Source organism: Cetorhinus maximus, chromosome 21 (assembly GCF_964194155.1).
Source record: "Cetorhinus maximus chromosome 21, sCetMax3.hap1.1, whole genome shotgun sequence".
In the NCBI taxonomy this organism is placed as follows: Eukaryota; Metazoa; Chordata; class Chondrichthyes; order Lamniformes; family Cetorhinidae; genus Cetorhinus; species Cetorhinus maximus.
Window position 1 is genome coordinate 20,927,885 of NC_135899.1, and position 72,089 is coordinate 20,999,973.

The 72,089-nt window shown below is 43.5% G+C and overlaps 2 protein-coding genes across 3 annotated transcripts in view; both read left to right on the top strand.

The window, feature by feature from the left end:
* The first annotated feature begins 26,149 nt into the window (after positions 1-26,149).
* On the top strand, positions 26,150-42,991 carry LOC144695358 (calcium homeostasis modulator protein 4-like). Of its 2 annotated transcripts, XM_078566259.1 has the most exons (4): positions 26,150-26,243; positions 26,509-26,803; positions 37,745-38,026; positions 41,122-42,991. In XM_078566259.1, exons 2-4 carry the CDS (start codon positions 26,657-26,659, stop codon positions 41,272-41,274), a joined length of 582 nt encoding a protein of 193 aa, XP_078422385.1. In that variant the 5' UTR covers positions 26,150-26,243; positions 26,509-26,656; the 3' UTR covers positions 41,275-42,991. The 2 variants fall into 2 exon arrangements, with proteins under 2 accessions (XP_078422385.1, XP_078422384.1); XM_078566258.1 differs by having other exon boundaries at positions 26,204-26,803.
* A 25,368-nt stretch (positions 42,992-68,359) lies between these two features.
* LOC144695450 (uncharacterized) overlaps positions 68,360-72,089 on the top strand; it is a 9,092-nt gene continuing 5,362 nt past the window's right edge. The window contains exon 1 of the mRNA XM_078566337.1: positions 68,360-69,008. Within this exon, the coding sequence (XP_078422463.1) occupies positions 68,453-69,008 (556 nt within the window). The 5' untranslated portion in view covers positions 68,360-68,452. The remainder of the gene's footprint in view (positions 69,009-72,089) is intronic.

Sequence of the window (72,089 nt, forward strand, 5' to 3'; positions counted from 1 at the left end):
GATGGTAAGTCCTGACTTTTGCATGTCACACTTGTCAAGCGTGTTGTGTACAAGCATGTTTTTCCGCCAACGTGGGTGGTAAGTTTGACTTGGGGGGGTGGGATGATTCCCGCGAGCTGGGTTTATGATGATAGGCAGATGTATTAAAATGAAGTTCCCAATGTGTGGTGGTGGGAAATGCAGCCTGCCATTGACGGGTGGAGTGGACGATTGCAAACTGGCGTCATGATGTCGTGAAACTGATTTTTGGCCTTCCTGCCATACTGTCCACTCACGCCTGCAATGATGCCTGATGCCAATAGGTATGGAAAATTCATCTACGAGAATGAAAATGAATCAAACAGCCTGGGAGTTTTATGGACCTTTGCTTTGGGAAGTAGCTGACTGGTGCCTGGTTCTGGGTGGCTGAGACCAGACTTGTCTTAACTTTTATTGGGAATGGGTACTTGGAAGCAATGTAAACTGAAACCACAATACCTGATCTATCACCAAACCTGAGACAATGCATTTGTGGAAGAAGATAGATCATCTAATTCAGGAAAGTAACTAAACCAACTCAGTGCATTCAATAAAGTGTCCACGAATTGATTTCAGTTAGCTTGACATCTGTCATAGCAAAAATGTTAGAAGCCATTATTGAAGATTTTATAGCAGGGCATTTAGAAAAATTCAAGGCAATCAGGCAGATCCAACATGGTTTCGTTAAAGGGAAATCATGTTTAAAAATTTATTGGAGTTTTTTGAAGTAGTCACATGTGCTGTGGATAAAGAAGAGCTGGTAGACGTACTATACTTAGACTTCCAGGAGGCATTTGATAAAGTGTCACATCAAAGGTTATTGCAGAAAATAAAAGCTCACAGTGTAGGGGGTAATATATTGGCATGGATAGAAGATTGGCTGGCTAACAGGAAACTGAGGGTAGCCATAAATGGGTCTTTTTCTGGTTGGCAGGATGTGATGAGTAGTGTGCCACAGGGATCAATGCTGGAGCCTCAACTTTTTACAATTTATATAAATAACTTGGATGAAGGGACAGATGGTATGGTTGCTAAATTTGCTGATGACATAAAGATAAGTAGGAAAATAAGTTGTGAAGAGGACATAAGCAGGCTACAAAGTGACATAGATAGGTTAAGTGAGTGGCTAAAGATCTGGCAAATGGAGTATAATGTGGAAAAATGTGAAATCATTCATTTTGGCAGGAAGAATAAAAAAGAAACATATTGTCTAAATGTCTAAATGACGAGAGATTGCAAAGCTCTGAGATTCAGAGGGATCTGGGTGTCCTAGTACATAATTCACAAAAGGCTAGTGTGCAGGTACAGCAATTTACTGGGAATGCTAATAGAATGCTATCATTTATTGTGTTTACAAACATGACGAGATTATGCTGCGGTAGTACAGGGCACTGGTGAGACCACATCTGGAGTACTGTGTACAGTATTGGTCTCCTTATGTAAGGAAAGTTGTAAGTACATTAAAAGCAGTTCAGAGAAGGTTTACTAGTTTAATACCTGGGCGGGTTGCCTTATGAGGAAAGGTTGGGCAGGTTAGGTTTGTATCCACTGGAGTTTAGAAGAGTGAGAGGTGACTTGATTGAAACCTTAAACAGCCTGAGGGGCCTTGACAGAGTGGATGTGGATGGGATGTTTTCTCTTGTGGGAAAATCTAGAATGAGGGGTCATGGTTTTAAATAAGGGGCTGTCCATTTAAGACAGCGTTGACATGAAATATTTTCTCTCAGAAGGTCTTGAGTCTTTTGAACTCTCTTCCTGAAAAGGCAGTGGAAGCAGAGCCTTTGAATATTTTTAAGGCAGAGCTATATAGATTCTTGATAAACAAGGGGGTGAAAGGTTATTGGGGTAGGCAGGAATGTGGGGTTGAGGTTACAATCAGATGAGCCATGATCTTATTGAATGGTGGAGCAGGCTCGACGGGCCAAGTGGCCTGCTCCTGCTCCTAATTCATATGTTCTTATTTCTACCGATATATTCTTTAATAAATAGGCAATTGGGTTTACAACTGTGCTATTTGATCAGTTATAGCAGAGCAATCCTCAATGATCCTTTTGGAAAGGCTAGAAATTCCTGAGGTCAAAGTTCATCTTGGCGTTATTCAGGTGGAATTTCGTTGGCTGCTAGGTATGATCTCCACCCAATATTCTGTTCCATTTGCCTTCAACAGAATCAAATGTGGCATGAAATGGGAATGAAGACATAAATAAGAGCACATATTATAAATGGTTAGATTATCTTTTGTGAACAGCTACACATCCAAATGAGAAATCCTGGATTGCAAAGAACTTAAAAGCAATAATGATGGTACGACAAATTCCACTTAAGTGTAGGCACCAAGACAAACCTGGTGAAGTAAAAATCAAGATGAGAAATGAAATTCAGAATGCAAAAGATGCATACAGGGATAAACTGCATAATTGCTTCAGGACAAATAATCCCAGAGATACTTGGAATTGTATGCATAAAATGTCAGGCTTCCCATCAAAAAGGAGAAATTACCCCAATTTGTAATTAGACAATCCTCATGATGTCGCGAACAAATTGAATGAATGTTCCTTTTGCAAACTTGAAAATGATGAATTTGAGGAACATGTGGCTTTGCATCTGGTTTCACTTCATGAATTAGAAGGATCTTGTTTTATTCTGAAACTAATGGGAGGTGGGGAAGCAATTCATATGAGTGAATCCTTGGAAAGATTATGCCCCAGATCAGATTAGCAGACAAATTCTTAAGAAATCTGATCTTCTATTTTACAGTTCCCTTCTCTCTGGTCTTTCAGTATTTGTTTGATATGCATACCATTCCTTGCTGTTCTTCCAGTTGCTAAGAGGTTGTGGCCTGCTGAGCTGACTGATTACCAACAGGTTGCTCTTACATCAATAGTCGTGAAGTATTTTGTGTGCATTGTGTCAAAGCATCTTTAGATCCCTTTGTTTCACAAATTGATCTGTTGCAGTTTGCTTATCAGCCTCATAACTGAGTGGATAATGCTGTTCTGACTTTGATCCAACAGCACCTGGTTACATTAGGCAACAATGCTCATGCTACTTATATAAAAGCAAAATACTGCAGATGCTGGAAATCTAGAACAAAAACAAAAATACCTGGAAAAACTCAGCAGGTCTGACAGCATCTGCGGAGAGGGATACAGTTGACGTTTCGAGTCTGTATGACCCTTCATCAGAACTAAGACATATAGAACTGAGATGAAATATAAGCTGGTAGAAGGGTGTGGGACAGGAGAGCTCGATGGGGGGCCAGTGATAGGTGGAGGCCAAGAAGAGACTGACAAAGGTGTCATAGACAAAAGAACAAAGGGGTGTTGACAGTAGTGATATTATCCAAAGGATGTGCTAATGGGGACATTAAGGGAAGCAAGCTAGTGGCAGATGGCCCTAGTGCGGGTGGGGTGGGGCGAAGGGATTGAAATGTGCCAAAAGGTGGAGATGAAACAATAGATCGAAAAAAATTTAAAAATAGGAGGGAAAAGAAAAAAATATATTTGTAAAAAATATATATAAATTATTGGAAAAAGGGGGACCGGAAAGGGGGTGGGGATGGAGGAGAGAGTTCATGACCTGAAATTGTTGAACTCAATATTAAGTCTGGAAGACTGTAAAGTGCCTAGTCGGAAGATGAGGTGCTGTTCCTCCAGTTTGCGTTTAGCTTCACTGGAACATTGCAGCAGGCCAAGGACGGACATGTGGGCATGAGAAGAGGGTGGTGTGTTGAAATGGCAAGCGACAGGGAGGTCTTCACTTGAAAGAAGTGTTTGGGCCCTTGGATGGTGAGGAGAGGGGAAGTAAAGGGGCAGGTGTTGCACCTTCTGCGATTGCATGGTAAGGCGCTGTGGGAGGGGGTTGAGGTGTAGCGGGTGATGGAGGAGTGGACCAGGGTGTCCCGGAAGGAACGATCCCTGCGGAAAGCTTTCGGGGGGGGTGGGTGGTGAAGGGAAGATGTGTTAGGTAGTATCATCATGCTGGAGTTGGCGGAAATGGTGGAGGATGATCCTTTGAATGCGGAGGCTGGTGGGGTGATAAGTGAGGACAAGGGGGACCCTATCATGGTTCTGGGATGGAGAGGAAGGTGTGAGAGTGGATGCGCGGGAGATTGGCTGGACACGGTTAAGGGCCCTTTCAACCACCGTGGGTGGAAAACCTCGGTTAAGGAAGAAGGAAGACACGTCAGAGGAACTGTTTTTGAAAGTGGCATCATCAGAACAGATGCAATGGAGGTGAAGGAACTGAGAGAATGGGATGGAGTCCTTACAGGAAGCGGGGTGTGAGGAGCTGTAGTTGAGGTAGCTGTGGGAGTCGGTAGGCTTGTAATGAATATTGGTGGACAGTCTATCACAAGAAATTGAGACTGAGAGGTCAAGGAAGGAAAAGGAAGGGTCAGTGATGGACCATGTGAAAATGATGGTGGGGTGGAAATTGGAAGCAAAATTAATACATTTTTCCAGGTCCAGACGAGAGCATGAAGCAGCACTGAAGCAGTAATCGATGTACCGGAGAAAGAGTTGTGGGAGGGGGCCTGAGTAGGACTGGAACAAGGAATATTCCACATACCCCATAAAGAGACAGGCATAACTGGGGCCCATGCGGGTACCCATAGCCACACCTTTTATTTGGAAGAAGTGAGAGGAGTTTAAGGAGAAATTGTTCAGTGAGAGAACAAGTTAAGCCAGACGGAGGAGAGTAGCGGTGGATGGGGATTGTTTGGGCCTCTGTTCAAGGAAGAAGCAGGGAGCCCTCAGACCATCTCAGTGGGGGATGGAGGTGTGGAGGGATTGGACGTCCATGGTGAAGAGGAGGCAGTTGGGGCCAGCGAACTGGGAATTGTTGATATGATGTAGGGCGTGAGAGGAATCGCGGATGTAGGTGGGAAGAGACTAGACAAGGGGAGAGAGAATGGAGTCAAGATAGCAAGAAATGAGTTCCATGGGGTAGGAACAGGCTTGCAAGATCGGTCTGCTGGGACAGTCCTGTTTGTGGATTTTGGGGAGGAGGTAGAAGCGGGCCGTCCAAGGTTGGGAGACTATGAGGTTGGAAGCTGTGGAAGGAAGATCCCCAGAGGAGATGAGGTCAGTGACTGTCCTGGAAACAATGGCTTGATGTTCAGTGGTGGGGTCATGGTCCAGGGGGAGGTAGGAGGAAGTGTCTGCGAGTTGGCGCTCAGCCTCTGCGAGCTAGAGGTCAATGCGCCAGACAACAACAGCACCAGCCTTGTCAGCGGGTTTGATGACAAAGTCAGGGCTGGACCTGAGAGAACGGAGTGTAGCAAGTTCAGAGAGAGACAGGTTAGAGTGGGTGAGAGAAGCAGAGAAACTGAGATGTCACGCCAACAGTTCTCAATGAAAAGATCAAGAGCAGGTAAAAATCCAGGGGGAGGGGCCCAGGTGGAGGGAAAATATTGGAGGTGGGTAAAAGGATCCGTTGAACGGGGAGAGGACTCCTGCCCAAAGAAATGAGCATGGAGACGAAGGCGGCGGAAGAAGAGTTCAGCATCATGCCGAGCCCAAAATTCATTGAGATGAGGGCGTAAGGGTATGAAACTGAGTCATTTGCTGAGCACTGAACATTCAGCATCAGAGAGGGGAAGGTCAGGGGGTTTGGTGAATACACAGCCGGGGCTGGGATTGGAAGTCGGGATGGGGACAAAGGGATGGGCAGGGGTGGAGGGTCCTGGATGAGTGTTGGTGTCGATGAGTTGTTGGAGCTTGTGTTCCTTTGCATTTGAAAGAAAGAGACAAAGTTTCTTGTTGAAGCGTCGGATGAGACGAAGAATAAAATGAAACTGGGGGCAAGGACAGCTTAGAAATAGGGTGCGTCGGTGCTTCTCGAGGGAGAGGTTGAGTGTGTTCATATGGCGGCACATGGCACTGAGTGTGGATCTCAGGATGCGATGAGAACAGCAGTCCGAGGAGCGTTGTATGTCCCGGAGATATCTGTAATCCTGGGTGGGTTTGAAACATGAGGGGTGGAACTTCAGTTGGATCCACATGGGGTAAGTTGGAGATGGAGACAGTCACTGAGGAATGAAATATGGCTGTGAAAGCGAGTTTTAGTAAACACCTTGTCCAACACCAGGAGAGAAATGGAAAACAATGAAGTGAACAGGGCAAAAGAGATAGGCATAAATCCTGTTGGAGAGAAGAGCAATACTTCTTCAAAGTAGGCATTCCTTGAAGAGGAGTGGCAGTCAAATTAAACACTACGATAAAAGCAAAATACTGCGGATGCTGGAAATCTAGAACAAAACAAAAATACCTGGAAAAACTCAGCAGGTCTGACAGCATCTGCGGAGAGGGATACAGTTGACGTTTCGAGTCCGTATGACCCTTCATAAGAACTAAGACATATAGAAATGAGATGAATCATAAGCTGGTAGAAGGGGATGGGACAGGAGAGCTCAACAGGGGGCCAGTGATAGGTGGAGGCCAAGAAAAGACTGACAAAGATGTCATAGACAAAAGGACAAAGGGGTGTTGACGGTGGTGATATTATCTAAAGGATGTGCTAATGGGGACATTAAGGGAAGCAAGCTAGTGGCAGATGGCCCTAGTGCGGGTGGGGTGGGGGGGTAGGAATCAAAATGGGATAAAAGGTGGAGATGAAACAATGGATCGAAATAAATTTAAAAATAGGAGGGAAAAGAAAAAAATATAGTTGTAAAAAAAATTATAAATTATTGGAAAAGGGGGGAATCAGAAAGGAGGTGGGGATGGAGGAGAGAGTTCATGATCTGAAATTGTTGAACTCAATATTCAGTCCAGAAGACTGTAAAATGCCTAGTTGGAAGATGAAGTGCTGTTCCTCCAGTTGCGTTGAGCTTCACTGGAACATAGCAGGCCAAGGACGGACATGTGGGCAGTGTGGTGTGTTGAAATGGCAAGCGACAGGGAGGTCTGGGATAGTTGCGGACAGACCAAAGGTGTTCTGCAAAGTGGTCACCAAGTCTGTGTTTGGTCTCTCCAATGTAGAAGTGACCGCATTGGGAGCAGCGAATGCAGTAGACAAAATTGAGGGAAGTGCAAATGAAGTGCTGCTCTTAATCTTCTCTGCTATCAAGAGAACAATCCCAGCCTTCCTAAACTCTCAACACCACTGAAGTTCCTCATCCCTGATAACATTTTGATAAGTTTTTTTTTGCATTCTCATCAAGACTTTGACATCCTCATTGAAGTGTGGTGCCCAGAATTAAACTTCAATAGAACTGTTCCATTCTCTCCACCCTTTGGATCAATGATAGAGTTTTCAGATACTTTCCTCTGCATTAAACCTCTGAGTTACCACATGTCTCTTCACATTCAAAAGACCCCCTTAAGGCGTACTTCCTGGGCAATACTTTCAGCTGCCTCCCTTCTACATCAGCTGGGGTCTGATTGTCAATTGTGAAGGATCACAGGTGAATTGCTGCATTTCAGCTGTTGCATTAATGCAAGTCATTTTGCATTTTCTGGCCTTGGAGAGAGTGCAGTGTAATTTTACCAGAATTACCAGACTCCAAGGGCAGGATTTTCTCCCCATTGGGGGCGCAGTTGAATGGTGGGCATGCACAGGTGCACCTCCGATTGCTGCCATTTTATGTGGGCGGGCCAATTAAGGTCCACCCAGCGCGACATCCACATGGAAAGGCTATGCGCTCCATGTGCGGGCGGGGGCGGAATCCCTAAATTGAGAGTGCGCTCTTTAGCGCATGCGCATGAAAGAGCGCATTCATCTTCCTGAGGCTAAGTGCTGCCTCAGGGAGATCGGCTGTTCGGTCGTAAATATTAAAAATAGAAAAAAAAAATTCCTGACATGTCCCCTCATGTGACACTGTCACATGAGTTGGGACACGTCCATAATGTTTACAAAAACTTTAATAACATTTTTTAAAACCTACATGAAACCTCATCCGGCCCATGGATGAGGCTTCATGCTTTTTCTAATTCCCGCCGGGGCTCCTGGCCTGCCCACCAACCTTAGGGTTGGACAGGCAGGTACCTTAATTAGCTAAATGCCATTGACAGGTCAATGGATGCACAGCTGATTTTGCTGTGCCCCCGCCTACCGGAAAATTTAAATGGGGCGCGGTGACGTCGGGAGTTCCGCCCGACATCACCTCGCGTCATTTTACGCATCAGCAAGTGGGCCCCGCCCCCCCCGCTCGCTGACAGGAAAATCCTGCGCCAAGTGTACAGAGGAGGGAAACTAGGTTTGTGTTTCCTGTAATTTAGAAGTGTAAGGGGTGCTTAATTCAATGTTTTCAAGGCAGTAGGGGAAACTGATAAGGCAGAAAAAGAGAAACAATTTCTGCTGGTTTGGGAGTCCAGGACATGGAGACATAGTCTTCAATTTAGAACCAAAATCTCATGTTGAAGTTAAGAAACATTTCTACGCACAAAGGGTGCCAGAAGTTTGGAACTTTCTTTGCAAATAGATCAATTGTTAATTTTAAATATAAGATTGATGGATTACATAAAGGTATGTAGGGATAAGGGGCAAAGGCAGGTGTAACGAGTTAGCTCACAGATCAGCCATAATCTAATTGAGTGGCAGAACAGACTCTAATGACCTATTACAGTGAAAACTTAAAAAAAGGAACTGCTTGTGATTCAATGCAGAGATTTTTTTTAGAATTTCACACATTTTGACTCACACACAGTTTCAATCCATAAAGAATTAGAAACAATACAACATTCCCAAAGACTTAGAATATGCCTGAGTTGATATCCAGCAAGCAGTCTGAGTTTCTGTATGTCATGAAACTAACAATTTTTTCATTATATTCTTCTGGTTGATTGTAAAGTAGGCTTATGGGTGTGAGTGTAGATGGTGCTGTCTGTGTGATTTAATTGAATTAGAGTCAGGTAGGCTGCAAGCTTGAAATTATCAAAAAAAGTTAGGGGTAAAAAGCATTTGAAATGCTAATGAGTAAAAATGGGTGAGGGCTTAGCATGTAGGGTGTAAAGGAAATTTGCATTTTTAGATAAATGAAGGGGTTGTTTGGGTTTCAAAGGGATGATAGGATGTTTACAACTAACAAGATCAGCAAGACCAAGCAGTATGTTTATTTTTCCCAGAAGTACTGACCATATTGGCAACATGAAAGATTTTTATATTATAGGAAAAGTAAATTTCCAAAGACATATAGAACAATGGAATTTACAGATTGAAGAGAGAGACACATACATAAAGAAGGATGTTGGGGGGCCATGTAAGGTCTAAAAGGACCATGTAAAACAGCCGAGGGGAAGCCCCCAGCCACTTTTGCGGAAGTCTGCTGTGTCCAGTAACCAAAGGTGGAGAAAGCCTCCGGAATTCCCCATCAAGTGGGTGCTGGCTTGCCTATTTAAATTTAAAATCTATTTTGGACAGTTGCCTTGTAGTTGGGAGTCAGGTTAATTAAGGATTTGGGGATTTGTTATAGTATTAAGTAACTGTAATCTTATGGATGTGCTTGAAATCTTTTCTTTTGTTAATAAACATTTAAATTTAGTTTTTAAAATCTCTGAAGGTATTAGTGGACATATTACTTTTGAATCTTGTTGCAATAAATACAAATTGCAAAACCGTAGTGATAGTGTGGCCATGTTTCCCTTGTGGGTTTGGTCCACCTAGCACACATCACCTGCCACGTCATAACATGTACTATTTCCATCTTCCATGCATTGTATCAGGAATCATGGGCAACAAACTCACCCACCCACTAATGTTATCCTAAGTCATTGGGAACTTAACATATGTAAGGATTATTAAACCACTTATTAACAATGGGATTGGATATAGCAAGAAATGTTCAGTGATGGAGCAACTTTATTCAGAGAAAGTCAGAACAAATTTGTTCACCAAAAGTCAGGTTTAGAATAAGTTCAGCCAGCAATTTACAGAACAATGTGGGTTATGTACTTCCTGAGTTGATTCTGCACAGCAGTGCGTCATTCCTCTTGCAGACTTCAGCCTTCTACTTCTTTTCTGTCATCCATCCTTGTTTCTTCCTCGCATTATGGAACCTTCTCTGAGGGTCTTTTCTTATCCTGGTATTCTTCCCGTTGCTACACCTAGGCCACCAATGAAAACAATCCTTGTACATAACCATGCAGTTCTTGTCCAATCACATAGCTGTTCTTGTGAACAGAATGTGCCTGTGCAAAATCTCAAGTACATTCTACCGTGATTAACTCGCTACTTCTGCTTTCTCCATAGCTTCAAATCACTCAGCATTCTGTTGCTACAATCACTTTTAACTAAACTTCTAAATCATGGGCTTGACGTAGAAATACATAGAAACATAGAAAATAGGAGCAGGAGTAGGTCATTTGTCTCTTCGAGCCTGCTCCGCCATTTAATATGATCATGGCTGATCCTCTCTCTCAACGCTGTACTCCTGCACTCTCCCCCCATGCCCCTTGACACCTTTAGAGTCCAGAAATCTATCTATTTTGTTTTTAAATATATTCAGTGACTTGGCCATTTTTTGACATTAGTTTGCCGCAAACTAAACTTTGTTTTCACAGATGAGGCAAGTTACACATACCTTTACTTATGTTTCAAATCATCTCATAGGTAATGATGGTATCTTACACTTGGGATCTGCTAAAGGCCATTTAGGGGGGTTCTCTAAATTGTCCATGATCCATGTTTCACTCTCTCTTTCCTTCGTTCTAATATGAAAGTCAATGTACCTTCACAAAGTAAAGTGCAATTGCAACCCTTTTTTATTTATTTTCAAAGCATTAACCCAAAGTCCATCAGGGAGTCTATGTGTGGAGTGAGCTGAAGGGGACTTGCTCCAAGAGGGCAGCTAATTAGAAAGTCACGGATGACTTGCTCATGATTTCCTATCCACTGAGGACGTAACCCCAAGGTTGCTGATAGTGCAGGATTCAATGATGGTAATGCTGCTGAATGTCAAGGGCAGATGGTTAGATTCTCTCTCTTGTTGGAGATGGTCATTGCCTGGCACTTCTATGGCATGAATATTACCTGTGATGGACCAAATGGCCTCATTCTGTTCTGTACAATTTTATGATTCTCATGCAAAAATAGCAATTAGGCCTGCATGATGTCTTTTTTTCCCTTTTTCACTTACTGACCTTATGAAACTGGACCTAGAGGTATTTAGGGACAAAGAAATTGGGTCCAAGACCGTGACCTGAAGGATTAGCATGCCTTTAAAAAAGTTAGTTGTTGAAATATTACACGAACTGCACATGGTTTGAATCTGACTCACAGATAGTGGGTTTGTACTCTTTACAGACTATGAGCTCTGTACTTTGTTTACAGCTCATGTGTGTGTACCCTACCTATTTCCTTCAACATAGAAAAATGACCTAAAGCACTTTGCAGAAGTGTAAGCATATAAATATTTCACTGAGTGAAGGCTATTAGGAGGGGTGACCAAAAGTTTACTTAAAAAAAGAGGTGTGTTTATAGGAAGGTCATAATGAGGGAAATATCAGTGGATGGGGTGCAATGCTTTAAGTGGGAGGGACTTTGGCTGCTTTATGACATGACTCCTGGCAACTCTTGTGATGTGGCTCATGGTCAGACAGTGATATGGCCCCTGGTTACACACTAGTGTCACTTGGAGACAGGATTTCAACACCTGATTACGGAGAATTGGCAACAGCCACCCTGAGCTGAAGCTGGAGCTAGAGCTGGAGAGAGAGTGGGAGTGGGAGCAGGAGCGGGAGCGGGAGCGGGCCGAAGAACGGGACCAGGACCTGCAGCTGGAGCTGGAGCTGGCCCAGCTGCTGGAGTTGGAGCTGGAGCTGGAGCAGGAGCTGGAGCTGGAACAGGACCTGCAGCAGGAGCTGCAGCAGGATCAGTGGCCGGATCTCGATCTGGAGCAGCAGCAGAAGCTGGAACTGGAGCAGTTGCTGGAGCTGGAGCAGGAACTACAGCTGACATGATGATTTAGACGTAAATTTTCAGAAACACTTGGAAAGGAATTTTATAAGGATGTAATTCAGCCACAATAAATTAATAACACATCTATTCAGTTCAAATAAAATCAATGTTGGAGAAGTAAACTAATTATGGCATGCAGTGTTACTGTTAATATTTGGAGTGACTATTCATAAATGTGGGTGATCAGCATCATCACTGACATCACATTGATCACTGATGATACCATAATGAGTGTAATGATGTCACAGTGATTGACACTAAGGTCAACTGAGGGTGAGGGGTTAGATTTCATGCTTCGTATTCGGGTTCGTGATTGGGGGTCAGATGTTTGAGTTTAAAATTAGGTTTATTGTTTAGAATTTGAAATTGTTTATTCTTTAAATTACTGACAACATGTCCTGTTAGGGTTAGGATTATTGGTTAGGTTTATGATTAATGGTTAGGAATTGGGTTAGCGATTAAGTTTTGAAAATTGTTTATTCTTAAAATTATTATTGACAAAAATATTTGTTAGGTTGAAGGTTAGATTTTTAAAAATTATCATTAATGAAAAATGTTCTGTTGGAGTTAGTCCTTCATTTTCCAAACATTTATGTGGAGGAAATGGGTTGGGAAGCTGCTAAATCTTGGGATGGGATCGCTAGGACTTTCACCATTGGATGCAGTTGGGCCACCAGAAGTCATGATCTCCTTTGAGACCAGCCAAACTCAAAGCTGTCCCTATGTCCGGGCCCATTATTTATGGCCTAGGCCTTTCTGTAGAAGAAACCTATGCACCTGCCCTGCAATTGGGTCCAGAATATCCTAGGATGTCCTGCACAGTTAACTGAACAGTTCTGCTCAAAGTTAACCAGATCCGAATTTTTGTACCATAAGTGTCTTCCAAGCTGCAACAAAGACTTCTTAGGATCATAGAATGATACAACGTAGGAGGAGGCCATTCAGCCCAACACATTCTTTGCTGGCTCTTTCACAGTGCTATCCAATTAATCCTAGCCTTCTGTTCTTTCCCCATAGATGTGTAAATTATTTTTCTTCAAATATTTATCCAAAGACTGTATCACATCAGCCAGTGAGCTGTAGTCTCTGTACACAAGGTCACCAATACTATCTTCAGCAGAGCTGAGGAATTCATCAGAAAGGGGATGAATCTTGGGCAGCAGTATGAAAAGGGTTATGCAGTTGTAGCATGTTGCTGGACTCAAACACATGCAGGGTGTGAGCCTTGTCTCAGTGGGTAACAAACGCACCCCTGAGCCCATAGGGTGTTTGTTCATTGTCCCATTCCAGAACTTCAGTTCATAATCTAGGCTGACACTTACATGCAGTATTGAAGGAGTGCTCAAACATTGGTGGCGTCGTTTTATGGATGAGACATGAAGTCAAGGCCCCTATCCTAAGTTGCAAAACATCCTAAGACACTATTTGAAGAAGAGCAGCAGAGTTCTCTTGGTCAACATTTGTCCCTCAACCAAGACCTAAAATATTTGATGAGTATTTATTTCATTGTGATTTTTTGGACCTTGTTGTGCAAGGATTCCTACATTACAAAAGCAACTAAAATTCAAAAGAGCTTCAACGCCTATACAGCAGTTTGCGATGTCCTGAGGTCATAAATATATAAATGCTGGCTCATTTTCTCTTGCCACGGATGCCTGCTGCATTGCATTTCAGACTCCTATTGTACGTGAGTTCAAATTCCAACACACTGCCTGAGAAAATTAGATTCACTTAATTAAATAAATATGGCATTTTAAAAAGTTAGTATCAGTAATAGTGACCATGAAACTGTCAGATTATTAAAAGAAACACCTGGTTTACTAATATCCTTTAGGATAGGAAATCTGCCATCTTTAGAATCTGGTGTATATGTGACTCCAGACCCACAGCACTGTTCTCTGAAATGACTGAGTAAGTGTGATATTGGATGTTATTTTTTAAATAAATTGGGGAATATAGTGTTCTTCTATAAAGAAGGCTGGGTGCCTGTGTCTATGTGTGTGAAATTTAATTAAGCTGGGCAGAGTTTGATAGGAGTCAGGCTGTCTGGGGGTTGGAACCATGAAAATTATAGAGGTGTTAAGTTTGAGGTACAAGTAAATAGGTTAGATCTAACATTTGCATTTTTAAATAAGTTGAGAGTTTTTTGAAAATCAAAGGGGAGTCAGAGGTAAAAAGAAGCATGTTTGCATCTTGCAGGAGTTCCATAGGTAAACAGCAGCGAGGATATTTTTTTTTTATTGACCCAAAAGCAAAGACAAGATGGAACCATGAAAGATCTTATATTTGGAAAGGTTTGAGTTTTAAAGAGGTACAAGAGCAAAGGAAATGGGAGGGAAAAAAAGGGTATTTTAGATTTGCTATTGAGCTGCAGATAGGTGGACAAGGCTGGAGCTGTTTGAGCTGTAGCTGGTGCTCTGAGCTGGAAGAGGATGGAGTTTGAATTACCCATCCAGTCAACCCAGAAAAGTCTTGGCTTACACCAAGCAGTTTTATTCTGAAGTGGATTACAACGCAGAGTGGAAGAGAGTAGACATCATGTGGTATTCCTTTACTGAAGCTACAGCAGTTTGCCTTGTGTAATATTACTGCATTTCATAGTAGACATCAATAAGGGAGTATTGCCCGGAAGGTGTTTACTTGTGGGTTTGACCAAGTAGAGAGTTTTTGGGGCAAGGCTTTGTAAGACTAACCTTAATTGTGTCACTGTAATCTTGTGTGCTTAAGTTCTTTTATTTTTGTTAATAAAACTTTTACTTGTAATTTTTAAAATCCCAATGCATTACTGGACCTCTTACTGGTGAGATTGGTATGTCTTCTTCTCGTTATCAGAATACAAAAAAGACAAGTTCCTCTGGGATTTGGTTTTCACAGCAATTAACACCGCCTGTGGTCATAACAGTAAATCATTCAGTTCTAAAAGAATGGACAAGAAATTTTGGCCTTGCCAGCAATGCCCATGTCTTTGGAATTGAACATATTCTACACTGAGGTAGGCAGATTTTTGAACTATAGATTCAAGGGATATTGGGAGCAGGCAGGAAAGTGGAGTTAAGGCCCAGAGCAGGTAAGCCATGATCCTATTGAATGGCAGTGTGAGCTCACTATGGCCCACTTCTACTCCCATTGCTTATGTTTTTCTGTTCTCAGCTCATGAAAGAATCATAAAGAACTACTCCTGAATATAAAATAATTTCATTGTCTCAGTGCTCAAATGATTTTTGACCAGCTACAATGTATCAGAGGACAATGGGATGCTAGAATAGCTTGTAGAAAACTTATTAAACCCCTTATTTCCATGGTTTCCACCACCCCTTTCGATGCCAAACTTACCAGTGAAACAAGGGCCAGGATTTTATGGCCCCCTCCTGCCTGGTGGGATATTACAGATTTACTCAACTGATTGGAGGTTTAAGTGGCTTGCCATATCCACAGGTTGGAGGCGGGGGGGTGGTGGGGGGGGGGGGGGGGGTTGGGCGTGGAGATATATTGCAACGGGGCCATAAAATCCACCAGAGAGGTCACTGAGATTACAGGAAGGGGCTGGAAAGGAAGGGCTCACTGGCTTGATTAGAGCAGGAGAGGCTCTGCCTTATGCTCCCAAAGGAGTCTCTGGTATTGTAAAATAAAAATACCTCGAAAAACTCAGCAGGTCTGGCAGCATCTGTGGAGAGGAACACAGTTAATGTTTCGAGTCCATATGACTCTTCAACAGAACTAAGGAAAAATAGAAAAGGGGTGAAATATAAGCTGGTTTTTAGGGGGTGGGGGCGGGGGGGTGCAGTGATAGGTGGAGATAGCCAAAAGATGTCATAGACAAAAGGACAAAGAGGTGTTGAAGGTGGTGATATTATCTAAGGAATGTGCTAATTAAGGGTAGAAAGCAGGACAAGCAAGGTACAGATAGCCCTAGTGTGGGTGGGGTGAAGGGAAGAGATCGAAATAGGCTGAAAGGTAGAGATAAAACAATGGACGGAAATACATTTAAAAATAATGGAAATAGGTGGGAAAAGAAAAATCTATATAAATTATTGGAAAAATTGGGGGGGGGAATCGGAAAGGGGGTGGGGATGGAGGAGAGAGTTCATGATCTAAAATTGTTGAACTCAATATTCAGTCCGGAAGGCTGTAAAGTGCCTAGTCGGAAGGTGAGGTGCTGTTCCTCCAGTTTACGTTGAGTTTCACTGGAACAATACAGCAGGCCAAGGATGGACATGTGGGCATGAGAGCAGGGTGGAGTATTGAAATGGCAAGCGACAGGGAGGTCTGGGTCATGCTTGCGGACAGACCGAAGGTGTTCTGCAAAGCGGTTACCCAGTCTGCGTCTGGTCTCTCCAATGTAGAGGAAACCGCATTGGAAGCAACGAATGCAGTAGACTTGTTCAGTGTTAGAACAAGTTCAGCCAGATGGAGGAGAGTAGCGGTGGATGGGGATTGTTTGGGCCTCTGTTCTCACACTGAACAATTTCTCCTTAAACTCCTCTCCACTTCCTCCAAATAAAAGGTGTGGCTATGGGTACCCGCATGGGCCCCAGTTATGCCTTTCTCTTTATGGGGTAGTGTTCCAGTCCTACTCCGGTCCCCTCCCACAACTCTTTCTCCGGTACATCGATGATTGCTTCGGTGCTGCTTCATGCTCTCGTCTGGACCTGGAAAAATTTATTAATTTTTCTTCCAATTTCCACCCCTCCATCATTTTCGCATGGTCCATCTCTGACACTTCCCTTCCTTGACCTCTCTGTCTCAATTTCTGGTCATAGACTGTCCACCAATATTAATTACAAGCCTACCGACTCCCACAGCTACCTCGACTACAGCTCCTCACACCCCACTTCCTGTAAGGACTCCATTCCATTCTCTCAGTTCCTTCTCATCTGTTCTGATGATGCCTCTTTCAAAAACAGTTCCTCTGACATGTCTTCCTTCACCGAGGTTTTCCACCCATGGTGGTTGACAGGGCCCTCAACCGTGTCCAGCCCATCTCCCGCGCATCTGACCTCACACCTTCCTCTCCCTCCAAGAACCGTGATAGGGTCCCCCTTGTCCTCACTTATCACCCCACCAGCCTCCGCATTCAAAGGATCATCCTCTGCCATTTCCGCCAACTCCAGCATGATGCCACCACCAAACACATCTTCCCTTCACCCCCCCCCACCCCAGCTGCATTCCGCAGGGATCATTCCCTCTGGGTCACCCTGGTCCACTCCTCCATCACCCCCTACACCTCAACCCCCTCCCACGGCACCTTCCCATGCAACCGCAGAAGGTGCAACACCTGCCCCTTTACTTCCCCTCTCCTCACCAACCAAGGGCCCAAACACTCCTTTCAAGTGAAGCAGCATTTCACTTGCACTTCCCTCAATTTAGTCTACTGTATTCGTTGCTCCCAATGCAGTTTCCTCTACATTGGAGAGGCCAAACGCAGACTGGGTAACCGCTTTGCAGAACACCTTCGGTCTGTCCGCAAGCATGACCCAGACCTCCCTGTCGCTTGCCATTTCAATACTCCACCCTGCTTTCATGCCCACATGTCCATCCTTGGCCTGCTGCATTGTTCCAGTGAAGCTCAACGTAAACTGGAGGAACAGCACCTCATCTTCTGACTAGGCACTTTACAGCCTTCCGGACTGAATATTGAGTTCAACAATTTTAGATCATGCACTCTCTCCTCCATCCACCCCTTTCCGACCACCCCCCTTTTTTTTCTCCAATAATTTATATAGATTTTTACTTTTCACCTATTTCCATTATTTTTAAATGTATTTCCATCCATTGTTTTATCTCTACCTTTTAGCCTATTTCGATTCCTTCCCTTTACCCCACCCCCACTAGGGCTATCTATGCCTTGCTTGTCCTGCTTTCTACCCTTAATTAGCACATTCCTTAGATAATATCACCACCTTCGACACCTCTTTGTCCTTTTTTCTGTGACATCTTTTGGTTATCTCCATCTATCACTGGCCCTCTATCCAGCTCTACTTGTCCCACCGCCCCTTAAAACCAGCTTATATTTCACCTCTTCTCTATTTTTCCTTAGTTCTGTTGAAGAGTCATACTGACACAAAACGTTAACTGTGTTCCTCTCCGCAGATGCTGCCAGACCTGCTGAGTTTTGAGGTATTTTTATTTTTGTTTTGGATTTCTAGCATCCGCAGTTTTTTGCTTTTATCTCTGGTATTGTGATTGCTTGCTGTGCCCTTCATAGATTGGTGACTAAGAAAGGATTGAACACAGAATGACGAGATGAAGTGGGCCCAGAAACTGAGAAGGCTGTTGAACCGGGAGCTCAGTATCATTGGAGACCAGGACCAATTAGCGCTGGAGGTAATTAGTAATCTATTCTCCTTCAATTAAGGTTATATTTCTCCTCTATCACATTCCATTGCACTACTCTGCAATTCCCTCCCGTAACCTCTCCACCTCCTGTTGCTTCTTAATAAATTGCTTTAAAACTACCTTTGATTTGGACTCCCTTTTTGGGTAATCTGTGACAACTGGAGCAAATCTTACACCTCTCTCACAAAGCAGCTGCCCAAATAGCTCCTCATGTGAATTGGTGTCAATTTTTGTCAAATAATTCTCCCATGAAGCACCTTGAGATATTTTACCATGTAGAGAGTGCACAATATAAATCCAAGTTGTTCTACCTGAAAATCCCACCACACTTCCAGCACCCTCCAGTCACAACTCTAGCAGGAATACATAAAGGGATGGGGAATCAAGCCACGTCCTGCCAGGGTGTCCATGTAGGACTCGGCCACCCCCGTCATTTTGATGGAGAGTGCTGAATGGCAACTCACAATCCCCAGTAGCAAGGTGAGCACTGGGAATGCAGAACTGCCTGTCTCTGTCTTTCCCATGCTTTGAAGTTCTCGCAATCCCACTGGCCTCCAGAATGTCCTCCCGTCACAACCCTGCTCCCCATCCCTCACTCCCCAATCCATCCTTAAGTGATTAAATATTCCCATACTCCCTGATTTCGCCCAGAGTTTGCAGTAGCACCCAAATGTTCTCAGGCTTCCAGAAGCTCTCACCCAGTGTTTCTGGGCCCTGCGACTCTATTAAAAGAAATCTTTAAGACCCTGAGAATCTGTCCCAGTACTGCCACACCAGAGGCCAAAATTGGAGGAGGGCAGAGTTCTCGGAGGGTAGGAGGAGGTCACAGAGATAGGGATGGGGGAGGCTATGAAGGGATCCCAGGATCCACCCTAAATAAATTTCAGCAATCAACACTCCCTGCTTCACATCACCCTTTAATAAGTGGGATTAATGCTTACAGCACATACTCTGCAGAAGTCAGTATAATTTTTTTTTAATTGGTACATTAAGCTATCCTCGACTCCACCTTCCTACTGTTAACTATTAGAATTGATTGAAAGGAAAAGGACATGTTAACATGTTTGTATGCCTGACCCCTTAGAAGAGTAACAAAAGCCAGCCTATCCTCCAAACCATTGAAAACTTCAAAAACAATTAACTGCACTAAAAATCAACAGGGACATGGGCTTGTAATTTAAGATGCTTGCATCCCAACATTGCTTCAAGCATATTGTAGGAAACATTAAATTTACGTATATCAAAGCCTGAAGGAGGCCTGCACTGAGGGGGTCATTCAAATTGGGGCTCTGCTTCTCCTGGACAGGGGTTTGACACATTTACCCATGAAGTGACCATTCAGAACTGGAATAGCCGTGGGTGGGGTAGAATTTGGAAAACTGACATCATTAGTTGCATTGAAATGGTTGGGGTCCAGGAAAACAACAATATTGGAGAGAGAATATTGAAATTAAGGGGGTGCACGAAAATTGCATCTTCAGGCCTAATATTTAGGGCAACTGATTTCTTATCTCTTGGGTTCATTTGGAGACCAATATGTCCACTTATTATAATGTCTAAGCAGTAAATTACAAGGTATAAGATGTATACTTTTGCAGGGTGCTGTGCCAAATAACTTTCCCCACTGGAGTCTGGATATTACATGCTCTACGAAGTTCAGACATAAAAAGAGGAAACTAATACTGGTGAGGAAGGGGCCGAATTTTCACAGGCATGGCATCCCCACTCCACCCCTTCCAGGTAAAGGACATCCCGGAGGACCGGAGATGGGTGTTCCTCCCGTTCACACATGAATATGAATGGTGATCTTGTTCTTTGACCAGCAATAAGAGCCACATGCAAGAAGCCTCACTTGGACACTTTCCACTTGTCTCCACCATCCTAGAAAGTCTACAGAGAGAGACCATTGCCTTGGTATCATGGAAGATCAACTGCATGATCCCTTATCAAACATGACCATTCACCCTGCAGGATGAAGGTTTGGAGCTGTGAGTTGTTTGCCCTCCACCAGCCATGCCCCTTGGAAGCATTCCGGTTCCCTCCCTTAACCCCTGCCTCTGACTGCAGCCGATATAAATTGAACAGAATGAACGGTGGCTCCATACCTTACTGGGATCTCCATGCGATGAAACCCATGAGTCAGAATCATTTACTACGTGCAGGAATGAGGCAAGAGAGTTTAAATTATTCCCTTTCTGAATGGGAGGTTATGTGACATTGTAGTGACAATTATCACGTGATAGAGGAACCATTGAGTAGCAAACAGGAGATGGTTAAATGAGAGAAGTGCTGTTAACTGCAGTCAGGCTGGAACAGCTGGGATTCTTCTCACATTTCCTGGACTCCTCTGCCATTTGGGTTGATCTATTCTGCTGGACAACACTGGATGTCTTGGCTGATATGACACTGCTCTGCTGCCCAATATCTTTAAGTTTAAGGTAACAGGTTCCTGCCCATTTGTACCCATCTCACCACCCTGAGGCCCACCCTCCCCAACTCACCTGCTTATATTACCTGGTCAGCTTCAGGACTGTGCTCTGAGACATTGAAAACAAAAATGCTTGCATTTATACAGTGTGTTTCACAACCTCCAGCAGTGCTTTGCAATCAATGAAGTACTTTTGGATACATAGTCACTGTTGTAATGTTAGAAGCACCACAGTCAATTTACACACAGCAGGTTCCAATAAACAGCAACCAGATATTCTGTTTTAGTGACGTTAATTGAAGGATAAACAACTGCTCAGGACACCAGGGAGAACCTTGCTGTTCTTCAAATTGTGCTGTGGGGCTTCCACATGCACTTCAGAGACCTCAATTAATCTCTCATTGGAAAGACAGCATCTCTGACAGTGCAGCACTCCCTCAATGGGAACACCAATCTAGATTTGTTGCTCAAAATCTCTGGAACGGGACTTGAACTTGCAAACTTCGGACTCAGAGGTGGGAGTGCTCCCAGCTTAGCCACAGCTGACACCTTTGACAGTCACAACTGACTGACCACTGAGTTCTCAGCTTCAGACTTGTGTGTCCTGGGGGTGGGGGCGGGGTGGGTGGGTGAGGGAAGTTCCCTCCCCTGGGCCAATTTCCATTTCTCCCCTGGGCCAATTTCCATTTCTCCACTGGCTTCTGAGCTTTACAGTGACCCTCACCTTTGCAGCTGTTTTCCTGAAAATGTGTCCTCTGCTGCGCAGCCTGGGTTCCATCACCAGACCCATTTCTGCTGGCTCTGTTTCCTGCTCCTCTGCTGGGAATCTTTAATCTGTGTTGAACCCATTCTGATCTGTTCCCTATAGTTATTCTTTGCTTTGTCGTTATTCACCATGGTACTGTCTCTGCTCTACTTCACTTTTCCTTCAGAGGTCCACCATCACCCTTCATTGGACTGGTTTGAATGGGCTCATCAATCGCCCCCTGCTGCTGCCAATCATGTGAGCTCCTGACCCTTTGTGGATTCAGTCGCACTCTGGGACTACACATAATCCAATCTGATAATCTAGCGACAACAGAGGGAGTTCTGCACTGTCGGCTTTGAGTGGAACATTAAACCGAACCCCTCTGCCCTCTCAGGTGGACATAAAAGGCAACATGACAATTAATTTGAAGAGCAGAGGAATTCTCTTTGATGTCCTGGCCAATCTTTATTCCTCATCAACATCACTAAAAAGGCAGATTACCATGAGAACAAAATAATCTGGTCATTATCGCACTGATGTTTGCGGGAACTTGCTGTACATGCATTGGCCGATGTGATTCTTCCAGCTCCGCCCTCACTGACCTATATTAACTCACGTCCCTCCAACAACTCAGATTTAACACATTCACCCTTCTCTTTAAATCTCTTCATGTTACTCCCCTCTGTATCTCTTTAGCTTTTTCCTTCCCACCTACCCACCCCTAACCCTTCATGAAACTCTCCAATCTCCTCTGCCTCTGCTTTATTGCACACCTTCCTTGCCATAGCCCAACCATAGGTGATATCTTAAGCAACCTGCAATTCCCTTCCTAATCCTCTCTGCTTCCCAATCCCTGTCACTTTCTTAAGGCCATCCTCAAACACATCCCTATCAACAACATTTTGGTCATCCTTCCTATTGTTCCTGCGCTAATTGTGTTTGTCACCTGTATGCTAACAACCACACGCTGTTAAAAATAATTAAAAAACAACCATACACTGTGTACGGATTTTGGCCTCTTTACAATGGGAGTGTCCTCCCATTCCTCAGCTTCTTTTAGAGGGTTTGATGCAGGCGCGATAACTCATATCCTCCCCTCTTTCAAAAGTAATTTCTCACCAAACACTGCACTACCGTCTCTTCCATTTTCCCCGATCAGATCCCATGTTGGGCGGGGCAAATTCTGTAGATGGGTGATTCCGCCCCCCACCCCCTTCCCCGCGGTCCCACTCGTTATACACTCATACCAAAATCTGAACCTGAACCCATCTGGGCGAGGTAAAATGATCAAGGCTCCCAATTCAGTACATCTCAGCATTCTTTTAACAGTTTATTGTACCACTGATCACTTACAAATTTCAGTACCCTGTCCCTTTCAAGTTATGTCAATACCCAAGAATGCTGTTCCCATTTTCACTCCTTAATTTTTGAATAGTGCTCACTTTCGTGCAGACGATCAATCCCAACTGCAGTTAGCCTTATAGGTTGTTGCCCTTGTCCCTAAACACACACTTCTTATAGAACAAAAGTCACACCCAACTGATACAAACCCATCCCTATTTTTGATTGTAACTTCTTAGATCTTGTCTCAATTCCACATCCTGGGTTTGTGAATAGCCCATTAACAAGTAAAGGGATTTCGATGAACCAGCATCATATTGGTGAATGAGCTTCATCATCTGAAGCAGTTTTGGAATAAGCGTTTCCCAGGGATGTGGGTGCCAACCGAGATGTAATGGGATCATAGCTGTTAGCTTGTAAGCGTTATTTACTGCTTGACCACAGTAGTTCAATAGTCAAGGTAAGTAAGTTAGATCTGGAAAAACACATATCTTTGTGTGGTCTGATTGCATCAGCTATCCCTTGGCTAACATATTCATGAAGTTATTCCATTGTGCCGGTGTCTCTGAATAAATCCATTTCAATTCCCAGCTTGTTTTTTTTAAAGAAGGTCAATTAAACTGATCATTGGAGGGGCAATGTAAGATCAAAGTAGCTGTAAGCCTACAACCATCTCCACAGGAACCAAAGTGAAAAGAACATCATTTTGAATTCATAAGATGAAAATGCTTTACCTTGTGTTTGGTTAAGTCTATGGGTTGCTGTTGCCTTATTGGAGATTAGTTTATGAATTTGTTAAAAGTTATGATAGTTGTGATTTGTAACCATGTATATGTATTTAACTTGTGTAAATTAATAAAATTTTTCATTCAGTTTAATACAAAAACCTCCCGAGAACTGGTGGTCTGATCCCTGAATTTAAAGTTGCATCTAAAAAATACCACTTAAAATATAGGTTATGACAGTTGTTTAAAGTTTCCCTATGGGATTTTTCAAATAACTCAGCTTTTCCAAAAAGCTGTCTCATAACAATTGGGATCAAGCTCATTGGTTCCTGGGTTGTGAGACTTGGTCGAGTTCTGATAAATGTTCATTTACCTCTTCCCTTTGCTTGGCCTTTAGTGTCAGCTCCCTTTCAGATAAATGTATTCTTGCTGAAGGACTGTTTACACATGTGGAGTGAATCAAATTGTCTGAAAACTGGCATCTACGATGCTGGGAACCTCAAAAGGAGGCCACGATGGATCATCCATTTAGTGCTTTTGACTGAAGATGGTTGCAGCCTTGTAATTTTAAACTGATGTGCTGCGCTCTCCCACAATTGATACAGGGATGTTTGTGGAGCCTCCTCTTCCTGTTTGTTGTTTAATTGTTCACCACCATTCACAACTGAAACCTAGCTGGACTGAAGAACTTTCATCTAATTCACTGGTTGTGGGGTCATTTAGCTCTGTCTGTAACATGCTGCTTCTGCTGTTTACCATACATATAGTACAGTGTTGTAGCTTCACCATATTATCAACCCATTTTTAGCTATGCCAGATGCTGCTCTGGGGATGCTCTCCCGCACTCCTCATTGAACCAGGGTTGGTCTACACAACAAATTTAATAATTATTTTACAGACCTCATGAAGAAACAATCTGTTGCACACCTGTGCACTTCAAAACCCTTTCATGAGAATATTGGAACTAAATTGCCAACCTCTAACCTACCAAAGTTATTAGAAAAGCTCATTTATATTTCATCAGACATCTTCCTCAGAACCAAGTTCAGTGAAATGCCACTAGATACATTTTAGTGTAAATACAAGTTGTATATAAGTTATGAATATAAATTATTACACAGTGTAAGTTGTTGTTGTGAATATTCCAATAAATATGCATTGATCCTCTGGCAGCCCTGAATGTATTGGCCCCATGTTTCACAATCTACTTATGTGTTGCACAATCTACTTATTTTCAGCATTAACATCAATGAAAACAAAGTACTGAGCCAGGATGAATGTTAATCATGACATATGTGCATGTGTGCTTTGAGAAGATACCTGCATATCATTTTAGACCTATTGGTCAACACTAGCAAGAAGTTTTTCACTAAGTAAAACAATAATGAATAAATATACATGCTTAATTATAACTAATTTATATTCAGAAAACTACCTGTATTAGAGGAAATTTTTAATATGTCTTATCTTGCTAGTTAATTTATTCTGCAAAGTGCATTTTAGATGCATGATGTACCTTTATGCTAGTGACTCTTTTATTTATATCAAGTTACTTTAACATTAGTCATTATCCTAGCATTACCTCGAAAACATACACTTCTAAATCAGACACTCATGGGTTTAAGCCCCTAATCTGGGTTAACACCTCAGTGTTAATTATTAGAGCTACTTGTCTTTCAGTTGATATGCTGGCTTGAATTCCCGCCTGGCTGTTCAAAGTGGGCAGAAAAAATCAGGGGTATAATTTTGAATAGGATCAAGAAATTTCTTGTGGTGTCCTGTTCAATATTTATCCATTTACAAGCACAATCAAAACATATTATCTGGTCATTTATCGAATTGTTCCTTGTGGGGCTTTGGGCAGAATGTCAAATGTGTTTTCCTACAAAACAACAGTGACTGCACTTTAAAATAATTCATCGCTTGCGAAACACTTTAACTATCTATCTTAATAAAGTGTGAAGAGTTGTATAAGTGGAGATTGTGACTTTTTTCTTGGAGAGGGTGTTTGAAAACAGTGAACTTATCACAGCAGGATGGCAATTTATTTTCACAGAGGCACTAGTAGTCGTGTGAATGTGAATATTAATAAACTTGCATGGAATAATCCCTTCAATTGAACTGATACCAATGGTCATGTTTTTCGAGATCACCATTCTGTTAAATCTAGCACTGGCTATAGAAGGCTGCTGTCAGTCTTGTTTCAGACCCTATGCATATATTCATGTCTAGAGATATGGGAAACGGTGAATTTTTCAATCCCCAAACTGCCAGTGTCTTGGTCAACATCCTCGCTCACCCAAAGTGTCATTCATCTCATTGCTATTGATAGAACCAAGATTGGCTGTTCCACAAAAAGTGACTCACATTAAAGCTCTTTGAGAAGTTCGGAAAGGAGCTGTCTTAATGTAAGTTCTTTCTTTCAATCTGTAGATGAGGGAGATGTTGCAAACTGTTCAGATCAGAGACTCTCCAAATTACTGAATATAATGCTTTGAATATGAATAAGCTAACATGAAAAGGATGTCTCATACATTATGCCATGTTGGAGACTTCCCCTTCCTGTTCTTGGATTTAACTGTTTACTTCCAAATTAGGGCAGATGCGATCAAACTGTAGATGTTTCAATGTGTTTGAACAATGTCAAGAACTCCTGGGTGGAGCTTCACAGGTCTTATTAAAAGCTCCCCAGTGATTTGCTGTAAACCTTAGTTGTTGTGAGAGCTGGAGTTGGTGCTCGAGATTACCGGTACAATGGGATTGAATGTTCAAATATTCAATCAACTGAAAGAGTTATTTCTAAACAGTAACTCATTCAAAGTCATTCAGAATGCTATCCTGATTCTAATCCTTTATGGATTGGAAGAGTTCCTTGAAAAACGGATCCCTTGTCCGTGTGTTGTGGAAGCGAATAATTGCTATGCTTGGATGTTTTTTCTTTTCCCTTCAGTAATATTGCTAATAATCAGCCTACTGCTGCAATTTGAATCACATCAATGTCATTGGTGTTGTAGGTGTCGTTTTCGGGCAAGAAATTCGACAAAGAGCGAGCAATCCACTGGCCCAGTCGAGAAAAACACGCCAGAAAAGTGTTGTAAATGTGATGTTGTCCCTGCCATTTTGTTATTTAGAATACTGACTCCACCAATAATATGGATCGTCATGTTATTCCTCGACGGTGACTACTATACCTGTGCTGAGATAATGAAAGATAAAAAAGTGACAAAGAAAATGTGCGCCGAATTCAACTGCAATGATAATGACAGTAGTGTTTTATCTGAGCTACATCGTCATTGTGATAAATCGCGGGTGAGTAATGTCTTTAAATGTTCGTTCAACTTTCATTTCCACCGCATCTTTAACGGAGAAAAGCATCTCAACTCGTTTCACAATTGGAGATCAGATCCGACTGGAGTACCAGGGTACCCTATAGTTACTATCGATCATCAGGGAATCAAGAGACCTGTAATGACTCGAGTGTAGGGGAGAGATGCAGTAACTGAGGGGTTTAGTGTGGAAGACATGACTAAAAACTGCACCATTGATGGTAGAACAGAGGGAGGGAAGGACGCCACATGGCAGAGTTGGAACAGAGGCCGGGCATGAAGTTTGAGGAGAGTGCCAAGGGAGAGACAGATGAGCAATGCAGGGATTTGAAGGCATTTGCAGGAATTTGTGCACTGAGCGAGGATGGAGGTTGTCAAGGAGAAGAGGTGATAGAGAGTGGGAGTCAGTGCAAGAGGGGACATACATACGGACATATGAACTAGGAGCAGGAGTAGGCCACTAGGCCCCCCGAGCCTGCCTTGTTAACCTTTCCCTCCCTTGTTAATCAAGAATGTATCTAGCTCTGCCTTAAAAATATTCAAAGACCCTGCTTTCACTGCCTTTTGAGGAAGAGACATCCTAAGGCTCACCACACTCTGATAGAAAAATATTCTCCTTATCTATGTCATAAATGAGCAACCCCTTATTTTTAAACAGTTCTAAACATGGGTGGCAGTTGTTGATCGGGAACTTGTGAGACTGAGGAGATCAGCTACAACGAAGAAATGAGTCTGGAAGTCACAGGGGCATTAATGTGGGTTTCAGAGGCAGTGAGAATGCGACAGAGAAAGAGATGGATAATATCTCAGATAAGAAAGTGGAACAATTGCGGGTGAGGTTTAAATTCTGCTCAGGGTTAATCAGGACACAGAGTTTGCACAGCATCAGATTGAGATTGAGGGAGTAGCCAGCGAGTGAAATGGAGTTGCACGTTGCTGTGTACAAAATAATACCTGATCAGTAACTGCATTTCATAGATGTTGATTGGATTGAACAATTTTGTAATATCTTAGGAGTTGTGACAAAGGTATATATGTGTGCACCTTTTATCATAGGTTAGGGAGTATCCAATGCAGACTAAAAGGGATTGCATATGGGTTCATCTGATATGCAGCACAGAAACAGGCCATTCAGCCAATCAGACCATGCCTGTGTTTCAGCTCCACTCAAGCCTGATCTCATCTTTTCTCATCTAAATCTACCATGGTAACCGTTCTCTCTCAAATGTTTGCCCAGCATCCCTTGAAATGCATCTATGCTATTCGCTTCAACTACTCCCTGTGGTAGCAAGGTCCACATTCTTACCACTCTAAGTAAAGAAGTTTCTTCTGAATTTCCTATTGGATTTCTTGGTGACTATCTTATGCTGATGGCCTCTGGTTAAACTCTTCCACACAAGATGAATAATTCTCTCTGTATCCACTCTGAAGCTCTCATAATTTTAAATATCTTTATAAAGTCATTCCTCAGCCTTCTTTTCTCAAAAGAAAAGATAGCTAACCTATTCCTCCTTTCCTAATATGCATACCCATGCATTTCTGATATTAACCTTCTATTTTTTTTCTGTATTGTCTGCAGTGCTTTTTATAATATGGTGACCAGAACTGTGATCTAAACAAGGTATGATACAGGTTTAGCATAGCTTCCTTACTTCCCAATTCCAACCCTCTTGAAACAAAGCCTTGTGCTTGGCTTGCTTTTTTTGACCATGCTGACCTGTTGTGTAACTTGTAGTGATTGATGTCTTTGTACTCTGAGATCCCTTTCTTCCTCTACCCCACTTAGACTTGCACTTTCCAAATAATAGGTGACCTCCCTATTCTTCCTACCAAGATGTGCTACCTCACATTTATGTGTTAAACTTCACTTGCCAATTATTTTCCTATTCTGCAAGTTTATGAATGGTCCCCTGTAATTTGTTGAAGTCCTCCTCAGTATTGATTATTACCCCTCACCCACCTCTCCTTTCAGTCTTGAAGAAAGCTAGCAATCTCTTCTGCCACTTGTCCCCTGATTCTACATTCTCTGACCTTATTCATTAATCTATTATGGGGCATCTCACCAAGGCATTTGAAAATCCAGATATATTACATCTACTATTTAACCTTGGTCAACTCCTCGACAATTTAATAAGTTGGACAAGCAAGATTTTCCCCTTTGAAAACCATGCTGCACCATTATTATTTGTTATTATTTTTAAATGTTCTTCAATTCTTTCCTTTAGTAAGGATTCCATTACTTTTCCTACCACTGATATTATGCTGACTGGTCTTTAATTCCTTGGACATGAACTGCTGCCCTTCTAAAATACAGGAATTACATTAGCTATCTGCCAATGCTCTGGTCCTACACATTTTTCTAATTAATTATTAAATCTGAGCAACAATGCTTCTGCTATCTTTTCTGTAGGTTTTTCAAAAATATATTGATGCAGTCCATACAGGCCCCAGTTTTTACTTCATTAATTTGTTCAGTTTTTAAAAATGCATCCCTTTTTTATTTTAAATGCGCTTACCTCATAACTCAACTCATCATCCAAGATCATATCTACCTTTCCTATCTTCCTGGTAAAAAGTAAAACAAAGTAATTATTTATTATTTCTGCCATCTCTTTAAGTCATTACCTGTGACATTATGCTGTCTGTCTCTTGATTTTACTATTTTGTTTTATGTTCCTGAATAATTTACTTTCACCTTTACCATCCTGATTTTTTTTTAACTTCTCACCTAATCTCTTCAGATAGCTATGTTTTGCTGTGGTGTTTTTTATTCATGCATAGGATGTGGACGTCGCTGGCTAGGCCAGCATTTATTGCCCATCCCTAATTTCCCTTGAGAAGGTGGTGGTGAGCTGCCTTCTTGAACTACTGCAGTCCATGTGGTGTAGGTACACCCACAGTGCTGTTAGGGAGGGAGTTCCCGGATTTTGACCCAGCAACAGTGAAGGGATGGTGTATATTTCCAAGTCTGGATGGTGAGTGGCATGAAGGAGAACATCCAGGTGGTGGTGTTACCGTGTGTCTGCTGTCCATGTCCTTCTAGATGGTAGCAGTTGTGGGTTTGGAAGGTGCTGTCTAAGGAGGCTTGGTGAGTTTCTGCAATGAATCTTGTAGATGGCACACACTGTTGCATCTAGAAACATCTGGACAACTGTGACCATAACATTATACACTTTAAGATGGTGATAGAGAGGGATACAGGTCAAATATCCTTTGTCCGAAACCCCTGGGGCTGATTTCATTTTGGATTTCAGATAAATTCGGCACTGTGCATCAGTGGTGGAGGGAGTGAATATTTTTGGAAAGGGTGCCAATTAAGTGGGCTGCTTTGTCCTGCATGGTGTCAAGCTTCTTTGTAGTTAATATTTGCCTGTTTTCTAAACCTCAATTATTCTGTTGTGTCTCCATCCATCCAAGGAGTCCCACTACTGTTTAGTTTGCTCTTTCCTTTTAGAGGAATCTATATTTCCTGCATTCTGTTGAACATTGCTTTAAATGTGTCCTATTGTTGTTCTACATCGCTCTTTGTCAATACATTTGAATATTTTATTTTTTAAAGTTCTATTCTCAGTCCCTCAAGATCCACATTTTTCTCATATATAAACTTGGTTTTTATCATACCTATATGGGTTGAGTATCCTTTATTTGTAAATCCGAAAACCAAATACATCCAAAAACCATACTTTTTTTGAACCTCATTTACCTTTAGCATGGGAAGTCTGACTAGTTTTTTGTCTGCACTGTTTACCTGGTGATTTTCTGTGGTGAACATGTCAAAAAGTAACTTGTTACAGGCACCCTGCATTTATTATTCAGTGATATATCTTACTATTCTAGCTATTTTATTTACTTTGAACTATAACTAGTCTAGGCTTAGGCGATTGTTGTGTAAGTTTATATGTGGAATCTGAAAGCCGAATTTATCTGAAATCCAAAATGCAATCAGCCCCAGGGGTTTCGGACAAAGGATATTTGACCTGTATCCTTCTCTATCACCATCTTAAAGCAGATAATATTATGGTCACAGTTGTCCAGATGTTTCCCTACTTTTACTTCCCTAATCTGCTCTGGGTCCATCACCATTATCTAGATTCAATAGCAAATCTTTCCTTGTTAGTCTTTTTACATGTTGGTTTGAAAGGAGTCCTGTAGACATTGTAGAAACCCTTTACATACCTCTTCCACCCAATTAATACTAGGGCAGTTGAAGCCTCCAATTATTACCATTCTGTTTCAAACTCGATTCCTTAATTTGCCTGCACATTTAACATTCATGCCACACAAGTGCCAGGCAATGACCATCTCCAACAAGAGAGAATCTAACCATTGCCCCTTGACCTTCAATGGCATTCCCATCGTGAATCCCTCACTATCAATGTTCTGGGGGTTAACATTGACCAGAAACTGAACTGGACCAGCCATATAAATACTGTGCCTACAAGAGCAGGTCAGAGGGCTGGGAATGCTGCGGTGAGTAACACTTCCTGACTCCCCAAAGCCTGTCCACCATCTACAAGGCATAAATCAGCCTCGTGATGGAATGTCTCCACTTGCTTGGGTGAGTGCAGCTCCAACAACGTTCAAGAAGCTCGACACCATCCAGGACAAAGCTTCAAGAAGCTCAACACCATCCAGGACAAAGCTTCATTGGCACCCCATCCAGCAACTTCAACATTCACTCCCTCACACACAATGCAGCAGTGTGTCCCATCAACAAAATACACTGCAGCAACTCACCAAGGCTCCTTTGAAATTACCTTCCAAACCCATGACCTCTACCATCTAGAAGGGCAAGGGCAGCAGATCCATGGGAACACCACCATCTGAAAGTTCCCTTCCAAGTCACTCACCATCCTGACTTGGAAATATATCACTGTCCCTTCACTGCTGCTGGGTCAAAATCCTGGATCTCCCTCCCTAAAAGCACTGTGGGCATACCTACACCACATAGACTGCAGCAGTTCAAGAAGGCAGCTCACCACCAGCTTCTTAAGGGCAATTAGGGATGAATAATAAATGTTGGCTGAGCCAGCGATGCCCACATTCCATGAATAAAAAAAAAATTCTGCCTTCAACTCCCTACCAGCGTTAGGTGGCATGTAGACAACGCCACTAATATGATAAATCCTTTATTAACCATTATCTCTATCTATATGAATTCTACTTTTGTATTATTGACACCTGCATCCCTACTTTTACTGGCATCATGTTATCTTGTGTATGTAGGTGGTAAGCAGTGGTGTAGTGACATTGTCACTTGTCTGGTAACCCAGACACCCAGGGTAATTCTCTGGGGCCCGGGTTTGAATCCCAACATGGCAGATGGTGGAATTTGAATTCAATCTGGAATTAAAAGTCTAATGATGACCATGAAACCATTGCTGGTTATCGCAGAAAACCCATCTACTTCACTAATGTCCTTTAGGGAAGGAAATCTGTCATCCTCCAGATCCACAGTGATGTGGCTGACTCTGAAATTGACTAGCAAGACACTCAGTTGTCTCAAGCCACTACAAGGCCATCAGCCATCCAGCATCGAACTAGGCACCCGAAACCTGCAAAGGCCAATCTGATTGGCCGACAGTTCTCCAGTCCCTGCAGCGACAGCGCTGTAGTGGACAGAAAAGGAATTTCAAAAAGACATAAGAACACTTGAAATAGGAGCAGAATTAGGCCAGTTGGATCTCGGGACTGCTCTGCCTTCAATATGATTTTGGCTGATCTGCTTGTGTTTCGAGCTCCACATTTCCATCTACCCCTGAAAACCTTTGATTCTTGTTAGACAAGAGAATCAATCTGCCTCTGTCTTCAAATTATTCAATGGCCCTACCTCTACTGCCTTCTCAGGCAGAGAGTTCCAAAGTCACATAACCCTCTGAGAGAAAAAAATTCTCCTCATCTCTGTCCTAAAAGGGCGATCCCTCATTTTAAAACAGTGTCCCCTATTTCTGGACTCACCCACAAGAAGAAACATCCTTTCCATGTCCAGCTTGTCAAGACTAGTCAGGATCTTATACACTTCAATCAAGTCACCCCTCACTCTTCTAATCTCCACTGGAAACAAGGCCAGCCTGTCCAACCTATCTCAGTAGGCAACTCGGTCATTCCAGGTATCGATCTAATAAACATCCTCTGAATTACCCCCAATGCATTTACATCCTTCCTCAAATAAGGAGACCAAAACTGCACACAGTATTTGAGATGTGTTCTCACCAATGCCCTGTATAACTGAAGAAGTCAGAGACCAAGTCCGGGAACTGGAGGCGTAGCTAAGTTCAAAGTGTCCCAGGGTGCGAAGGGTAGGGAAGGCCTGGAAGTGGCTAGAGGTGAGCGATTGGAGCCTCGTGAGAGAGGCTGGGGAATGGGGGGGAGGGAGGTCAAGAAGCCATCGGACTTTAAGAGGGTGGGGGGGGGGTGTGCCCGACTTCAGAAGGGGACACTTAAGGGCCTAAAGTTTTTAAAAATTCATGCATAGGATGTGGGCATCACTGGCTTGGCAAGCATTTATTGCCCATCCCTAATTGCCCTTGAGAAGGTGGTGGTGAGCTGCCTTCTGGAACCACTGGAAACCATGTGGTGCAGGTACACCTACAGTGCTGTTAGGGAGGGAGCTCTAGGATTGTGATGTTGCGGTAGTGAAGGAACAGTGATATATTGCCAAGTCAGGATGGTGAGTGACTTGGGGGGGAACTTCCAGGTGGTGGTGTTCCCATGTGTCTGCTGCCCTTGTCCTTCTTGGTGGTAGTGGTCGTGGGTTTGGAAGGTGCTGTTGAAGGAGGCTTGGTGAGTTCCTGCAGTTCATCTTGTAGATGGCATACACTGCTGCTGCTGTGTGTCACTGGTGGAAGGAGTGAATGGGGTGCCTATCAAGAGGGCTGCTTTGTCCTGGATAGTGTCAATCTTCTTGAGTGTTGTTGGAGCTGCACTCATCCAGGCAAGTGGGGAGTATTCCATCACACTCCTGACTTGGGCATTATAGATGGTGGACAGGCTTTGGGGAGCCAGGAAGTGAGTTATTCGCTGCAGGATTCCTAGCCTCCGACCTGCTCATGTAGCACAGTATTTATACAGCTAGTCCAATTCAGTTTCTGGTCAATGGTAACTCCCAGGATGTTGATTGTGGGGGATTCAGCGATGGTAATGCCATTGAATGTCAAGGGGCGATTGTTAGGCTCTCTCGTTTGAGATGGTCATTCCTTGGCACTTGTGTGGCGCGAATGTTACTTGCCACTTACCAGCCCAAGCTTGGATATTGTCCAGGTCTTGCTGCATTTAGACATGGGCTGCTTCAGTGTCTGAGGAGCCGTGAATGGTGCTGAACATTGTGCAGTCATCAGCGAACATCCCCACTTCTGGTGTTATGAAGAAGGGAAGATCATTGATGCAGCAGATGAAGATGGTTAGGCCTAGGACACTACCTTGAGGAACTCTTGCAGTCATGTCCTGGAACTGGGGTGATTGACCTGTAACCACCACAATCATCTTCCTTTGTGCTAGGTGTAACTCTAACCAATGGAGTGTTTTTCTCCCTGATTCCTATTGACTCCAGATTTTCTAGGGCTCCTTGATGCCACATGCTGTCAAATGTGGCCTTGATGTCAAGGGCAGTCACTCTCATTCACATCTGGTGTTCTGTTCTTTTGTCCATGTTTGAGCCAAGTCTGTAATGAGATCAGGAACTATGTGACCCCAGTGGAACACAAACTGTGCGTAAGTGAGCAGGTTATTGCTAAACAATTGCTGCTTGATAGCACTGTTGATCACCCCTTCCATCACTTTACTGATGATCAAGAGTAGACTGACAGGGTGGTAATTGGTGGGAGTTTTCCTGCTTTTTGTGTACAGGACATACCTGGGCAAGTTTCCACATAGCTGGGTAGATGCCAGTGTTGTAGCTGTACTGGAACAGGTTAACTAGAAGAGCGGCAAGTTCTGGAGCACAAGTCTTCAGTACTATTGCCGGAGCATTGTCAGTGCCCGTAGCCTTTGCAGTATCCAGTGCCTTCAGCTGTTTCTTAATATCTCATGGAGTGAATCAAATTGGTTGAAGACTGGCATGTGATGCTGGGGACCTCCAGAGGAGGTTGAGATGGATCATCCACTCAGCACTTCTGGCTGAAGATTGTTACAAATGCTTCAGCCTTAGCTTCTACATTGATCTGCTGGGCTCTTCCATCATTGAGCATGGGAATATTTGTGGAGCTTCCTCCTCCAGTGAGTTGTTTAATTGTCCACCACCATTCACGACTGGATGTGGCCGGACTGCAGAGCTTAGATATGCTCCGTTGGTTGTGGAATCACTTAGCTTTGTCTATCACTTGCTGCTTATGCTGTTTCACATGCAAGCAGTCCAGTGTTGTAGCTGCACCAGGTTGACACCTCACTTTTAGGTATGCCTGGTGTTGCTCCTGGCATGCCCTCCTGCACTCTTCATTAAAACAGAGCTGATCCCCTGGCTTGTTAGGAATGGTGGAGTGGAGGATATGCCGGGCCATGAGATTACAGATTGTGTTCAAGTACAATTCTGCTGCTGCTGATGGCCCATAGCGCCTCATGGATGCCCAGTCTTGAGTTGCTATATCTGTTTGAAATTTATCCCATTTAGCACGGTGGTAGTGCCACACAACATGGTGGAGGGCATCCTCAATGTGAAGACGGGACTTCGTCTCCACAATGATTGTGCGGTGGGTAGTCCTACCGATACTGTCATGGACAGATGCATCTACGGCAGGCAGGTTAGTGAGGGTCAGGTCAAGTATGTCTTTCCCTCTTGTTGGTCCCCACACCAACTGCCGCAGACCCAGTCCAGCAGCGAAGTCCTTTAGGACTCAGCCAGACTGGTCTGTGGTGGTGCTACGGAGTCACTCTTGGTGATGGACGTTGAAGTCCCCCACCCAGAGTACATTCTGTGCCCTTGGAACCCTCAGTGCTTCCTCCAAGTGGTGTTCAACATGGAAGAGCACTGATTCATCAGCTGAGTGGGGCGGGGGCGGTATGTGGTAATCAGCAGGAGGTTTTCTTGCCTCTGTTTGACCTGGTGCCTGAGACGTCATGGGGTTTGGGGTCGGTGTTGATGACTCCCAGGGCAACTCTCTCCCGAATGTATAACACTGTGCTGCCACCTTTGCTGGGCCAGTCCTGCCGGTGGGATAGAACATATCCAGGGATGGTGATGATGGTGTCTGGGACATTATCTGTAAGGTTTCACTCCATGAATGGGACATTGTCTGTAAGGTATGACTCTGTTAGTAGGGCATTATTAGTAAGGTATGACTCTGTGAGTAGGGCATTATCTATAAGGTATGACTCTGTGAGTAGGGCATTATCAGTAAGGTATGACTCTGTGAGTGGGCGTTATCTGTGAGGTATGTCTCCGTGAGTAGGACATTATCTGTCAGGAACGATTCATGAGTAATTGGTGCAAAGATGGGCTTCCCATCCGAAGCCTTGCCCGCTGTGTAGTCGGGGCAAGAGGGAACCTTGACTTTCAATTCAATTTAATGCGCTCCCCTCAACTGGTCAGAAAAGACAGAGGGTAGCAGTGGAAGGGTGCTTTTCTGAATGGAGAGCTGTGACTAGTGGAGTTCCGCAGGGATCAGTGCTGGGACCTTTGCTGTTTGTAGTATACATAAATGATTTGGAGGAAAATGTAACTGGGCTAATTAGCAAGTTTGCAGACGACACCAAGGTTGGAGGAGTTGCAGATAGTGAAGAGGATTGTCAAAGGATACAACAGGATATAGATCGGTTGGAGACTTGGGCGGAGAAATGGCAGATGGAGTTTAATCCGGACAAATGCGAGGTAATGCATTTTGGAAGATCTAATACAGGCAGGAATTAAACAGTAAATGGTAGAACCCTTAAGTGCATCGATGGGCAGAGGGATCTGGGTGTACAGGTCCACAGGTCACTGAAAGTGGCAACGCAGGTGGATAAGGTAGTCAGGAAGGCATATGGCATGCTTGCCTTCATTGGCAGGGGTATTGAGTATAAAAGCTGCGAGTCATGCTGCAGCTGTATAGAACCTTGGTTAGGCCACACTTGGAATATTGCGTGCAATTCTGGTCACCACATTACCAGAAGGATATGGAGGCGTTGGAGAGGGTGCAGAGGAGGTTTACCAGGATGCTGCCTGGTCTGGAGGTTATTAGCTATGAGGAGAGGTTGGAGAAACTTGGATTGTTCTCACTAGAGCGACGGAGATTGAGGGGCGACTTGATAGAAGTTTACAAAATTATGAGAGGCATGGACAGAGTAGATAGTCAGAAGCTTTTTCCAGGGTGGAAGAGTCAATTACTAGGGGACATAGATTTAAGGTGAGAGGAGAAAACTATAGAGGAGATGTGCGGGGCAAGTTTTTTACGCAGATGGTAGTGAGTGTCTGGAATTCGCTGCCAGAGGAGGTGGTGGAAGCAGGTACGATAGTGGTGTTTAAGAGGCAGCTTGACAAATACATGAATAGGATGGGAATAGAGGGATACGGACCCCGGAAGTCAAAATGTTTTAGTTGACGGGCAATATGATTGGCGCAGGCTTGGAGGGCCGAAGGGCCTGTTCCTGTGCTATACTTTTCTTTGTTCTTTGTTCTTTGTAAAAACCCACCAGTGAGGGGAGCATAAAATTCTGGCCACTGTCCCGAACACTCTGCAGACATGTAGACATTATCTCGCAGCTAACATGCTATTTCACACACACACATGCACACAGTTGGTCATACACACCCAACAACCATGTACACACTCCAATCATGCACTCACATACTGTCTAAAACTGAATCATCTCTCACTTGTGCTCCAGATGAGTGGAGCTTCATGCTGGGAGTCACTCCTCACAACATTTACCATTAAATCTCTAGAGTTGAACAGTTCTGTTGAAGAGTTGTTGTTTAAATCATCCTCTTACCTTTTAACTCATGCCTTTACAGTTCATCGGTGGCGTTTTAATTTTCATATTCCTGGTCCTACTGCTGTTGCTCTACTCTCTTCATCGTTGCACTTGGTGTAATATGAAGAATTATTATTACAAGAATGAATATGATTCAATGCGTGGAAGATTGAAAGAAGATCTGATGATGAAGGCACTGTATGACAAAGCAGATGCAGAGGAAAGAAAAGACGTTAACAACAAGAGCAAAAGATTTCCTTCCCACCCTGAGTCTGTATCTGAGACTCAACCGAACAATAATGGAGCTGAACTGACATACGCGGTAAGTGGAATGCAAAGACAACTTTCCACCGAGTTAAATGAACATGACAAGCTGTGAACATAGAGCAAATGTGACGAATGAAGCCGAAACCAACCAGCAATAATGTTTTAAAATGTTCTGCGGTTTTACAGCCCAGCACATCGTGGGAGTCTGTACCCAGAAATCACATTCCGCTAACCTTTGATCTTTTTCAAGCTTTGATTTAATGGTCAGAGTTTCAGATGTGGAATACTTCATCTGTGCTGCTGACATGAGGCATGAGAACTGAAGCAGGAAAATCCCGGCCATTGAATTACAGAATAGCCCAGGCATACCCAGGAGTTAAAACTGATGTAGACTCGGTACACTCACAGTTTGGTGTTCTCCATCAGGTTACTGTTGTTCCACACTCTTTTACAGGACAGACATGAGGGTGAGGTGAATATCTCCTCTCAGGTGCAGGATACTTTTTCTCCTAAGGACCTCCTCCAACAGGACAATCAGTGTCATATCTAAGAACCTGGGCACCCTTTAACTTAGTCCCTAAGCTATCCTGAAACACACACACACACACACACACACCCTCTCCCCCCCTGCTGTGTGTCAGCTAGCACACTCCACATCTTCAGTGGCAGTGGTTAAGTGGAGCCCACATATACTGCTCCTTGAAAATTCCCTCATGTCTGTCCTGTCACTCTCACTTGCAGCAGCGATTGCTGCTCTGCCTTGCTTGATGCTGTCCACCCATTCCTACTGAAGACCATGGGGACCCCGAACAGAATGCTGATGACCGAGCACTCCCTTTCCCCAAGTGACTTCAATAAGCTGTCCAGTAATACAGAGCAGCACAACACCCAGTCATCGTAGGTGAAGTCTGCATAAAAGTTCGAGAATAAATGTCAGTATAATGCTGGTGATATTTGACAAAATGTCCCAGGAAATCTTCTGATGTGTATCAAAAGTCTTATTCTATCCTCCTGCAGCAAACGAACAGTAGAAGATCGCTATCGGCCTTCATCTCGTGAGATGATGGTTTGTGTTGTGGTGGTCAACTCCGTGCTAAACATCACCTGGTGTGGCTCAGGAACCCCACCCTGGCATGGCAGTCTGCTCACTTGTTGCAGATGGAGGCAGTAGACTGAGGTGCAGGATTCACTGGCTTATGTTTCCTCTGCTTTCTGATCCCTACCAGCTGAGCTTTCACATTGACTCTTCCAATGCTCCTCCAAGCAACCAGCCTTCAGAAGTCATGGCCATTAGCGACTTTCTGTTTAATTGTCCACCATCTTCATATCTGACCGGCAATTTCCTTGTAGTGGAATGTTGGAGGAGGCCCTTAGGAGAACAAGTATCCTGGTCAGGTCATGACGGAGAAGCCAGCTTACTGACAGAGACCTTTGTATGTATGGCCGTCATCCAACTGATGAATGTGGCTGATAGAAGCAGCTGTTGTAGGCTTAGTAATGAATGGAAGCTGATGAAATGAGCATGCTCCAGGACCTTCTGAGTTAGTGACCTTGTTCTGCCAAGAGCTGCCGAGGATATGTCTGAGACAGCGAAGGTGGAACTGTTCAGCTTTTCCTCCTGCCTTGCATCTGTTGTCCTGGTCTCACTTCTCTAGAGGGGTGCGCTGATGATGTAGACTCGGTAGACTCACAGTTTGGTGTTCTCCATCAGGTTGCTGCTGTACCACACTCTCTTATTCAGTTTGAACATAACAGTTACAGATGTAGTCCATGTTCAGCGCGAGGTGCCATCTTGTGAAAGGAATTGAAGCTTCTGCAAGGAATGGCTGCCTGGAGGATCAATAAGGGGCTGATTACCACTTAAATTGCCTGCTTGCACTCATTAAAGGAGCAGCACGGCAGTTTGATGGATTGACCCAATGCCCTCTCCTAATGGCAACCAGCAGATTGCGAGTAAAAAAGTTATTGCTGTCGATTTTAAGCACTATTTAAAGGTGTATCAGTTTTTGCTGAAGAAAATTGGCTGCCTGCTGAAGCTGCTCAGTGTGATCTCCTTCAAGGGCAACATGAGGGGTAAGGTCATCTATGATGGGACAAAATCAAAATCCTTCCAGATCCACAGTGATGTCAAACAGGACTGCATTTGGCACTGATGCTCTCTGGTGTCTTTAACTGGCTGACCTTTTCGTAACTCCAGTCCTACACTAATGTGGTTCGATACATAATTGTTCCTCAGTCGTACATAATTTACAAAGATTAACAGGAGTCCCTGATCCAAGACAGGACCATTCAGCCACTGTTAAACAGCAATGTTCCCAATCTCAGTTGTCTCCTGACTGGGATCAAGGACTGAAAATGCCGTGTAGTGAGAGAATGGAAATCACGTGTCACTGTTTGCCTGCAGGTTCCAGAAAGGCTGTCTGCCCTGCAAAATCACAGAGAGTCTTCAAGAAATGAATGGGAAGGAAACAGGCCTCCACCAAATTAAGTTAACATGCAAAATTACATCCAAAATTGATAGTATTCATTTTTGAGGCTCTAGCCCCAGTGTAAGCTCATGCAAGTGGAGGGGTCAGAGGCTTGGGTCACAATGTTGTCACCTTGTCTCTCTGAAAGCTCTCACTTCAATGAGGCTTCACCTCTGAATGGACATTCACAAAATAATTCCCCCCTCATCCCTCTTATTTAGACAACGCTTGTCAAGTTTTTCTCACTCACTCAGGCTGCAGACTGCCTTTTTGCACTGTAATAACAGAACCTCGTGTTTTTATAGCAAACTTCGAGTACAGGGAGTCATCTGATAGCTCCTTACAGTTGGATGAGTGTGGGTGCTGAGCAGGATAAAATAGAAATGGTTTAAGGGAAGGGTTGACAATATTTTTATTAAGTGGGAAGGGCGTGAGAGGGCGCAGGTTACTCAATGCGGAACTCTACAAGACTTGGTGTACACTTATTAAATCAGTGGCACAGCAATGGGCGTATCTAATATTGAACTATTAATATATATCCACAAATGATACTGGCCCATGTCACATTTTGCTGCACCACCTGTGTTCCAGCACTGGTGGCACGTTTCATGGGATAACTAGAAGGATATGACAATGATTATTAAAGCTTACACTTAGAGGTGCGACTTTGCTTTACCAACAGCCACTCACTTCTGGAACTGATGCATTTTCACAGGAGCTTCAGGAAACTCCGCAACGTTGTTCTAGCAGCAACGCAAAAAGCAAAAAACAATTGGCTCCGCTCAGCAAAGTGCACAAAGGAACAACAGTCTCAAGCGAAGACACCAAAGTGTAATTCAGCATCATTTAGTGAACATTTTTAATTGTAATTGTGTTTTAATTCATTTGATGCAAGTGCCAAATTGTTACATGATGTAAAATTTAAGGGTAAATGTTCCACTGCTGCCCCTACTCTGTGATAGGGATGCACAGTTTTACATTAGGCACTTATATGTGAATACTCGAATGGAAACTGCACCCTTAATTCATTCATTTACTCTATTGCAGATGCCGTCCTCTGAAATCATGCATTTGTCCCATGATAGAAAATACACACTTCAATCATACGTTTGTCCCCTGATACAAAATTGACATTTAAGTTACAGCTTGCTCCTTATCGAAAATATATTTTAGGTCAACAGTGTGGTACTCCGGAATTTGGTGAAATGGGAAATCGGTGCAGTGGAGGATGGAGATGGCATTGCAGCTAGGAATGGTAAATATATAAATAATCAGAGAAATTAATTCGATGTGAAAAATGTTTTAAGCAAAACAATGAGACAGCTGAGACCCTTACCTAAAACTCCTGTGCTGTGAGGTCCTGGGTAACCACAAGTGAAGGAAGTGTCTCCAGTTGCAGGAACTCAGGTTTGAGGAGTGGCTGGAGTCACTTCAGGGCCTATAGGAGGCTGGGAATTTCCTGAAGTACACATTCCTGCAGGTGGTGACTTCACAGCTACAGAGAGTTCAGGAGAATAGTAAGTGGCCACCTGACAGAGTAAGAAGAGACTGGCAGTGTAGGAATGTTCCAGGCCTATGACATTTTCAAAACAAAAAATCACTGCTGAATACAAGTGAGGGAGACAAAGCCTCAGGAGAGTGCAACCTAGAGCACACATATGGAACCATGAGGCAAATGATTGTGTGGGGAAAACAGCAATGTCTTGCAGATGTGAGCAACCACGTCTGGGACATACGAGGGCACCTCAAGCATTGCCTTTTGCTCATCCCTAGATTGTGATACATGCATCGACCAGCTAATGCTCGCTGTTGTAGTGGTCCATGTTCACCAGCCTGTTGACCTTATAGAGGCCCTGCTGACTCTTGCTACTCAGGCCCTTGCTCCTAATGGCCCTGTGCCAACCTGCGATGGGCCCTCCTTCTCATCTGGATGAGAGCCACTACCAAGGCAGGGTTGCCTGCAGTCTGCATCATTGACACTTCATTGACACGTGTGAATGACTTGAAGTGATACATTAAGTGAGCATGTCCTTTACAGGTTTCCATCCACCTCAAAGCCAGGAGGCCAGCACTAATGCCTTCACCTGGCCTCGGTCTGGGCACCACATCCCCACCCCACCCCTTCTCGTTAAAGGACAGCCTGGAGGAAGAGGGATGGATGTTCCTCCCATTTTCTTACTAATTCTTGTACTGAAGCATTACTTTTAACTCCTATTGAACAAAGCAAAATAATGCAAATTGTTAACTCGCTCAAGACAAGTAATTCCGCTGGTCATGCCAAAATAAGCAACAAACTATGGAAGAAGATAATCTCAAATACTGCCACTCCTCTTATTCATAGGTGCAATCTCTCATTTTCAACCAGCATTTTTCCATTATAAATGAAATCTTCAAAAGTTATAAAAACGATGACATGTCTTTACCAAACAATTATTTCCCAATTTCAATACTGTCAATTTTTCAACAATTTGTTTATAATAGATTATATTCCTTTTTGTCATGTCAAAATCTATTGAAATTAAATCAGTTTGGTTTCAGACACCATCACTCCACTGACCTAGCAATTGTCGATTGTTTTGACAGGGGATTAAGCTTCTTAGCACAAAGGGAGAAACACCTCTGCTGTTCCTCAAAAATATTGCTAGAGGATCATTGATATCTACCTGAGAGGAGTACAAATATATTCTTGTGAGGGTACTTAGAAGATTTGGATATACAGAAGTTAAATGATCCTAAGTTTTTTGTTCAATCTATTGTTTTGCAATCGCAACTACTGCGTCTCTCTCAGAATGATATACAATCACAATCATCCTTGTTTTTGCAAACAGTATTACTTGTTGCTGAAGAAGAGGGAAAATAGGCTGAGATGCAAATCTGCCCACAGCTTAATCCATTATTACTTTTCTCTGACAGTAAGAATGTGCCAAAGTACTCATTCATTGAAAGGAGTATTGCTGAAAAAAGAGACATGTCGAAGGTTTTCACCTTGCACTCAACAGGACACTCGAAAAAATACCAGTATAAGGGAAAACAACAAATTATACTGTATGTGAAGAGAGTGCTGATTGTTTGGCAAGTGGTGTTGCCATGGAGAATGCACCACTGATGGTGACTGACAGTTAACTGCCAAACATTGTTTGAAATTTCAGCCAGACCTAATTGTTCAAGGCATTGCCTTGAGGAGGGAGTCAGCAAATGGCTGTCACTTATTTTGTTTAGCTGAAAGAGGCGCAATGTGTGTACATGTTCTTTCTGTCTGCAAAGAACAGGGCCATGTGTATTAATATATGTAGCTTCCAGTACACGCAAATGCATCACACGGCGAGCCCAACTGACAATCATAAATTGGCTGTCAGCGTAATTCTTAGCACACTGAGGATTATTCAGCAAATATCGTCCAATCATGGAATCACATCTAATGTCGGACACTGTGTTTTGAGTTTTGCGAGCACTGGCTGATTGGGTATGGTCTGTACCTTGCCCATTGTGAACAGTGGCTGGGACATGCTGTTTGATACAATCCACCAGTCTTTGTGACGTACAGCCTACAAACCTAGCATCACACTGGCACTGAAATTCACATATCACATTAATCATTTGTGTGATAGGCAGAATGTCTTTTTGGATTGATGGCAGCATCCTGTTAGTGGCAAATATCACTCGTGTTGCTACTGCATAGTTGCAGAGCGAAACAGATACCATGCCTTTCCAGGGTAATCTGAGGTAGACAGGGCACTTTTCAGGGCTAAAAGTGATGGCCTTAGGCCCATTCATGAGTTTGCGTGATATGCAGCATGAAATGATCTGATCAGGGTAGCCAGTATCCCACAGGACGCCTTTGATGTGCCCTATTTCAGCATCAAGCTTGCATGGTGAGCAAATGACTCAGGCCTTATTGACAGTATTGGCGATAAGACCAATATTATAACATGTGGAACTGCGAAAATCCCAGTGTGTATCTTGACCAGTGAAGTTAGGCTTGCAGTAGATGCGGTAGAGAACCCCCTGGCAGATTTCTCAACTGGTACATCAAGGAAGGGGAGTTCATTTGACTGCTCCATTTCACAGGTGAATGTGAGTGCAGGATAGAGCCCATTAAGACATGTAAGGAAATTATTCCTTGCAGCTGCGGATTTAAATATAGCAAACGTATCATCCACTTATCAGAAATATGGGCTAGGAGGTTAGCTGCCATTCCATCAAAGACACGCTTCTCATGACAACATTTGCTAAATAATCCTCAGTGTGCTAAGAATTACGCTGAAAACCAATTTAAGAGTGTCAGGCGAGCGTGCAGTGTGGCACATTTGTGTGTACTGGAAGCTACATATATTAACACACAGGGCCCTGTTCTTTCCAGACAGAAAGAATAAGCACATGCATTGCACCTGACTCATTCCTCAGGGCAATGCTTTGGCCAATCAGGGACAAGCTGCCTTGTTTAAATTTCAAACAATGCTTGGCAGTTAACTGGCAGTTAACATCAGTGGTGCATTCTCCATGGCAATGGAGAATCCTTTCCAACCAGTCAGCACTCTCTTCACATACAGCATAAATTGTTGTTTCCCCTTGTATTGGTAATCTTGCAAAGTGTCCTGATCAAAAGCTTAGACATGTCTCTTTTTCAGCAATACTCAAGTTCTGTACTGTCAAACGACTCATTGAAAGGAGTTTAACATTATGTTTTTTAGTTATAAGTTTTATTACCTTAGTTATATCCATCCTCAAGGAATTAAGGAAAAGGAGTATTGATCCTATGTTTTAGAATTAGAATTATTGGTGTTCTCAAAGCCCATCTAAGCACAAACAACTGTAGAAATAGAAAAGCAGCAGAGAAACAGTTTGTTGTAACAAGTTCAGTTCCTAACAACAGATTATGATTTACAACATTCCTCATTGATTATGAGGCCAAGATCAAATCAGAGAAAAATGAAACAGAATTATATGGCACATTATTTTTTTTCAATAAGAGCTGAAGTGGTTCAGTGGTTAGCTCTCCTGCCTCTGAACCAAAAGCCCTGGGATCAAGTCCCATTCAAGCGTTTGTTGGCTGTGGAAGAATCCTGTCACTGATATGGGCAAACCAATGTGGATTGGTGCCAGTCCCCAGCCTGGATAAATGGACAGGGAGAAGGGGCACCTGGTTGTAAAAGCCACTTGTCATATCCAAAAAATCCAAGAGTTCAACCAGCATTGTGGTGATCCTAAAGATGGCCTTCATGTTCTCTTTCCCTGGGTAGAGACCTTCATTGTTGTTTATTTCCAGTTTGGAGCATCTCTGTAAATTGTTAAAGAGGAAGCTAGCCATTTTATTGTGGGCTTCTCAAGATACACTGCCATTGTTAATCAGATAATTGCTATCATTTAAAAAAAAAACGTGCTATAGCATTGTTTTATTTTTCTCTCTGGTTTATTTGACCTTGGTCTCACAATAAATGAAGAGTGATGTAAACCGTCATCTGTTGTCAGGGATTGAACTTGTTGCAACAAACTGTTTCTCTGCTGGTTTTCTGTTTCTACAGTTGTTTGCGCACTATATGGGCCTTGAAAACACCAATATTGATAAAAATGATCCATTTCCTATTAAATAAAAGGCAGCCCTTGTTTTCCATCCTACTGACCATCGTTTCATTTCCGAAGAAAGAATGCGTTGACTAATATCTCTCTAATCTTCCCATGAAGAGTCTTCCCTCCTATACTTTAACATTTTTTTTGCTTTTATTAGTCAGAGGGTGACAGCATTGCTGCTAAGAGCAGTATTTATTGTCCATTCATAATTGCCCTTGAGAAGTCGGTGGTGAGCTGCCTCCTTGAACAGAACTGAGTGGCTTGCTAAGTCATTTAAGCATCATAATGAAATAATTTCCCTAGCTGCTGTGACGAGATTTAAACTCATGTATCCACATCACTGATCCAAGCCTCTGAATTACTAACCCAGTAACATAGCCAAATCTTTATTCTATGCAACCATACCTGCAGTGCCGGATAAACTGTTTCTTGACACATCACATCCTAAAGAATCCGATGAATATTCAACTTTTACCCACTTCATTCAATAAAAAGAAACCTAAATCATTAATCCCAATGGATTAAATTAAATCCTACTCCTACAGATAGATCTCTATGTAATTATTAGACATAGGAGCAGAAATTAGGCCAATCAGCCCATCAAGTCTGCTCCGCCATTCAATCATGGCTGATAAGTTTCTCAACCCCATTCTCCCGCCTTCTCCCCGTAACCTTAGATCCCCTTACCAATCAAGAACCTATCTATCTCGGTCTTAAATACACTCGATGACCTGGCCTCCACAGCCTTCTGTGGCAATGAATTCCATAGACTCACCACTCTCTGGCTAAAGAAGTTTCTCCTCATCTCTGTTCTAAAAGGTCTTCCTTATAGCATTTTACAGTCCAGTCCTTGAGGATGAAGAAATCCCTTACCGATTGCTCACTAGCTATCTCATTATTTTTAAGAGACAATACAAATAGGCAATATTTTTAAGCTGATTAATACATTTACATTGATCATAATATTGATTTGCAATATCTGTTCAGTTCAGTGCAGCAGCTCCACTTGCCATTCACTCCATGCTGGACATTCTCTGGTGAGACTGTGCTGAAATATTCTGTCTCTGCCTCACAAAAATCTTACAGCAACATATTTCTGAAACCATTGTTTAAGCATTCCTTGAGCTAATCTTCATAATTATTAGCACACAGTCCCTGAGGTACCGTTATTCTTAATTCAGTTACAACTGGTACAATTTCATTTATCACATTCGAGGACACCACTTGGTAAGACTCAAGACATGTCCATTGTTGGGTTGCACCATACGAATGGCTCCAACACACTGTATCCTGGGCTTGAATACTGTTTTTTTTTGAGAATCGTGTAGAACCTGACCAGATTATTGACTCCTGCCCACCCTGGGTGACAAACATCATCAGCACATGCAGTTTGGTTCCAGCACTTTGTTCCGACCACACACACACACAATAGTGAGGATGCCCTGGAAGAGATTTGCCAGTGGTATTCATTAAAGTTTCTGATGACAAGGAGCCATTATCTTTAACTGTACTCCACCAGCTGAAAGCCCATTTTCCTGCCAATGAGTCTACATAATGATGACATAGATTCACCCACTGGCTTTTCCTCTGACTGACTGGGATCTTGCACGGTGGTATTCCCAAGCTTTTTTCTTCTTCTCATGCACATTTCCTGCACTAACTGTAAAGCAGGAGTTCGAGACAAATCCTTGAACTTCAAAGATTCCTCATGGGTTTCTTCCTCAAACACCAACTCATTCTCTTTAGTGGGAGATTCTAGGTTGTAATCTGATCTCAGTAGATGAGCTCCTCTGTTTTCATCTTCTGCCTCAGACTGGGAACCTCGCTCACTGAGAGTGGATAACCGCTTGGTTCTTTCCAAACTTCTTTCTGAATGGCCATGGTATCGTACACTGGAGGATCAATGACGAACCATCTAATATAGTCACTATTCAGTTTACGAGTCAAGCAGCAGAGATGTAACACCTTGCTTAAAATTCATCATTAGAGTTTCCACACATAATCTCAATTGTTACACCTGAAATCAGTCATCATCACGCAATCATCATGTATGAGATGGTGCCTTTAACAATACAATAGAATTAGTAGGCATGATATTGTGATCACTTGACAGAATGTTGTTCCCTTCCTCTCTCGTTTTGAACAAAACAGCTTTTACCAGCCAGAAACAGGGACAAACAAAGATAATAGCTAAGGAGAATGGTATACCCAAGGGTCTCCTGGAGAATGCTTCCATGTTGCCATTCTTCAGCTGATGAAACAGAGTCTTGTACCCTCTTATGAAGTGTCTGGCAGAAGGTAACGGATGGCACCGAGCATGGGATAAACTGCAAGGTGACCTTGAGGCAGATTGATAGGCAAGGGGAAGGTTTATATTGGGTACCTGTCCTTCAGGAGTTTGTCACAAGTGATTGACAGGATGTAAGCCACCAGCCCCTAGAAAGAAATATATAAAAGGATGTCCAGGGTAGGAAGGGTGAAGCCTTCATCAGAAGGAAGAAAACAAAGAAAGAACGTCCAAATACATCTGTTAAGAGGCAGAAAGGTTGCCATCATCATCCAACACCACGGAGATCAGTATCCCCCTACTTCTCCCATCCACATGTCCCTCGTGACTGGTAAACTGTTGTCACCTGTCACACGTAGTAAATTTTTACTGTGTATTTAGGTGATGCATCATATTTAAACAGTTGCTTCTTAATAAACTACTTTAAACTCACTTATGAATACCATTTATGGACAATCTCTGAAGTCTAGAAACTTAAATCTTACAATCACCATGATGTCTTTAAATGTGTAAACCAAGCTTTGTATCCAGATTATTTATCAGACCATTTCTGACCACATTCCACCATCCTTAACTAATTAATGTGATGCCACTTAGTGTTTATTTGTTTCATCTCCCCCGTGTATTGTAAAAATTCAAAACCGGCCTTTAATTATCCACAATTGAAAAAGGGTCCCACCATTTAGGTGCAAAAACCCATATGATGGAATCGTCCCCGAATTACACTAAGTGTGGTTACAGGTATAGAAAACAACGTTTTACCCGTTGGCTGCAATAGCGGGTTTTCACACTGTGTCGTCCGCTTCCTGCCTCATTAATTATGCAGCCACAGGAAATAAGTCGCCTTGCTAATGGGCGCACTCTGAATCGCCCTCTACGCCGTTGCCTCACTGTTTCCTCATTCCGGGTGCCATATCTAAACTGCAGCCGCCCACACAGTTCTCAATGCTTGCAGCCCAGGACTGCTCCAGTGAAGACATGGCCCTGAAAGCCAAGAAGAGTTCAGTGACCCATCACTGGAATGCCTTTTGGAGGCCCACCATGATGTCCTCCACCCCCACTCTGGTGGCAGGGGGTCCAGCAATCTCACCACTCCAGCTTGGGAGGTGGTGGCAGTGGTGGTCAGTGATAACGCTGTACAGAAGAGCCATCCATTGCAGAAAGAGGATGAATGGTCTCATCCATGCTGAGGGGGTAAGGCAACCATCTCATCACTTTAAACTCACGCACTCACAAGGCCATCACATAGTCACTGGCATCTCACTCACTGCCAGCTCAAGGGACATCACCACCCAGTCTTTCACATACACCCACACATGTCCATCTGGCCTCATCTCTGGAGACTGCCGTCTCAGCCCTCATGATATTAAGCCCACTTGCACAGATCAACATGTGCCCCCACACACACCCTTCCCCAGTACAGCCCTCACCCTGCAGCCTCTTCTCTTGCCTGAAGCCACTTCTCCCCCATTCTCAAGCAACCCCGAGCCCTGCAGCCATTGAAAAGCACCCCTGCCTTCTGGCTGGTGTGATCGGTAGACACCTGGCCATGAGCCCCCTAAAAGTAATGTGGTGCTGCCTGCGGAACCTGGTGCTGATGACTGCGAGTGCTGTCTGAAGCAAGGTAGGCAAACAAAGCTCAAATTCCGGAGCGAAGTGCTGCTCACTAGGTACACGTCGCTTGTACAGTTGTGAAACATGTCGGTGTTCAATCGGGCCATCATGCATCAACCCGGCTGATGCAGGGTTGGGGGGAATGATTCCGGTGAGCAGGGCTTATAATGAAATGCTAAAGTATTGAAATTAGGTTCCCGATGTGCAGCGGTGGGAAACGCTGCCTGCCATTGATGAATGGAGCAGATGATCACAAACTGGTTTCACGACAGAGTAAAACTGATTGTTGGCCTTCTCACTATATTGTCCACTCACATGGCTGAATTCTCGCCACCAATGGGAGCGGTAAATTCTGCCCATAGTTTTCCAATAGTTTAATACCATGACATTGTTAGCCATTTCACAGCCAAAAGACCCAATCCTTTTATCAAAGTATACCTTAGTCGAATTTTTCAATTTTACAATCTTTTGTGTCAATACCAATTAATGCCTTGGACATAGACAATAGCATTAGTCAGCCATGTATTCGCAGTCGCTCCTTGCAACAATATTGTTACTGCCATTAATAAAAGATGTCCTGGGCTAAACATTAATCGTTCAGTTTGCTTGGCAGGATTAGCATTCCTGTGTTAGAGTGTACAGCTGTTAAACACATTGGCAGCATGGTTTTTTATTTGGATGATCTGCAGAAATCTTTCCAAACTTTCAAACTTCCATTTTCCTTTTCAAACATTCCTGAAAACTGAGGTGAAGACCTTCAGCAATTTTTGCACAGTTTGAATTGCTATCTGGAATGCTGTACAAATATTCTCTGTGATTTTTCAAAGGATTAGTAATCCCCAACTTCAGATAAACTCACTCAGTAGTAGACACGTTGCAGTAAGAGGTGTGTTAGTTCGATGTGGGAGCCCTTCCATCCAATTCGTGAATTTGTCAATGATCTGAAGCAATATTGGTGACCCGCACTTGACCCATACAAAGGTCCAATAAAATTAATTTGAAGGCGAGTCTTTGATCGCTTGGTGTGATTGGGGTGTGGTGGGGAGCAGGGAAATAGCAAATCTAAGAAAGACACGAAGATAGTGTGCAAAGTAGGATTATGTTGCAGACAAATTAAACAATGTATTTCAATATCCTATTTCTTATTAATCCCTTCTTCATAAGTTACTTCAGCTGGGGGAAAAGAAATTCGCAGCAAACTGTGGGGGTGCACACACAGAAAATATTGGACAATCGGAAGTTTATGGGCTAATATGGGTCAATCTGTCCCTAAAACTTTCATATTCATAGCCCAGCTAGTAGGTTCAGGCAGCGGTTTTCCAGACCTGTGCCATGCATTGACCAATTGGTACTGTTCACATATATCTAGCATAGATATTAAATTCAACCCCTATGGTGCTGTTTCAGCCAAGGAGAGAACATTAACCTGAGGGGGTTCCAAGACAGGCCTAAGGAACCAGCCTCTTTAGCTGCTTTGTCAGTCAATAAGTTTCCCTTTACCCATGTAACGTGAGGGCTGTCTGGGTTGACACAAAGAAATCAGTCACGATGCTTGTATAAAGATTTTCCCATTGTATGCTACAAAATTATTTTTTGCAGTACTTAGGGTGGGATGACAACTAATCAATAGCATGGGCACTACATGACCCGCTATTGATGGGACATTCGGAGGTGAACTTTAAAGCTGTCAGTTGGCATACTGAGCTGAATGAGAGGAAAATCCATCAATACAAACATCTTCATCATCTGCCAATGGTTTTCAACAACATGGGATGATTTCCAAATTCCAAAAGGAGCAATGGACATTGATGAGGTTCTCCTGGCTAATGTAAATGTTAGAGTAGCAAGATAGATTTAATTTGGGGTGATGTACAAATCATGTGCCGTTAGAAATAAAGCCCAGTGGGTAACCCTCACAGAGGAAGCCAGAATGCCTCCTGTCACATCAAAAGACTTAAAAATTGCAACTGCACTCAGAGAGAGGTAAAATGTTGGACTGCCCAAAATGTGGCTAATAACTGCATCTGACAGACATTCTCTGTCCAGGTTAAACATTTGTGTCAAATGCAGTAGGAAGTAAATTGTTCTGAACTTCTTCACATAGAACCAAAGCCCTGCTTTGATGTGCAGCAGCTCTCTGAGATAGAACACCTGATCCGGACTGGGTGAGATTGGCCATGCATCTTGCATCACTACAGTTTTTAATAGTTTGATTGCCTTGTTGTATGCTCTGGTCCAGTTACTTTTAAATTCTTTATCCTGGAGCTTCAGTGGGTCAGATAGTGGTTCAGTGAGCTCGGCAAATTGTGGAGTAAACAGTCACTGTTGGCCCACCACCCCAGGAAGTTTACAAAGCTGTCGAAGAAGCAGGCTGGGTAGTCCCTGGATCACGTCTACTCGGTGTTGATCAGGGCTGCATCCTTCCTTTGAGATCTTAATCGCTGAGGAAAGTAACTTCAAGTTGCAGAAGATTTGTCTTTTGAGGGCTGGTTTTATCTGTCAGTAACTACAGCAGTTCCTGAACATGGGCTTCATTGGGAAGAAGCAAATCACTGACATGTCTTCCATGGAATGCAATTGACCATCAGATTGCCACACTGCTCCTTTTTACTTACACTAGAATGGAGCCACACATTTCTCAACCAGACTTCCGATCCAGGCCGCCTGAGAAATGTAGCAGCCCCCGGTACTCCTCTTTGCAATTCAGGATTGTTGGGGGAAGTGAAGCCACGCCCATGTTTTAGGTAAAATATAAGCAAAGTACTGAAGATGCTGGAAATCTGAAATAGAAACAAAAAGTGCTGGAAAGGCTCAGCAGGTCTGGCAACATCTGTGGAGAGAGAAACAGGTGAAAGGTGAATTGGTTGTTTCGAAGGAGAGTTGGACGGACTCAAAACGTTAACTCTGTTTCTCTCAGCTGGTGCATTTTTCCAGCAATTTCTGTTTTTAATCCTTTTTATGGCACTAGCTGGTCAGGTGCTCGGGGGGTGGGGGGAGGGGGGGGTAGTCTAGGAGGGTGGATGAGGGGGTAATCAGATGGGCGGAGGGGCAGTCGGGGGGTCCAGTGGCAGATGGGGAGCGGGGGTGTCAGTACCATAGGTCACAGTTACGCAGACCTTAGAAGTGGATTAAAACCTTCTACTTTTCCTGGGTAACTATTCTGCAGAGATAGTTGGAATCATCCAAAGTCTCCAAATTAAATCAGATTTTCGGATGGTTTCAGGAACAGGGTAAACTTTCCGGACAATTCCCATGTAGTCCTTGCATGAGGACTTCTGGCAGGCCCCTCAGAGCACCTTCTGGGGTATCTTCAGGGTACGCCCCACCTCCCCTAGTTAAAGGTAGATCTGCTTCATTGTAACAAGCATCGTGGGATGGAAAGGTTACTGACTACACCGCCATCCTCTCTTGAAAAATAATAAGGAAATTATGAAACCACCATGGCAGGCAATCGTAAAAGCGAATTTATATTGCCTCCTTGCAGAGGTACACCAGAAACTGTTGGTGATATCGTACTGAAAACCATCTGACTTTACTTGGTATCTCAGATAACAGTGTGGGTGTCTCTCAGTCTGGAGTCACCAGATTTAACTCTCGAGGTTGAATAATGAAATGTCAACTGCAATGCGGTTTCTCATCAGTACACGAACAGGTGAATTGATGGGAGTGCCCTGTCATATAACATCCTGCAGTTACACTGCTACAATGCTGGAGAGCTCTTAGCTGCAATGGTTGCTGCTGGACTTTAACATGCACCAGCTCATTAACTTCTTCCTCCCACTTCATCTTCCCACAGTCATGCGCAAACATTGCTCTGGTCTGTATTAATCATATCTGTTTTAGTGGATCTGTGTGTGCACATCTCAAGCCTCTTAATCACAAAAACTGTGTGTACAAATGACACATGTGGCTGGAGGGTAGCCCTTGATGAAATCGGAATGCAAGTGGACGCAGTGTGGGAAGGTCGACCATGGGCCTTCCTGCCCAGAATTTATTTCCCATGGAGGCATCAAGGTATCAGGTATTGGTCCCAATGCCAATGCGTGAAATTCTCAGGCCCTCTCGCCTCCTCTCTTACGTCCTGTGGGGGCAGCAGATTCTGCGCAATGTTCCCTCCGTGGGGAAGAGCATAACTGGAGGCCATCAATGTAAGATAGGCGCCAAGAAAACAAATAGGGAATTCTGAAAAATCTCCATCCAGAGATTGGTGAGAATGTGGAACTCACTACCACAGGGAGTGGTCGAAGCGATTAGTATAGATCCATTTCATGGGAAGCCAGACATGCATATGAGGATGATGGAAATAGAATATTAGGATGGTAGATATACTTGAGGAAAGGTGAGAGGAGGTTCGAGTGGCACATTAACACCGAATTGGATTGGTGGGCCCTACCTTCATCTTTGCCATGTATCCAATGTAATCCTATGTAAAACAATCATCGCAGATGGTCACCACTGGCTTCGAATAGGCCCTAAGATTAGAAGGAGTGGATGGTTGTACACTGGCCAGAGCGTTACCATTGTTATTCATTATTGAGCTGTCAATAGGGAAATCGGCTGTCCCAGTTATTGTTCTGACTTTGCGTGATCCTTTTAACATAGGCCCCTTTTCACATCCCTGACCAAGGGTTTGGAAGTTGGAGCCAGGTGCCCATATTGTTGGTACTGACGACAAGTGTTGTTTCCAAATTTTAGTCTTGTTATGAACGATTACAGGGACGTTAAATAGGCCTATTTAAACTGGCATCGATTCTTGGATTGGTGTTTGTAGCTTTGCGCAGAGGCTGTCTTGTAAATAATCAGCATAACGTTAAATAAAAGATAGAGTTTGCTAATAATATCTCCTCCAGCCTTATCTCTAAGTCCAGGATCATGACTATAACATACCAGACCAAAGACAACAAGAACAGATGATAGCAACGGTTAAACACGACGCAAGGAGCAGCAAGTGAAGAGTTCAGTGACTGGAAAGAGCAGCAAGAGAGAGGACTGCAGGACAAAGAGAGTGTGGGAAAATCTTCAACTGTACTCCAGAAGAAGCAATGAAAAGAGTCCTACCGCTACCAGAGTGTTTCAGTCTCGTGGAAAGCCCAGATCGAGCTGAGAAGTGGCAGAACTGGTGTTGCAGTTTTACCAGGTCCCCATGTTCCCACCAAAGTGGAACATTTCACATATTTCTGCTTTAAATGTAGTTTATTTTTCATTCCTTCGTGGGAGGTGGGTGTTGCTGGCAAGGCCAACATTTGTTGTCCATCCCTAATTTCCCTTGACAGCAGTTAAAAGTCAACCACATTGCTGTGGTTCTGGAGTCACATGTAGGCCAGACCAGGTAAGGAAGGCAAATTTCCTTCTGTAAAGGACATCAGTGAATCAGGTGGGTTTTTACAACAATTGATGATAGTTTCATGGTCAGCATCACTGACAGCAGCTTTCAATTCCAAATTAGTTTAAGGTTTAAAGGTGCTAACAGTGTTGACAAGTTTGGCAAGAAGCGACCATAATCATTTATCTTGCCAAAAATAGACTGGAGTTCAGTGACACTCGTAGGAGAGGGCGCCTCCTTGATCACCCTGACTTTCTCCCCTGCAGGCTGCAACCCCTGGGCACCCACTCAATGCCCCAAGTAAGTAATTTACACTTGGTAAGTAATGTACACTTGGAATGTATACTTCTCTTTCTTCAAACGTATGCCAGCTTCCAAAAATCTTCTTAAAATCTCTTCTAGATTGGTCAAATGTTCAGTTTCCATTGATCCTGTGATCAAGATGTCATCCAGATAATCTACAGCTTGGGGAAGTCATTGCATTAGGTTTTTGTTATAGACTTTATTTTCCAAGCAAGTTTCTGATAAGAAACAGTGAACGTTTTTTACAGGGCTTCTGCAGCAGCTACATGCTTCCATCAAGATCCACAACTAGACACAAACTCCTCCCCTAATGTTCCCCGCACTTAGGGCTGATTAGTTCACACTGTCACGTGATACTAAACAGTACAATAAATCTTCAAGTCACTACATTCCTTAAAGCTACAGTTACTACATTCCTTCCCTTTAATTTTTATTTTACAATTTGTATTTACAAGAGCAATGACATTCATGATATTACGAATATATACACGGGTAATGAAATTATAAGTTCAGTCTCCCAGGTGGTTTCCTCATCCGAGTGGAACATCATTGCTCCACAACTTTAGAATCTCTCACTGAACCTTCATTTTCTAGAACTGCAGCAACATCAGGTACCTCCTCAGGCACAGGCAGTTCAGTGTTATCCACTCTGACAGAGACATCTGGTATGTCTTTCCTTGGCTGATCAATCACAACGGGGACCACAGGTTCTACAATGGTTACAGGTGGAACATCAATTTGTCAGGGTACCTCCCTTCTTCTCAAATGGCCCACGTGTTTTTGGGTGATCTGCTTTTTCTACATGTTATGACGATGATCTGGCCACAGAAACTATTAGGCCAGGTAACCAATTCAATCTACCACCGAGGTTTCATACAAATACTGTTTCATCAACAGTAAACTCTCCCACTCGACCATGCAAATCATGAGTCACTTTTTGATTCCCTTGTGGGGATGTCGTTCATTGCCTTATCTGAACCATCATCCATCTTGTTTTCTTCCATCTACCATAGGGTTTAGTCTTGTCCTTCATTGTGACTTCACAGTCCGCCAGACTTCTCTCAGGCAAAATCGCAACTTGGTTCAGGGGTTGAGCTACCCATGGCTTCATCACCCACTTGCATTTTGGAAAGTTCCACAGCTTTTCCTTCTAATGCCTCTTTTGTTTCACTCAGCTGATTCTCTTCTGTCTCCTTCTTGTATCTTTTGGCTTCCTCCTGGAATATTGAATGTTGCTGTGTCTTCTCTGCCAACTGGTACTTCAGTTTGTTCAGAGTGATGTTAAATTCATTCTGCTTCTCTTCATAATTTTCCAGAGGTACAAACTTCAATCTGAGGCATCCTTGGAGTATGTGAAGGTCTTTCAACAGGTTTTCCTTTTCATTGTGAAGATAACTTGGTTCATCTTGAATTCTGAAATTCAGCAGAATCTCCTTGAGTTTCTTCTGCTGGTCTTCCATGCTGCTGTTTAAGACAGTCTTCATTTCCTCAGATTCCTGAATGGCTACATGTTCCTTTCGCATCCTGTTAACATCCTTTGATTCTCCAGGCTCTTTCTGAAGTACCTTGCCTTATTTCTTCTCAAACTCAGGAACTGTTCCGGTTTCCTTTTGAAATCTCACTGCCCAACCAAGGTTAATTTCATGAGACACAAGTTGTGGGGGGGAATGACTGGGGAAGAGAGCACAGACACATGACTAGAGGGGCGGTGGTATTGGGAAATAATTGTGTCACGAAGCAGGGACTGTCCTGGACAATTGCGCAACATGTAGTCAGGGCCACAAAGATGAGAGAGTCCTGTGGATCTGCACCACAATTTAGAGGGCTGTGCTTGGCACACCTGTCCTGGTCCCAGTCAATGGTGAGGGAGGGCCTGTCAGTCCTTTGTCAGTCGTGCCCTGCATGGCACAGGGTATGGTCAGCCCTTCACACACACTGATCACGGGGGGTGGTGGCTTGATACCGTGCTGCAGATGGCACAGTCACAGATAGGGGAGAAATCTGCAGCCTGTATATGCAGAATATGTAATATAGGTGGGGGCACTTGATGGTCTCATGGGGGTAGTGTCAGTAAGTCACAGTACAATGGGCATCAAGATGGGGAGGGATCAGGTCCACATGGGTCATTGGGACATCAACGTCAAACATTTCAGGGAGGAGCATAGAGATATCAACAACTGTAACAACGGGATCAAGGATTAGAGTTGGGGTGTTGGGGGGAGGGGGGGGAGGGGGGTGAAGGAGAATGATTGGAGAGAGGGAAACCTGAACATGATGCTCTTACAGCACGAAGGGAATGATTTTGACGGTCATGGGTGGACTGGAAGCTGGTCTGGTAGTAATACCTCAGCACCACCATTTTTCAAGCTCATAGAACCATAGAACACTACAGCACAGAAAACAGGCCATTCGGCCCTTCTAGCCTGTGCCGAAATATTATTCCGCTAGTCCCATTGACCTGCACGTAGTCCATAACCCTCCAGACCTCTCCCATCCATGTATCTATCTAATTTATTCTTAAAAACTTAAGAGTGAGCCTGCATTTACCACGTCACCACACTTTCACCACTCTCTGAGTGAAGAAGTTCCCCCTAATGTTCCCCCTAAACCTTTCCCCTTTCACCATAAAGCCATGTCCTCTCGTGTTTATTTCTTCTAATCTAAGTGGAAAGAGCCTACTCGCATTTACTCTGTCTATACCCCTCGCAATTTTGTAAACTTCTATCAAATCTCCCCTCATTCTTCTACGCTCCAAGGAATAAAGTCCTAACCTGTTTAATCTTTCCCTGTAACTCAACTCCTTAAGACCCGGCAACATCCTAGTAAATCTTCTCTGCACTCTCTCAATCTTACTGATATCCTTCCTGTAGTTAGGCGACCAGAACTGCACACAATACTCCAAAGTTGGCCTCACTAATGTCTTATACAACCTCACCATAACATCCCAATTCCTATACTCAATACTTTGATTTATGAAGGCCAGTATGCCAAAAAGCTTTCTTTACAACCTTGTCTACCTGTGACGCCACTTTAGGGAATTATGTATCTGAACTCCCAGATCCCTTTGTTCCTCCGCACTCCTCAGTGCCCTACCATTACTGATCCAATGACACAAGTTGAAAAACAAGTGAAGAAGAAAGTTGCCAAGGGAGGACTCCCAGGCCTTGTAGGAGGAGTTGACCACAGCACTTGTGGGCCAATTGAAGGGGTACCCACTAATTTCTGCTTTTCCAAATAGATGAAGGCACAGCTGAGACATGTTAGGATCAGCCAGACGCCAGTTTAGGGATTGTGGTGCATTAACTCTATTGTGCATTCTTGCAAGAGCCTATTCCTGATTGCAGCTATTTTTGAATTGGCTTCCAAAGCCCCTTTCTCCCTCTTATGTGAAATTCAAAGTGTCAGAAAGAATCAACTGAAAAGAGGCCATGGGCCAAAATGCATATGCCTAATGACCCAAAGAACTCCAAACCTTGAAGCTGGCAGTGTAAGATTTAGAAGCCCCCGCCCCCACAATACTCTCATAGCATGAATGCAAGTTGGGGCTGCTGTGTAATCCAAAAGGCACAGTCTGACAGTGCCCTGACTGAGACTTCTCTCACTTGGCAGAACTCAGTCCGATCCAAGCCCCTGTGTCAAAGCTCTGTCATGCCTGTGACATTTGGGGGTTGGGGAGGTGGTTCCCTTACTAGTGCTCTGGAAAGCTATAATAGCACTCCTAGGGACTGAGTGGGAATGTAATGACTGGAATGAAAGTAACCCATGGGCTTCACAATTACTCCCTAGTTAGCGACTGGAAGGTGACCATTGCTGGCTTATGTTCATTCATGTCTCTGCTCAATGTTTCTGCAAACACAAACAAGAGTGCCTCATGGATGGAGCAGGCAACATTGCATTCACCCTGGCAATCAGGCAATTAAGAAGGAAGAGAAGAAGGGTCTGTTACCATCAGGCTGGGCTAAGTGAAGAGCCTCACCCTGATGAACAAGGGCCTGCATGACCCCTTCAAGGTTCAGGAGCTGAGGCTGACAATGTCATTGAACAGAGGCATCTGGCAAGACCATAGGTGTACAAAGACATCTCTCATACCTCCAAGTGAGTGAGAGATATGCCGTAGATGCCTTCACATGTCTGGGGTTGTGGTGGCTCACATCTGCCACATTCTCTGGGAGGAGTTGATGCCTCTGAGCCTGGGTGGCCATCTATTGTCAGTCACTGTAAAAGTGACCACCACCACAGAATTTCTTTGTGAATGGCTCATTCCACAGCTCTACTGGGGATCTGTGCAGTATTTCTCAAGCATCTACTCAGTAATGCATTTGAGAGAGTTATGGCAGGCGGATGGTGACTGCTCAGCTGTCCAAATCCCAGAGGGATACTGGAAGCAGCTGCCACAACTATTTTGCAATTTGTATAAATTTTGAGATGCGTGCCTTGAATTCAGTAGTAATAAGACCACTCAGTCTTATAGGTTTCTTACAAAACTAAATTAAACCTTTATTAATATAAGAAATAATTTCAATACATGCATAGATCTACAAATTACTGCCATGATAACTTCTAAATCCTCTAATTAATCTAAACCCCAGTTACACCTCCGTTAAAGCAACAGTGAGACGCATAGGTTTTTAAAAGGTCCAGGCAAAGTAACACAAAATACCCTGAACAGTCAAATTCAAAGTGAGTTTTCTCAGTTTCAGTTCCTTGCAGACAGAAAGTTGAGGCTCAGAGGCTATAGGCTTTTCACACTTGTTAGATCTTAGAATTCCTGCCTTTATACACAGCCTTCTCTCCTTTAGACATATTTCCCCTTTGAATGCATATTCCAATTGTTTCAGTCTTTTGACTTTTACCTGTCTAATAATGAAACCTATCATAGTACCAATTTTATCAGTAATCTTTGGGGAAAATAAACACACAGTTTCTTAACTTCTCCTGACTAGGTGTAATATTTCACTCCCTCTCTTTGAATTAAATCTAGCCTGGTTTATTTAAAAATGCAATTGTTCCTTTTATACCTTACACTCTAAACGGCCCCATGTTTACCTCCTTAACATTTCAAACCTAGCTTATCTTCTGATACATCAAAATGCACATAAACACACAGACACACACCCCACTATTACTCTAAATTCATGAAAAGTACTATATATTCCTGAAAAGAGGTTACCAATGCCCTAATTAACAAGGTTCACAATTACATCCAGTTCTCCCTACATGAAGCCAGCCAGGCTGCCAGAGAACTGGGTTTTGCTGCTATCTCTGGATTCCCACAGGTGCAGGGGGCCATCAGCTACACTCATGTGGCTTTAAGAGGCTGTTCAGCAGCCACTAGGTGCCTCAGGGCAGAGGTACAGCACTACTCATTCTGCAACACGCTCATTAATTGAGCAGATCATTGGCATTTTGAAGATGCGGTTTCAATATCTGGACAGGTCAAGCGGCCATCTCCAGTACACTCCCCAGAGGATCTCAGGCATCACCATCGCTTGCTGCACTCCACACAACCTGATGCTCCAAAGCGAGGGGGATGACTTGGCAGAACAAGAGATGGAGGAGCTGCACGCCTCTTCCAATTATGAGAATGTCGAGGGAGCTACACTCAATGAGGGTGAATAAGCTGAGGCTCCAGAGGAAGAGGCCATAGCAGGGCCAGATGAAGTAGGCATGAACATGAAATGTTTATAGCCACCAGGTTCCAGGAGGATGATGACGAATAGCTCATACCAGTGCCCTCCATGCTGGGTCCAACTTAACACCTTTGTTGCGATCCTCTTCATCTCAGTGAAGCACATCAATCTCTGAATGTGGGGTTATACTCTTGCATCACGATGTCCTCATCCTTGGAACGTTGTGCTGCCCCTGGAGCATATGACTTTCCTGTTATGGGCTGATTACTGCAACAGCAAGTTTTCTGAGCAGAGTTGAGATGGTGCAGCCTCTTTAAGCATCTTGCCAACATCTCATTGCTTACCGGAGCCTTCAAGAAGCAGGAGCAGCGCTGCAATGCTCAGTATCACCGCAGTGTAGCAAGGCACCTGAAGGGGGAGAAGCATCACTTAATGGTTCTTGCCTTGATGTCTGAAGTCTAATCTGAATCCGCACTGTGGCATTTCTGCACAGGACATCTGGTTTGGGAGTAGGGGGTATCTGCAAAACTTGACTGACCTCAGAGCATATCATCAGATCGAAGAGGCATATACTAGATGAGAAATAAACTGAAACAAATATCATTTACATTTGTGCATCTCACATACTGATTGTGAAATCCATGCTACTTTTGTGCTCCTAGTATTTCTTAATTTTTCTTAACCTACCGCTATGTCTGGGTGCATCCCCGACATCTACAGTAGAGGTGGAGGCCGACAGCTGACTGCTACACCCTGTTGTCTGTAATGACCTTGACAGGTGTCCTCAAGAGGGTCGAGGCCTGGAGGGCACCGACCTGCTTTGGGTCTCCTGCTGTGGGACAGGTGCACCCTCCTTGGCCTGTGGAGCTGCAGCTGATGAGGTCATAGGCAGAGGGAACTGGGATCAACTGGACAAGGTGGATGGCCTCAGGGGGTCCAGTTGATGGTCCTCCTCTCTGTGGGGGAGCGAGGGCCCCTGGCTGACTCCTTGAGGAGAAGGGGCACCTGGAGTGAGATCGAGGACCTATCACCCTCTCTCCTAGCCACTGATGGATCCCACCTATGCTTCAGTAGATGAAGTGCAGGTCCTGGCACAGGTCAGGTGCAAAGTCCTGGACAAAGGTCTCCATGGCGATCGCCATCCTACCAGTGTTGACCTCGGTGCATTAGCATGTCCGTGTGACGACATCAGACTGAACATGAACGGACTCCTCTATCGTCCGTTGCAATCTGATGATGGCATCTGACAACCCTGCCTGATGTTTCCGTGTCTGTCTTTGCAGCTCCAACATCTTTGTTAGGGCTGAGCCCACAGGCTCATCATCTGTCTGGCACTCAGCAGAAGCCTGGTCTCCAGCAGTCCTCTGAGTGCCGGTGACCTTGGATGACCCTGCGTCTGCCTGCTGCGGAGCAGGATCTGTGCCGTGGTCACCAGGTTGTGATCCTGAGCCTGCTCTAGAACTTGGTCCCACCAAGGTATATGTCTCTGCATGGCTGGAGGGTGTGGGTGAACGCTGTGATGGTTCTACATATTGTGGGCGTCCAGGATCCTCATCCAAGGTGCTGTGGGGGCTGGGCCTGATGCGTTGGCTGCCGGTGGTCCTCTTCCTTTTGCTGCTGGTGCCTGTCAAAGGGAGAAGAGATAATTAGCGATTGGCTGGATAGTCACCAGCATTACAAAGCACTCTCAGTTTCTGATGAGCTGGCAATGGGTCCTCAATAGATCCGAAGCTGCCGATCTCACCCTCAGTGCAGGCTCGATCCCGGTCCTCGCCGGCCAACTCAGCCGTCCGCTCTTCAAATTGAGTGAGGGGCATGAGCTAAGGCATCCTCCCCTCCGGTCTGGGATCGCTCCCTGTTGTTGTGGGCAATCTTGTCCTGCATAAAGACATATGGACAGACTGTGAGCAGGACAGATGCCAAGGCTGATGCCTGCTTTCTGGGTGTGCACAGGACATGAGAAGAGATGAAGAGATCAAAGCGTTTGTGAGAGAGTCAGTGGCAATGTCCCTTATGGTGGCAGTGTGCGAGATCCCTGTGGAGTGTAACCCTGAGAATGGCTGACATGCCTGTGAGAGTGTGAGTTGAGAGTGAGGAGAAGGTTGACTTACCTTGGCAGAGCAGATGAGATCATCCATCCTCTTCCTACACTGGATGGCAGTTCTCCTTTAGGGCGCATCAGTGCTGACCACCCTGGCGACCTGCTCCCAAGCCAGCCTGGTGAGGCTGGTGGACCCCTGCCTCCCATCACAGGGGAAAGTACATCCCGTCCATCTTCCACAGCATCCAGGAGTGGCACCAGTGTAGTGTCACTAAACTTTCGTGCTGTGGGCTTCATTATTTTGGGGGCCATCCCAGTGCTTACCACGACAAGTCCTGGCTGCAGAGTCAATTTTTGTACAGGTGCAGTACGGTGTAACATATTGGCATGGTTAGAAAATTGGCTAGCTAACAGGAAGCAGAGAATTGGCATTAGTGGGTCTTTTTCTGGTTGGCAGGAAGTGACGAGTGCTTTACTACAGTGATCAGTGCGGGGACCTCAACTTTTTACAATTTATATTAAAGGAAAGAATGGTTGCTAAGTTTGCTAACAACACAAAGATAGCTAGGAAAGTAACTTGTGAAGAGGATGTCAGGAGGCTGCAAAATGGCATAGATAGGTTAAGTGAGTGGGCAAAGATCTGGCAAATGGTCTATAATGTTGGCAGATGTGAAATCGTTCATTTTATAGTAAGAATAAAAAAGAAGCTTATTACCTAAATGATGTGAGATTGCAGAGCTCTGAGATTCAGAGAGATCTGGGCGTCCTAGTGCATGAATCACAAAAGGTTAGTATGCAGATACAGCAGGTAACCAGGAAAGTAGAATTAATAGAATGTTATCATTAATTGTGAGCAGAATTGATTACAAAAGTAGGGAGCATATGCTTCAATTATACAGGGCATTGGTGAGGCTACATCTGGAGTATTGTGTACAGTACTGGTCTCTTTATTTAAAGAAAGATGTAAATGTATTAGAAGCAGTTCAGAGAAGGTTTACTGGACTAATACCAGGAATGGGTGTGTTGTCTTATGAGGAAAGGCTGGACAGGTTAGGCTTAGGGGCCTTGACAGGGTGGATGTGGAAAGGATGATTCCTCTTGTGGGAGGATCTAGAACTAGGGGTCATTCTTTAAAAATAAGGGGTCACTCATTTAAGACAGATCACACTTGTCTCCACAGAGGAAAATTCTACACATACTCCTTTGACTCAGTAGGTCCAGGGTTCAAGCTGACTTCTAGAACTTGAGCATAAAATCTAGGTTGACACCCTAGTATGGTGTTAATGGAGTACTAAATGGTCAGAGGAGCGTGTCATTCAACTGAGATGCTGGAAGTGGGATAGATGAATTGATTTTATTACGATTGATATTAAATTGTGCATTAATAGCTTTAGAATTGAAAATTATAGTTATGAGAGGGCTTTCTAGCCATGATGGGAAATTTAGCCAATACTATAGGCATGATGGGATCCTTGGCCAAGGATACTTCCAGAAGCGGTTAGCCCAGCAGTTGTAACAATATCAGCTTGCACAGTCATTGATTGTTGAACAGGACAAGGACAAGAAGGACAAGCGCGAACTGAAGGCGGTACCCAATGCTGAGGGGTGAGATAATGGGAGCATCTGCTGATAGAATACTATGGTTGGTTAAGAAATTAATGAGAAACATTAGGCTAAGAACTATAAATATGTGCTACAAAGCCTATGTCATAGAGAGAGACACCATTCGGGGCTGTGGTTCTTTCTCACCAGCATATGCTTAAAGAAAGCCCTTACTTACTTGAAAGCTCACAGATTCAGAACGGTTGTTTTTACCACAACAGTGTTGATGAAGTGCTGAATTGTCAGAGGTGTGTGCCATTCAACTGAGATGCTGGACTGAGGCCTTTTCAGGTGGACATAAAAGGTCCATGACATAATCTTAAAGAAGAACAAGAAATTTCTTGTGGGGTCTTGGTCAATATTTATCCTGCAGCAAGCAAAATCAAAACAAATTATTTGGGGCTGAATTCTGTTCAAGCAATGCAGGTTCGCCCACCCCACTGGCATCGGTTGCAGGATTGGCAGAAATAATGTGTCGCTACTGAGGGGGAATCCCGATGCAACTATGTGCCTATCAGGCACTTAACTGGCCAGCGTTGGGCCTCCCGAGCACATCAGCCCCATGAAGAGTGGAAATTCTGTCCCTGAGAACTGCTGGCCAATCAGAGGCCGGCAGCTCTCCGTTGCCAGCAGTGCCACTGGAAGTGGTGGTTGCTGCTGGTAACGTAGTGGGGCCTAGCCCCAAGAGTGACGCTGGATTTCAGGACACAGTGAGGGTGGGATGGGAGTCGCAGGGAGGGGTTGCTAGTGAGTGGGTAGGGAGTTCGGAGGAAAAGGCAGGGAGTGGCAAACAGCATCCTCCTTCCTGATGCTGGATTCCTCAATTCAGCACAATGAGCCTAACTGCCTTCCCACTGCTGCTGGGTGGGATTCCCACATCGGGCCCTTCCTGCTCTCAAATCACTAAGGGCCAGTCGTACTTCGCACGTACTTCTGCATGATTTACCCAGTCCCACGCCACTATGCCTGCTCCGGCAGCCTCCACTAAATCCAGCCCCTGGTCATTTTTGCAACTGCTGTTTCTGGGACTTTATTTTGCGCAAAATGGCAAATGTGTTTCTGTACAAACCAACTGTAACAGCAGCTCAAAGTAATTTATTGCCTGTGAAACATTTTGGTTCATCTTGATGAGTTGTATAAATGGATTTTTAAAAATTACAGCAAGATTGTAACATATTTTCACGGAGGCAAATACCTGCGGCCAACTGTGAATATTAGTGAACTTGCATTGAATAATCCCTTAAATTAAACTGTTATCAATGGTCATATTCAATATCATGATCACTCTTCTGTTCAACCTGGAACTGGCAATAAGCAACTGCTCTTAGTCTTGTCTAGTATCTTACGGCTGGTATTCCATTCTAGAGAGGTGTGCAAAGGTAAATTTTACAGTCCTCAAACGTCTGTGTCCTGATTAGCCTTGGGAAGACGGTGGTGCAGTGGTAATATCATTGAATGAATAATCCTGAGGCCCAAGTTAATATCCTGCAGACATGGGCTCAAACCCACAATGGCAGCTGGCAGAATTTAAATTCACTTAACAAAATCTTGAATTGAAAGATAGTCTTAGTAATGGTGGCATGAAACTATCATAGATTGCAGTAAAAACCCAGCTGGTTTACTAATACCCTACAGGGAAGGAAATCTTTGATTCTTACATGGTCTGGCCTCCATGTGACTCTAGACCCACAGTCATCTGGTTGACTCTTAACTGCCTATAAGCCATTCAGTTCAAGGGCAATTTGCAATGGGCAATGAATGCTGGCTTTGTGAGTGTTGCTCACATCCCATCAAAGAATAAAAAAAACACTCTCCCTCACCCAACAAGTCATTGATTTGATTGCTGGTGATAGAACAAAAATTGGCTTTCCCATTTCAATGACTGCTCTTCAAAAGTGATGCACTTTGGGACATTCTTAATTTGCCTATCGTAGAGGTTGGTTTTCTGTTAGGAAATGACTTGGCTGGGGATAAAATGTCAATGTACACAGTACTTTTTGGGAAATCTCGCCTGATTTACAGGAAAGGCTGGATGACTTAGAAGAACCAATTACTCTATAAAGCTGCTGCTAAAATTGGGTGAAACTGTTTTCAAAGACTTGAAACTTGAAAAAAGATGTGCTGAAATGGGAGAAAATGGGGAATAGCAATTAGTACCTGAACAGAATGTTTCAGAATCTGTTGGTAAAAGTGAAAGCTCTGATGACAGTCCGGTATTCGCAGGAAGCAATTAATTCATGCAAGTTGAATTTTAAATCCTTATTGATACTTTACTTGCTTTTGTTATTGTTTAAGCCCTTATAGTTTTGTAAAATGATTTGTGGAACTGTGAAATATGAACAGGTTACCTATACAATGTGCAATAAGCTATTTGTTGAAACATTCATGATGTTAAGAACTTGCTGCTTTTAGAAACTATAGTGAAGTTTGATGGAATCCATGATTTCAATGTTTCTATTTTTTGAGATAGGCCCTACCTGAAAAAAGGAAACTGAAAAAGAGAACTGAACCGATCAGCTTCTGGAGAAACTAAAGGCAGGGTTTTCCATACCCACCCACCGCCACGGTCTTCCGGTCCCGCAGCAAGTCAGTGGACTTCTGGCTGGGGCGCCACCTCGCCCACGGCGGGTCCCGCCCATGACCAGGCCGGAAAATCCCAGCCTAAGACTGAGGTTGGAAACCACAACTTCCGTGGGAACTGAAACTGGTTGAAATCAGATAAAAGGACACAGGAGACCCATGTGCAGATGATAATCCCAGTGGTGCAGTACAGGCAGGTTGAAGATGATGAAGGTTGGATCCAGGAGCTGGAAATAGGAAAATAAACAACTGTTGCAGATGTTTCTGTTACTTGAAGATAGCATTAGTGGATCTATGTCACAAAACCATTGTAAGTAGAGTTGAGGAAGCTCTGCAGATGTGCAGCATTTTGGTGAAGACGGTGCCCAAGGAAATCATATTGGTCACGTGCTGCTGTAGGCTGGGGCTCAAGCTAATTCTTGGAGGAGAAGGAACTGGAATTTTTCATGAGAAAGATAGAGTTTTGAAGGACTTTGGGGCTGAGATTGATGACATACGCGCTGAGTGGAACCCCAACTACATTTATGAGATCTGTCTTAGCTGTATCTGTTATTTAACGTGTAATTTGCAGTTTATAATCAACCGTAATTTGTCCGTTAATTCATGTTTAATTTAAGTTGATTTTGGGTTTCATTGTTACAGTGAAAGTTTTAAAAAGTGAAACACTGTCCAGTGGATTTCTTGCTGAAGTAATTTGGTAAATTCAATTCTTTTGGTTTGTTCATCTCCACGGGGATTATAACACCACGAATGAAAGAGAGGTTCAAAAGTGTAAAATCAGAGACACTCCCATGGACTGAATGCAAATACTTCAAACATAAATTAAAAATAGTGATGTGGCAGCTTGCACAGCCTGAGATAGTTTCACTTTCAATTCTTGTATCTGACTGTATTCACTTCCAAATTAGAACAGAGATCAACCAATGGATATGTCCAACTCTTTGAACAACCTCAAGAACTCTCTGGGTGGAGTTTGGCAGATCTTCAACTCCCCTGTGATTAACTGTAAACTTTAGTTGCTGTGAGTGCTCCAGTTAGTTTTGCGTGGTTCTGATTACGTGTACAATGCTACTGGATTTAGAAATATTCAACCAACTAAAAGAGTTATTGCTAAACAATACGTCAACCACATTCAAAGTCATCGGGAATGCTATGCTGTTTTTACTCTTTTTTGGATTGGGAGAGCTTCTTGAAAAAGATATTGCGTGCCCGTGCGCGATAAGTAGGGCGAAAACCATCTACACTGTGCTATTCTTTGTTTTCCCTTCAGTATTGTTCTTTTTTATTAGTCTACTGCTGCAATTTGTTTCATGTCAATGGCATTGTCTTTGTAATAAATATGCTGCATGTAAGACAATACAGTCAAAAAACTTTCTGCAAATCGCCAACTCAGAAACGTGCTGTATGAGGTGCATAATTCTGTGGGGCTTTATGTTGCTTAGACTATGCATTCCATCAGTAATATGGATGGCCGTATTGTTTTTGGATGGTGATTACTTTGCCTGTGCACAGCTGATAAATGTGAATTATACGGTCTGCGCCGAATTCAATTGTAACCAATTTTGGAAGATGACAACCAATGCATCATTATTTCCATGGACACCTCCTTTAGCAGCCTGGGGTGTAGATTATCAGGCTTTGGGGATTTATTGGCTTTCAGTCCCATTAATTTCTCCAGCACTGTTTTTTCAGTAATACTAATTTCCTTCAATTCCTCCTTCTCACTAGACCTTTGTTCCCTAATAATTCTGGGAAGTTATTTGTATCTTCCTCTGTGAAGACAGAACCAAAGTAGGTGTTTAATTGCTCTGCCATATTGGAGGAACAGCACCTCATCTTCCGATTAGGCACTTTACAGCTTTCCGGGCTTAACATTGAGTTCAACAACTTCAGACCATGACCTCTCTCCTCTACACTCACCCTCTTTTTTTTACCCCCTTTTTACATTTTCATTTTTATTTTTCTATTTTTATTTTTTATCCACATTTTTATTTTTATTTATTTTCATTTTTATTCATTCATTCATTGTTCTATCCCCACCTTTTATCCTATTTTCGATCATTTTTCCCCACAACTGCCACTTCCCCCCACCCAACCCCTACAAGGCCCATCTGTCACTTGTTCATGTTGTTCTCTTCATAGTGTTTACCCTTGTCCTGCTATTATCACATTCTGCTCTCTCTTAATGCCACTATAATTAACACCCCCTCCCAATTAACACCCCTCATTTTGTTTATGACATCTTTGTCAATCTCTCCTTTGCCCCACCAATCGTTGGCCTTCTATCCAGCTTCACCTGCTCCACCCCCACCCCTTTAAACAGTATACATTTCATCATATTATTGCTTCTGTTTAGCTCTGAAGAAGAGTCATATGGACTCGAAACGTTAACTCTGTTTTTCACTCAACAGATGCTATTAGACCTGCTGAATTTTTCCAGCATTTTCTGTTTTTGTTTCAGATTTCCAGCATCAGCAGTATTTTGCTTTTCTGCTCTGCCACATCCTTGTTCTCTATTATGAATTGTCCTGTTTCAGACTGTAAGGGACCTACATTTGTCTTCACTAATCTATTTCTTCTCACCTACTTTTAGACGCTTTTACAGTCCTATTTTACATTCCTTTCAAGTTTGCTCTCACTCTATTTTTCCCCTCTTAATCATTCTCTTGGTCCTCCTTTGCTGAATTCTAAACTTCTCCCAATCCTCAGGCTTGCTACTTTTTCTAGCAACTTGACATGCCTCCTCTTAGGATCTAATAATATCCTTAATTACTTTAGTTAGCCATGGTTGGGCCACATTTCCTGTTGTGTTTTTGCGCCAGAAAGAAATATATAGCTGTTCCAATGCATCCATTCATTCCTTAAATATTACCCATTGCTTTTTAATGAGCCAATCTATCTTAGCCAACTCACGCCTCATACATTCGTACTTTCCTTTGTTTAGATTTAGGACCCTAGTTTTGGATTGGATTTCTTCACTTTCCAACAGAAGGAACAATTCCATCATGTTATGGTCACTGTTCCCTAAAGGACCCAGCACAACAAGATTATTAGTTAACCCCTTCTCATTGCACAAAACCAAATCTAGAATAGTCTGTTCCTCATTTGATTTCTCGATTGACTGGTCTGACACCACACTATTATTGCTTCTTTGGTTTCCCCAGTCGATGTGTAGATTAAAGTCACCCATGATTACTGGAGCACCCTTGCTACATGCATCTCTAATTTCCTGTTTAATACTGTCCCCGAGCTTACCACTACTGCTTGGAGGCCTAAATACAACTCCCACTAATGTTTTCCACCACTTGATGCTTCTTCGCTCCATCCAGACTGATGCTACATCTAGATTTTCTGAGCCAATATCTCCTCTCACTATTGCATTGATTTCATCCTTAACTAACAACACCACGCCATCTCTTTTTCCTTTTTGCCTGTCCTTCCTAAATATCGAATACCGTTGGATATTCAGTTACCAGCTTTGGTCACCCTGAAGTCATGTCTCTGTAATCTCAATCATATTGTACCCGTTTACATCTATTTGTGCTGTTCATTTGTCTGCCTTATTGCGAATGCTACATGCATTCAGATACATTGCCTTCAGACTTGTCTTATTACACATTTTTTTTTGCACTAAGACCCTATTTGCTGCTACCCCCATTTCATCTGCCTTCCACTTTTGCTTTTTACTTTTCTGTCTTTCATTTCTATCTTTGTTTCCCTGTCTTGTGTCTCCCCACTCAGGTTCCCATCGCCCTGCCACCCTAGTTTATACCCTCCGCCACAGTACTAGCAAGCACCTTATGTAGATATTGGTCCCGGTCCTGCTGGGGTGCAGCTCATCCAACTTGTACAGGTCCCCTCTTCCACAGAATCGGTCCCAATGCCTCAGGAATATAAATCCCTCCCTCCTGCACCATCTCTCTAGCCACACATTCATCTGGTCTATTCTCCTATTCTTGATCGTGCTAGAGCATGGCACTGGGAGTAATCCTGAGATTACTACCTTTGAGGTACTGCTTTTTAGTTTATTTCCTAGCTCCCTATAATCTACTTGCAGGACCTCATCCCTCTTCTTACCTATGTTGTTGGTTGCTGCCTGTCTGAATTCCCTCATCACCAACATCATGGGGTTATTATTGACCAGACACTTAACAAGAGCAGCCATATATAGACACTGTGGCTCAAAGAGCAAGTTAGAGGCTAGCAATTCTGCAATGAGAAGTTGACCTCCTGCCTCCCCAAAACCTGTCCACCATCCACAAGGCACAAGGCAGGAGTATGATAGAATACTCTCCACTTGCCTGGATGAGTGCAGCTCCAACAACACTCAAGAAGGACAATGCAGCCTGCTTGATTGGCACCCACCTACCACTTTAAACATTCACTCCCTCCACCACTGGCGCACATTGACATAAGTGTTCTTAGATGTACTGCTGTAACTCACCAAACTCCTTTAATAGCAGCATTCACACTCATGTTCTCTATCACCCAGAAGACAGGCAACAAAAACATTGCGAACCCCATCACCTGCACATTGCCCTCCAAGCCACACACCACTCTGACTTGGAACTATATCACCAACCCTTTACTGTCACTGGGTCAAAATCCTGGAATCCTCTTCCTAACAGCACTGTGCATGTACCTACAGCACATGGACTATAGGTGGCTTAAGAAGCTGACTCAACCAGAGCCTGGGAGTGGG

Coding starts and splice junctions, on each gene's coding strand:
- LOC144695358 (XM_078566258.1), top strand. CDS start 26,249: ATGGGATTGAATGTTCAAATATTCAATCAACTGAAAGAGTTATTTCTA. Junction 26,804..37,744: donor GTCATTGTGATAAATCGCGG/GTGAGTAATGTC, acceptor ATGCCTTTACAG/TTCATCGGTGGCGTTTTAAT. Junction 38,027..41,121: donor GAGCTGAACTGACATACGCG/GTAAGTGGAATG, acceptor CTTTACCAACAG/CCACTCACTTCTGGAACTGA.